Genomic DNA, 71436 nt, shown 5'->3' with positions numbered 1-71436 from the left:
TCCGGTATAATTAATTATAATAAAATAGCTATACGGCAGTTATAAGTGAAATATTATTTTTGGCTTGTTTTGAAAAAAAATATAGTCCTTTTTATTTGATTAATTAAACATGAATTCGGAAGACTACGTTGGCTTTATATTCGTTAGTTTTTCTTTTTGGGGGCTACCCGCGGCTTTGCACCAAAAAAAATATTTGTTTTTATAAAGCAAATAAGTTTTTTTAATATTTAAGAGTCATAATAAAAAACAAAAAGATCAAATAGATTGACCTAACTTAATTTTATGAAAATATCAAAAACGTTTTCTGCTGTAATAATTAATAATTTCATTTATAACGAAATATGATGATGATAACAATTAACATGTGTTCTCTCAAAAACAATGATTTAGATACACTGCCATGATACCATCACATCATACATTAGATGCATGGCTTTCATTAAAATACACTTTAATTATTAATGTTTACATATATAGAATCCAATGTAGCCACTCCCTATCAAATGCAGTGAAAAGAGACTACCATTTTATTAAACGAAAACAACAAAATATTACCTTGTCTTATTGCACCGTCATGCCCTACACATTAATCATTCCAGCTTGAACATGGGTTTTCAGTATTATTTTAAAATTCTATAATAACATTAAAGAGAAAATGAAGGGACTTGTATAATAGTAGTATTTAGTAATTAATTAAAAAAGTAAGAAGAAAATGGTCAACATAGAAAACAATTTAATTAAAATGCGCAAATTGAACTAAACATAAATTAAATAAACTGGAAATTGCCTCATCGTTTCCACTATTTTTTATTAGAAATTAATTATTCTCCCTATCTTTTGTCATTTTTCATTATTTAATAAAAGAAGAAAGAAATGGGAGAACTAAGACTACATGTTAAAATTTGAGTTTCGTGGAAATGAAAAGTGGAACCAAAATAAAGTAGGCATTGCTCCATGATCACTTTTTTCAGATCTCACTGAAATTTCATTTACAAGTATAACTGAGAACTTTTGAAAACCCTTATTTTACTCAAAAAAATATTGAAACTTTTTTATTTAATTATCGTTTATATCAATGGAGTCACGATTGGTATACTTGAGGTTATGCATACATAAATTATTTTCTTTCATTCATGAATTGTAAGGAGCAATGCAATCTTCCATCGTGTCTGTCCAATTTTTATTTCAAATTTTATTTTCGTAGTGCTTTGATTTAGTACTTAGAAAATCATTTCTAGTTCAAAAATCTTTATTAAGTTTTTATATGAACGTTCTCTCCTTGTGGATCGATACAATGCTATACTCAATCCGTTGTATTTTTACAGTAATATTATAATATGTGACTGATGATTCCGCGAATTTTTGATGATGATAAATGCTCGTAAAAATAAATTACGACACAGAGAATTTTACGTGGTTCGATTTACTGAGGTAAATCTACGTCCACGGGGAGAAATGGGGGCAGGTTTGTATTGCTTGATCTGCGAATTACAGCTTACAACACAGACTTGCTATATGATTATTTCTCTAGAGAGATTCTAACCCTTTTCTACCAGATCTAAGTTCTATTTATACATTGAACTCAGATCAGGGCTTGCATCACCACCCCAAGTCGTGGATGTCGTGTAGGTCATGGCCTAAGATCGTGGCCTGAGTTGACGCCACGTGGTAGTGGGTGTGTTGGAAGTTGTGGAAATCCTGCATGGGTCCACTAACTCCTTGTTCGGTCGAATACTGAGACCGAACTGCTTTGGTTGCCGATCTGAGAGTAGAGCTTGATGCCGACCTGAGAGCAGAGCTTGATTGGTTGGCTTTTACCGAGCTGTAGGCTGAGGCCGAACTCTTTGGTAATGCCGAACTCCTCCGAACTCTTTGGTAATGCCGAACTCATACTCTTCCTTGGGCTTTGGGCTGATGGGCCGTCACTGCTGTTGGGCTTGTTTAGTTCGTACCCCATCAGTGACATTGCATATTGATTTGCAATCTCTAAGATAACACATAGTTGCAAACATTGACTTATATTCCGACAACATAATTGAGGTTAATCAACAATTCATTTTCTATGGCTAAACTTGATCATTGTAATATTTTGTCACCAGACGACAGATTATACAAGAAAATTACACCTAAACCACAATTTATCTTGTTCCCTCCCTTGCCCCAAAAAGTGGCATCATAAAATTTCAATAAAATTTCAATGAAATCTCGTTGAAGAGTGAAGCCACATTTTCTATTTTTTCAAATTCTCATCCTTGTCATTATTGATGGAGTCTATCAATCGTAATGAAAATTCAAAATTGGGAAAATTTCATTCCTTTTTTATAGCAATGGAAGTGGGAACTTAACTTCTACAACATAAATCAAAATGCTAAGTTGACTTGGTTGAAGTTTATAATCTGGTGCCAATGCTAAGTTGACTTGGTTGAAGTTTATAACTTGGTGCCAATGCTAAGTTGACTTGGTTAAACTAAAAACAAAACGAAATTAGAACATAGAATAATACCCCTCTAGTTCACATTAACTGTCTCATTTTGTCATTGTAGTCCGATTTCTAAATTGTCTTATTTCACTTTTACTACCTTTAATAAGTGGACGTCATATTTTACTAACTCATTATTGTCACAATTATTATAAACGTAGGACTCGATATAAAAGTAGGACTGATATTTTACTGACTTTTCTATCCCATTTTTCTTAGGGATACTAGCCTCTAATCATGGAACTTTTAAAAAGCTAGTTTTTTCCCACGAACTTTAAAATTGACAAATAATATCACGAACTTTACCCAAGTTTGTTATTTGAAAAAATTCCGGCTATATTAATGGAATGAAGAGCAATTTTGGAAGGTGTACTTCAAGAAAAACTATCCTCAAAGATTGAAGAACTTGAAGTTCTTGAAGTTGTTGCCGAGAAATTAGGAAAAAAAATTCCGTATCACGATATTATTTTCCATAATTTTTTCGCCGGTGGAAAATAATAAACTCGGATAAAGTTCGTGATATTATTTGTCAATTTTAAAGTTCATGGAAAAAATCCAATTTTCAAAACTCGTAACCACACTATGAGGCAATTAATGGGACCGAGCACAACATATTTTGTACGGTCGGAAGCAAATTACTATGCAATGCCTTTCAAGCTTGAAACTTGAAATTATATTTAGGGTTTAATTAATTCTTACTACTTAACGAAATTGATTAATATCATGTCTTGATAAGTTCCAGTCTACAAGTACTGATCGATTATTTCCTTTTGGCTAATTAATCCTAGGAAATAGTTATTCAAAATTAAAATGTTTACACGTGAGATGAAACTATTGAATTTTCATGACCGGTATCATAGTGGAAGAAGTTGGTCTCTTAATATAGGCATGAACCTCTGCCATAACTTCAAGTATAAATAAGTGAAGAAATGAATTAAATCATGTGGTGGGAAATTGAAAAGACAAATAAGTAGAATTAGAGAAAATGACTAATTGGATAAATCACAAGTGTCGTATTGAAAGTAACATGAGTTGTTCCTTGTTCGTACGACATCGACGCTATTGTATACACATGCTCTATGCTGAATTCGATGCTTGAAAAAGTATACACATGTGCATGATTGAGCAGAACTCTTCTTAAACTGTAGTAGTCCCTTTCTTTTTAGTTTATTCAATTAAAGATAGTCGCATTTTCTTATATCTCTTCGAGAAGAGTAGAAAATAAAGATTAGAATCGCAAAAGTTAGAGAAAAAACTTTTCTTATATCTCTTTCTCGTATGGATACATGATTGCATTAATTCAAAGTATACTCTTGGTTAATGATAAAAATAGATCATTTCAAAAAAATCGATTAGACTATATTAGGGAAATTTTGAGGCACACTTAGTTTTTGTGTAAATAAATTATATAATGATGATGAAATATATGAGTCCGTTCGGTACACGGAATTGGAATTGGACTTGAATAGAATTGAAATTAGAATTTTACGAAATTGAATTATAATTCAATTTCAAATCCTTTGTTAGTTAAATAAAGGAATTGAATTATATTTAAAGTGTGCGTTCATGCACACGATGACACGAGTTCATTTTGTGTGTACTGTATATGTGTATTTGTGTGTGTCTAGTTTGTGCGTGCGCGTGCAGTGTGTGTGTGTGAAGGTGCAATGTGTATTTGTGCGTAGTGTGTGTTTGTGTGTAATATGTGAAGATGCCCAATACTATAACTATTTGAAATTTCAATTATCTACGATTTGGAATTCAAATTGTGGAATTATGAGGAATTGTAATTCAATTCCAAATCCAACACTTTTGTGATACTGAACATTGGATTTGGAATTAAAGGCCCTAATTCCAATTTCATAGGCTTAACTCCATGATACGAGTCTAACTGGTTTCTTGTGTTAGAGCATTAGCAATGGGGCGCCCGCGCCCTATGCACCGCCACATCATCGTTTTATCCTTCCACCATTCCACCTGCAGTGGGGCGCCCTATAGGCCGCCCTACGCATTTTCTTTATTTGAATTAGTAAAACACTACAAAAATTAGAAAAAAAATTTCATTTCAATCACACAACATAATCATCTTAATAACTCAAAGAAGCAAATTCTCGTTTCACCGAATTCTACTTTTTAATCATAAATTATCACACCATATTCAATCATAAATGATGTGAATTTTTATTTTTGTCATATCATTCTCATACGAATAAAACAACTTAGTTTTCAAGACATCTCAACTAGCGTTTGTAGTCCAACGGTTGGATAATTGTCTTCTAAGCAATAGACCCTGAGTTCGACTCCTAGCAAATGTATTTTTAATTTAATTATGATAAAAAACGCGTTGCATCGTCCGCATACCCACAGTGGCGGACGATGGGGCGCCTGAGGCATCGGGCGGCCTATCGTTCGCCCCATTGCGGATGCCCTTATAGTTTCTAGAAAATCAAAATTCACATTATTTAGAACGGGCTAATATGATAAAGTAAGCGTAAACATTAGTATTTAGTAGTACTATTTTTCTTTCATGACAAAGTTGGACCTTGTATCTAGCTGAACCCAATTTTCCTAAAAAAATCTTATTCACACAAACACATTAGCTAAATCAAAATTGAACAAGAATTTGGACATTGGTTACTCGAGAAAAAGAATTTGTAAATTGGAATAGGTCAACTGCAAATTTTATCTTGAAACATTTATTTTTGTTAGCTGGTATCACTTAATCCTATAATTTGGAGCTGTTAATTACTTTCCTTTATATTCGTATTTTAATTTTATTTCTCTTAATCTATTTATTTTATCGTGACAAAACTAGACCCTCTTTTATTTTCTTCGACATTGGACCTCAAAAGGTATGCTAATTATTTTTTGGCTTTTTAAAACTAGCATCCATGATACTTCCATTTCATTTTAATTATTCTCTTATAACAAAAAATTGTGGCCATGTATAATCATCAAATAAAAGTTATATAAAAATATTAACTACCTAATCTATAAATTTTATATTCTATTTGAAGTTAAGATAACATACCAAATGCCATCTTTACGTAACATATAAATTTCATGATCCCTATTAAAATCTATATAAATGTATAAAACAAAATTATGTTCTTGTAGCCTAAACGGCAACAGCGCATATAAAGATGGGCAAAGGCATCATATCACTTTGCTCTTTGTGTAATTAGGGTTTTAGATTTTAGGAACAACTTTTAAAAACCATACCCTTTTCCGAATGATATAAAATTAATTAATTTTAAGCGTCTTTGAAGGATTTAAAAGTAGGAATTAACACACTCTTATAGATTCAATTCATTCAACCCTTTTATACTTTTTTTCCTCCACTACATATTTTTCAAACACTCCAATTTTTCCCACATTCAAAAAATCAAATTCCAGTACAATTCAATATTGTCACCCCCTATATATAAATAAGACCCCACATTAATTAATTCCAACATAATCTATACTACTACAAATTAAACATACAAAACCCCAATTCAAATTTGTCTCATTTCCACCATGCAACGCCCATCCTCCGCCGCCGCCGCGCTCCTCCGGCGGGCGGCCCCGCCGTGCGACGTGTTCATCAACCACCGCAGGGCGGACACGAAGAGGCACGTGGCGGGGCTGCTTCACCACCGCCTCCGCGGCCTGGGGCTCCGGCCGTTCCTTGACTGCCGGAACCTGAAGGCCGGGGACCGGCTTTTCGACAAGATCGACGTGGCGATCAGGGAATGCAGGGTCGGAATCGCGGTCTTCTCCCCGATGTACTGCGACTCATACTTCTGCCTCCACGAGCTCAGCCTCATGGCCGAGCTCGGGAAGAGGGTCATCCCCGTGTTCTGCGACGTCAAGCCGTCGGAGCTAAGGGTGAGGGACGACGGGTCCCGCCCGCCCGAGGATATCGTCAGGTTCCGCGCCGCCCTCGAGGAGGCTAAGTACACCGTGGGATTGACGTTCGACACCTTAAGAGGGTAAGTGCATTGTTCGGATGGATGCAAGAAAAAAATATCGATCGATTTGTGCATGAATGAGATAGTTGAGAAAAAATGAAACATAATTCGTGATTTAATATTCAAATTTTAAAGTTGATGGGATAGACCAGAATTTTTACCAAACTTCGTAATATAAATGCCTATTTGTGTTACCAATTAATGCATCACTCACGATTTCCAAAAACGTCATTGTTAAGACAAAAATGAGGGATGCAAATGGAAGCGTTCCAAAAATATAATACTACTAAGAACGTTTTTCTTTGTAACCTTAAAAAATTTTAACATATTTTTCATAAAAAGTTCAATGCAAATAATTGCTTCTCCAATTTTGAGTTATTACAAAAGTTACGTTTTAACATTTTCCTCTTCTCTCAACCTAGCTTTTGCAACCTTTGGAAAAAAAAACAAAAAAACAAAACAAAAAAACAAAACAAAACAAGCTTTTGCAGCCACGTTCTTGATTTCTTTGTACAATTTCTGCCCCTCTGTAATCTCCTATCATCTCTACCAATTTGGTGTTACAGTCGCGTCAATTTAGTTAGGGTTTGGAAACGAACAAATTCGAATTGATGAATTGTAAGTGAATTTAGTTAATTGACATATTTTTTCTTATATTTGTTACATATAAATATAGTAGTAGTTTTGAGTAATTAATATTGTTGTTGTGTTTGTGCATGCAGGGACTGGCCGGAATTTCTTGCTAATGCTACAGATGTTGTAATCAAGAACTTGATCGAAGTGGACAAATAAATAGATTAAATTAATTAATCTTACACATTTTGAAAATAAGATTAATGCTGCTGCTAAATTAATAACTTGTACTCATATTCTCTAATTTAATTCCTTGCCCGGAGCAAGTAATCCTTCTATTCATTTTTAATGAGTTTGATTCGGATAAGTGATGCAACCTGCATTCAATGGTTGCACCTTCAAGCTTCAATTGATGTACATCTATATAATTCTCCATAGTTGCAGATGAAAATGATATTTCATCCGGTCGCCATTAAATGTCTCATTTTCTCCTTTTTGTCCGTTTGCTATTAATTGTCACATTTCATTTTTACTATTTTTGGTACATCGACTCCACATTCGACATACTAACTCATTCCACTAATCACAAAACCAATATATAAAAGAATGACTCATATTTCACTAACTTTTTCCATACATTTTCTTTCACAAATTAAATTTCGAGCCGATCAAATATGTGATATTTAGTGGTGTGTGCATATGAAAGTACACTCATAATAAATTAATATACACAATATACATATCAAACCAGATGCAACTGAATAAGTCGTTTATTTATAGCCCATTTGTGTCGGGCCGTGGCCCATGATTAAAATTCAAATTCGACTAATATAATAAAGAGTGAACTACATAAAATTTCCCTGACGTTTCCATTTGTTACACTGCAGACCCCTGACAAAAAAAAATATCGCCACAAGACTCTGGCCTTTGGGATAATCACATATCATGTTTTTGTAGTAATTTTTCGGACGAAAAAACCCTTATGCCTTGCAGGGCATTTCAGTCATATTACCCTGCCTACTCTGCACACGGCTGCACTTTTGCAGACATTAGCTCTGCACTTTTGTCAACTCAAAGTTGATGTTTCCCAAGGCTGTGTACTGTCCATCTATATTTTAAGTGTGTGAAATTACTTTCTCTTCTTCCTGCTCTTACTGTAATTTAACCGTCCATTGTATTTCGTCGTTTGATCTCTACCGTCGTATACACTGTTGTCAGATCGCAATTTAGGTAATTTCTCTTCTCGCACTGTAATTCATCCTTCCATTGTCTGTCGTCGTGTGATCCCTACCGATTTGGGCTGATTTTTTGGGTGGAATTTGTAGCTGAATTTGGTTGTATTCAATGTAGGGTTTATGTGTGTTAGGCTGGGTCGTGCTATTTTTTTGGGATTTCATTTCAAATCAAAGTTGATCTTCGAATTAATCTATGTACTTCCCTCTACATTTGAAGGGTATGAAATTAATTTCTCTTCTCTCACTTCAATTCATCCTCCCATTTTCAATTCGTGTGATCCCTGCCGTCGTATACTCATTTTTCAATTCTTTCGCTATAGCTGAGCTTGATTGAGAGAACAATTTAGGTAACTTGCAATCTGACCGATTTGGGTCGATTTTGTAGCTGAATTTGGGTGGATTTTGTAGCCGAATCTGGTTGTATTCAATTTTGGGTTTATGCATGTTAGGTTTTGTAGTGCAATTTTTTGGGGATTTTATTTCATAAATAATGACGTATAAGTTTTTAATATATTTTGGGTTTTAATTTCCAATTCAGGTCGTCCTTGCAATGTCTTCTTCAAGTTCTCAATCGTCCGGGTCAAGTTTCAATTGGGATTGGCCTCGTCCACAGATTGTGAACTGTAATCACGATCTTGAGGCTGAGCTCGTGACATCTAGGACGGCTGCTAATCCTGGTCGACGTTACTATCGTTGTCCAATATGGAAGGAAGATGATTGCAGATTCTTCCGTTGGTTTGATGTGGGTCTATCGCCAAGCCAATACACTTACTTTAAAAGAATCAAGCTCGAACGAGACAGGTCTGAAGAACAACTTCGATGTAAGAATATTGTGGAAGGTCTTCTTGAAGATAAATTGCACATGAAAAGTGACGAATGTGAAGATCTGAAGTTAAAATTGAGCATGAAGACTGAGGAGTGTGGATAGCTGAGTTTAGAAATTGTTAAAACCAAAAAAATGACCCGAAATATGAAGATTGTAATATTGTTGTTATGCGTTGTAATTATTTTCCTAATGTAATGGTAAAAGTTTCTTCTTCAATCAGTAAGAGGGGATTTGTTGGTACTAAACCTTTGAAGTTCCACTGTAAGTATAAGGGGTAAATAAGTGACACTGTAATTATTGTACACGAATGAAGTCTTTCAATGACGAATGAAGTTCCCGAATAGGTACATTAAACTAACACTTTGAAGTTTTATAATCACGAATGAAGTACGCATCTTCTGGTGAAATACCACCCTACGTACAAATCTTTTTGTTGAATAACACCCGACGTACAAAACTTTTTGTGAAATAACACTCCAACATATCCTCCTCCAACTTCTGCTATAGATTCAACGTCTGGTGCTGCTACTGGTACTTCTTCAACCTCAGAGACCAAGGCTTCGGATGGTACTGATTTGGATGATACTGCTTCAAATGCATTCGCCAAATTTTGACTAGCTACCTCCACGTCCATCTTCCTCTGAGCACGATCATCTTCTAAACTCTTCGTAAGATATTCCTCGAACTCAACATCCCTATCATACCAGCCAATCATCAGAGGCTTACTCTGGTGCCCTTGAAACTGACCCCCCTGCCTCCTCTTCGTTCTGGTTTTTTGCTTTGGCACATCTGGCTCGGTTTCTTTAATCTCTTCAATAATGACTTTTAGGGGTTTCGACGCCCTGAATCTGAGAAGCTCTTGCGCTTAATCCTGCATTTTTTTCAATATAGCGTCAGCCCGGGTTATCTCCACAACGTAGATGTGAACTAACTTTGTCGTAGTAGCCGCCACTTTGAGGAAATAAGTCAGATGTGTATCCTCAACAATGGGCAACAAAGGGCCGCCGATAAAAACCCCCCCACAGGCATGACTATACTTTAGATCACAATAATAGAACTCAAATTTCATCTTCCTATCATACTTCAACTTTAACACCATACTCGAGAGGTCTATGGAGGGCGAAACGGTTTATGTTACAAAAATCGAAGTATGTCAAATACCCACCAACATACTTTTTCTCATCTTTAGTAGAGAAGAATGAACCTCCATGATGGAAAGCAACTGAAAACTTTCCAGGTTCTTCCCCTGTTAAGGAAAACAATAATCGGATAATCAAAAATCAAACCAAAACATCCAAAAAAAATTCACAAAACATTCAATTTTAGGAGCCCTAAATCACAAATTGAGGATTAAAAATCAATTTCCGGCGGACCAAAAAATATTCACAAAAAATCAATTTCCTATAAACCCTAAATCACAAACTGAGGATTAAAAACATAACTTACTATATTCATCTTCTGGGATAAAAAAATCCAGCTGAGGATCTCGGATATCCCAGGTTTCTTCTTCCACATCTATGACCACCGGTGTATGTCTCGGTGGTGGTCGCCAGTGTGGTGGCGATGGCGGGGGTGTGGGTTCCTTTTTACGGCGAGATGAATTACGTGACGACGATGCGCCTGAGGATCCAACGCGCTTGCGTTTAGGCGCCATTCATGCAAGATAGATTTTTACAGCGGGGAGCAGAGAGAATGAAGAATGAAATCAATGTTTGTGAAATTTTTAGGCGGGTGGGAGAGTGAAGACCGAAAATAAGGGTTGTGAAATTTTTGAAATTTATTTGATAAATCACGAATGGAGTATTGTATACGTGGCGTGTATAATTTAAAGTGACTGCATACAAACAGCCGCTGGCGCACAGACATCACCCCTGACCGCTGACGCACAGACGTCAAATCGCGACAGGTTGCAGGCCGCCACTGCAGCATGCAGGCCGCCACTGCATAACTCCATGTGATATGACCATAATGCCCTTTTAGGGCTGAAGGGTCTTTTAGTCTGAAAAAACATGATATGTGATTATCCCAAAGGCCAGAGTCTTGTGGCGATATTTTTTTTGTCAGGGGTTGCAGTGTAACAAATGAAAACGTTAGGGACATTTTATGTAGTTCACTCTATAATAAAAATCGGCCTAAAATACATAGTATTATGTAAATTTCTACTTGGTTATAAATTTACCATGAACAAGCAAGGTAACAAATTTCTCCATCTTTGAATTCCTCTTTTGTTTTTCCTCATTTAAAAAAAAATTAATTCATTTTGTGAATGGCAAATAACAAAATTTCAAAATTTCTCAATTATTTCATTTGACCAAATACTTTTTTTTTATATTTTTAGTTTCTAAAGCTCAAAATGACGTCGTTTAATTGTCTATGTTGCCACACTGATCCATCTTTACGTCACAATTCATCGATGTCACCAAAAATTTACATGGTGAGACAATTGAGTCTATTCAAGTCTTGAAAGATGCTGAACAAACCAGAATTTGACCAAACTTTGTAAATATCCATATTCATGAGATATATTATTATTTTTATATAAAATTAAATTTCGATTTGTTTCTGCACTCTCCTTACTCCTAATCAAAACTGGTGATTATTTTGACAGCATTCATGGATTTCTGTTGTGTTTGCCACCAATTTCCTTCTAATAATAACATGTAGTGCTATATCTGTAACTAGATGATAAACTGAAAAGTTTGTGTGATCTGGCAATTGAAAAACTTAGAATTTAATTGTGAATTAGAAGGCCAATGGCAGATGTAGTTTTGACTTAAAAAGAGCGATTTGTTAGAGCCAAAAATTAGGAAAATGTTGGAATATATCATTTTTAGGGCATAGATTCCTTCACCACAATTCTAAATCAGGACAAACAATCCCATATGCGAAAGCTACATAGCGTCAATTTGTTTGGCTAATGCCACCACTATTTATCTCTCCACAAATAAATATATTTCATTGATATAAACTATTTTAAAAGCTAACCAAATATGTTAATTTGCAACTATATATATACAATGGGCTATTCAGGTGGGGTCGTGAGGAGTCAGCATGTCCCATTTGCCGACTATAAACTCCGGAAAACTACATTAAATTCGATTTTTGGACTTATCGTTGACGCCACTGTATAACAACTTTACCTCAACTTTATTCCTCGGGTACCAATTTGCCATCAATTGGCATCAATGAACATTGCACCTCGCATATGCATCCCACAATGACGACTTTCTTCACTATATCTAACTCTACAAATTCTATTTTTTTAATCAGTCATCACATACAAAACATGATTTTATTATTGTTGAACAATAGTGCCCCTTTTTTTTCTTCTTAATTATCATTCAATTTCTTTATAGATTACCACACCATGGTATTACAACTTTCTTAGAAAACGATCTTAATATTATAAGGTATTTTATTGGGTAGTACCTCTTTTTTTAATGGGTAAATATCATTGGCTATATATCATTGATATCGGATGTTGATGGCTTCGCTTATACTATGATTATTAAAATACATTACACACTTCACGGGAGCATTATTATAGTCCCAACTCTCATTTACTCTAATTAGTAGTAGTAGTACCTTTTATCTATATTTTTAGTTTAATTTTAATAATTTAATCTTTTCCATTAATGTCATTAATTTTTTATATTACTACTACATAAGTATCGAAATTCGATTACTATCTTTTATTCATTTCCTTGAAGTTATAAAAAACAGAATTATATTATTTTTATAACGAATAACGTAAACATTAATTTTTTGGTATTAGCTTGACATGACCTTTCAAGTTCCCATAAATTAATTTTCAAGTTTCATTAATTTTCAAAGATGATAGGAGTGTATAATCTATTCTTCTTGTATAGTGAATGATAATCTAGTGTGCTTGTTCTACATTTATCGATTATCAAGACTCTTTACAATAAGTGATAAAGATTTTCATATAAAATTGATAAAAATATAAAATAATTAATTTTATTGACATCCAAAAGTAGAACAACGTAATTAAAAGTAGTGACATAATTAAAAGCAATCTTTCTTTATCCGTATTATTTGTTACAAATTCCATTAAAAGCTATAATATTAGTAAGAGCATCCACCACGGCGGCCGTCCCGACGGACATCAGACCGGCGTGCCGGACGTCCGCCATTAGGCGCGGGAGGAATGGATGCGGACGTCCGCTGCGGACACCGCAGATCCGCGGCTTTCCGACGACGTCCGTCGGGACGTCTGTCGTGACGTCCGCCATTGCGGGTTCCCGACGGACATCCCGATTTTTCATTTTTTTATTTTAAAAACTCTATATATACGGCTCGTTGAACTTCATTTCATTCGCACTACTTGTTTTAACGAGTTTCTCTCTCTCTCTCTACGTTTCTTTTATATATCAAGAATGGCTAGTGGTAGTGGTAGTGGTGCGGGTGGTAGTGGTGGAATTTCTGATGACGTACGTCAGTGAATTAGAGAACAGTTGCGGGCCGTTACGTCCCGGGAGATAAATCGCGCGATACAAGCGACATTGCAGCAACAGCAGCCAACGGTACCTCGACCCATCCATTGTCGAACTATAGTACCCCAGAACCACATCACTGCACACCGTCGGTTGTATGAGGACTACTTCGCTCCGGAGCCGATGTTTGGGGAAAACATGTTCCGACGACGTTTTAGGATGCATCGTCCGCTATTTATGCATATCGAGTCGATACGAGTATTTCAGGATGAGGGAGGATGCGGTTGGTAAACCCGGCCACACGCCCATACGGAAGTGCATTGCCGCAATCAGGCAACTGGCATACAAAGGTACGACCGACATGTTTGATGAGTACCTCCACATCGGCGAGACAACTGCCCGCGATTGTCTGAAGTATTTTTGTGAGGGCGTTAGGGAGATATTCGGGGATAGGTATCTTCGGAAGCCTACCCCCGAAGATTGCCAGGCTCTGATGGATATGCACGGGAGTCAGCACGGGTTTCCGGAAATGTTGGGCAGCATAGATTGTATGCATTGGGAGTGGAAGAACTGCCCCGCCGCCTGGAAAGGGGTGTACACTACCGGTTTCAAGGGCAAGAATCCCACGATGATCATTGAAGCAGTAGCTGACTACCGGCTGTGGATTTGACATGCGTATTTTGGAGTAGCCGGGTCGAACAACGGCATCAATGTCCTCCAGTCATCGCCCATTTTCAACGACCAGTGCATGGGTGTTGGTCCGGCCGTCAGTTTCGTCGCCAACGGCAACCAACACAATATGAGCTATTATTTGGCGGATGTGATATACCCTATGTGGCCCGTCTTTGTGAAAACGATCAGATGCCCAACAGAAGAAAAAATGATCTATTTTGCGGGTCGTCAGGAGGCAGCGCGCAAGGATTTGGAGCGGGGCATTTGGTGTGCTACAGGCTCGATGGACGGCAGTAAAGGGTCCATCACGACTGTGGTATATTGACAGCATCGCTGATATAATGTACGCATGTATTATCATGCACAACATGATTATCGAAGATGAAGGTCCAACACTGACTGATTGGCCAATGATGATGTTGATGCTGCCGGTCCAAGCCACGGCGTGACCACCGCCAATGTATGTATGGGGATACCCCATGAAGAGGCTGATCGAGTCCGTGCATTTGCCGACATGCGCCAACGACAAGCCCATATTCGACTCCAGAACGATATAATTGAAGAGCTATGGACACGGAGGGATCGTCGTTGATATTTAGAATGTAATCTGTTGACTTTTTTTTGTTGAAATGTATTTTTTATTTTTTTTATTTAATGAAATTATCATTGCACTTTCTCTGTCCGTATTCATGTCGAAATTTTAATTCCGTAAATTGTTTAATTTGGTGAATTTGTGAATTTTTATTATTGTGGATGTCCGTCGTGATGTCCTTGGGGATGTCCGCCATTGTGCAGTGGGATGTCCTTATGACGTGGCAGTGCAGTGGGATGTCCTTATGACGTGGCAGGGGGTGTTTTTGAGAAGTTCGTCGGGATGTCCGCCGGGACATCCGTCCCACTGTGGATGCTCTAATAGAGTCTACATTTAGTGACAGTTAACAATGGATGGAGAAATAATTATTAACTTAATAATTTTTTTTTAATATTCTTATATATTTAGGGCATCCGCATTGGTGCGGATGTCCCGACGGACATCCCTGCGGACATCTCAAAAACACCTCCTGCCACGTCATACGGACATCCCACTGCACAGTGGCGGACATCCCGACGGACTTCCCATATTAAAAAAATTCACAAATTCACCAATTTAACAATTTACGGAATTAAACAATTTACGGAAGTAATATTTCGACACAAATATGGAGAAAATGAGAACACTTTATTTTAAAAAAATATACATAATTAAAAAATACATAAAAAATTACATAAATATAAAAAAAACCGCCTTCTCACTCCTCGGATTCCCCGCCACCGGTTCCCTCATCATCACCGCCGCCGCCGCCGCCCCCTCGCCGTTGGTATCCGACATCTCGTCGAACCTCAAATCGCGCCGCATACTGTTGAGGAGGGGTTTAAGCTTCCGCTTGTAATGGGGGTCGGTCGCTTGGCGCCATTCAACCATCGCACATAACAAGGTTTCATGTGCCGCGATGCGGGCGAATGAGGGGTTCTCGGGATCGTTTTGGGTGGGTGGTGCCGATTGGGCCTCGGCGGATCCGCTGCCACTTCCTCCCGGAGTCCCCGCCGCGGCCTTTTGCCCAACCGAGCGACGACGGCGGTTCGATGTGGGTGTGGGGAACTCTGCCTCGGCGGGGGGAGCTCGTAGGAACCAGCACTGTTACTATACTCCCCGGAGGCGCTGATCCTCGTTCGCTTCGGCCAGCCAGATTCAACGCCCGCAGTGAACTTGGCCGAATCCTGCACCACGAGATAGACATCCCAATACTTGAATTCCCCGAACCCCTTTGAAGGATCGATGTACTGCTGGTGGGCAGCAAGCTTCACGTCCTCGGTGGACATGCCGCTGGACGCCATGCGGAGACAGTTCGTGTAAAGGCCGGCAAAGGGGCTGGGCTGCCTCCTCAGCCGCTCCCACTGTTTCCGACATTGTTCGCCGTTGTGAGGCTCCCCCCCTGCCGGTTTGAATTGGAGGTAGCTTTGGCTAATGCGCCACCACATCCTGTCGATGTGTTGGTTCGCCCCGACGTATGGATCCTCCACTACACTGATCCACGCCTTCGCCAGCGCAATGCACTCCTCCATGCTCCAGATGGTCCTCTTGTTCCCGCTGGACCCCTCCCCCATCTTAGCGGCCCCCGACCCACCATCGTACACCGCCGCAGACGATGTAGTGTCCCGCCCCTTCCCGTCCCCTTCCCCCTTCTCCCCGTGGGCATCGACGAGTCGGTGGGAAAATCCCGGATCGGAGACAGCCCCAACTCCTCCAGCGAGAACGTGTTGAGGCCAGTGAACTTGGTCTCGACAGGAGTACTCCCCGGGTTGTCTGGCGACAGTAAATCCATGTAGGGCCGGTAGAGGTTGTCCACCGGTGATTGAGGGACCCCCTGCCTACCCTACCCCCTCGCACCCGCCGGCGACCCCTGCATCATCCTCGACATCATCATACCGGGTATCTGGGGCATCATCCCCGGCATTCCAGGCATCATACCCGGCATTCCGGGTGTCATACCCGGCATTTGGGGCATTCTGGAACTCCCCCCGGGCATCTGGGACATTTGGCTCATCATCCTATACCACTGCGGGTACATGTTGTAGTACCCAGGCATCATTCCCGCCGGCATTTGAGGTTGGGGCATCATCCCCGGCAGTTGGGGCATCGCGGCAGACATCGGTGCCGTTCTGCAGACGAGAAAAAAAGGCGACAGTGAGTCGCTCGAAGCGGGGGAATCGCTATCGTGGTGCTCCATTGTTCTTCGAAATAAAAGTGTGTTAGAGAGAGAGAAACTTGTTAAAACAAGTGGTGCAATTGAAATGAAGTGCAACAAGACGTATTTATAGAATTTAAAAAAAATTAAATGTAAAAATCAGGAATTCCGCGCCGACGTCCGTGGGAGTCAACGCAATGGCGGACGTCGCGACGGACGTCAGCAAAAAACGTGGACATGCGGTGTCCGTATCGGACGACCGTATCCGTTGAACAGTTGCACAATGGCGGACGTCGCGCACGCCAGTCTGACATCCGCGCGGAAGTCCGCCATTTCGGATGATCTTATATGCTCAATAATATTGAGGATTTGAGAGCATCCGCAGCGGTGGCGAAAGTCGCCACCGCCGCTGCAGCCGCGCCGCTGGCACGGCGCTGCTCGATGTATCGAGCACGTCCGTGCCAGCGGACGCACACGTGTCGCCCTCCCATTCGTCAACGGCATAGCCGTTGAGTTTAAAAATTTTTTATTATTTTTTTAAAAATCAGTTTTTTAATTAAAAAACCGATAAAAAATAAAAAAAAATTTCACTTCCCCAAAAAAATATATCCGTTTATAACCGTTTTTTAGACCTTTTTAATTTTTTTTTCATTTTTTTTACCCCAAAAATACACACTTTCATCTATAAATATCCCCAATTTCACTCCCAAAAATTCACACTTTCACTACACAATTCTCATCATCATTCTCTCATCTCCATTCTCATCTTCAATCTCCCATATCCATTTTCATCTTCCTCTCACGGTCGGCATCCCTATCCGACGCCGGCGAAGAAGTGGCTAGCCAACTCGCCGAAGCTAACTTGGGTAGCCCCGACGCCGGACCAAGCGGTTCCCGACGCCGACCGCAAGGAAGGAAGAAGGCGGCGGCCGAACGCCGTCGCGCCGCGACTCCATCTGCCCCCGCTCCCGAACCCGCACCCTATGTTCCACCTCCACCCCCGAACAACTCGTTGTGGACCCTTTTGGCCCAACTCAATATGGCCGATAGGTCAACTATGACCCCCACGCAACTTCAAACGCACGAGTCCATGATATTGGGTCTCCAAAAACAATTGGGGTTGGTGCCGCCGGATGCGTAGTCTTCCTCTGGTAATATTAGCCAATAATTATGTAATTTTTAATTTTTAGGAGTTTAATTATGTAATTTTTAATTTTTAGTATTTTAATATGTAATTTTTAATTTTTAGGATTTTAATTATGTCTTTTTATTTTATTTGTAATTTGTGATTTTTATTGTGGTTTTTTTAATGAATTTTAGTATTATGAAAATGTTTTTGTGTAATTGAATTTTATATTAATTGTGCTCGTCCTTGCGGAAGAGCACAGTTGTGGGTGTTGTGCTCTTGCCAGAGAGCATGCATGAATAGTACCGCCCGGGCCCACAACCGTGCTACTGGCAAGAGCACGGTTGTGGGTGCTCTGAGGAAGTGCCAGTAGCACGGTTGTGGGTGCTCTGAGGAATAATTAGTGGAGACAGCAATTTAATTAATGCTCAATCACATTATCGTCATTGACGTTGACATGAAACTGCCACAACTTTCCCACCGCCGCAGTATTGCGGCGCTGCCAATACCTCCGCCACCGCACCTCTCTATGTAACAAACAAAATAAAAAAAAATTAGAAATATTGTCCACAGAATTTTCCTCTTAAGAATTTAACGGGCCCCACACCGCCAATCGCCGAACTAAAGAAGATATTGTGAGGGCTGTAAACGCGTTTATCGTGGTCCCGCGAAAAATCTCCCCACGTGTCGCTACTTCAGTGGCGCAACTTCACTAATTACATGCACCTGAGCTCCACCCGATCCCGCTGCCAGATTCCCTCCGGCTTAAATAAATACCCGAAACCATTTTTCTATTTAAAATTTATTTCATTTTTCTCCCTTAAAATCCGATCGATGGAGAGCGCCACCACTTTCAGCGGCGGCGGCGGTGGTGGTCACCAGCTGCAGCTTCCGCCTGGTTTCCGATTCCACCCTACCGACGAGGAGCTCCTGGTTCACTATCTCAAGAAGAAGTCCGCCGCCGCCCCTCTCCCGGTGCCGATCATCGCTGAAGTCGATCTCTACAAATTCGATCCATGGGAGCTTCCAAGTAATTTCAATTCCGTTCATTCATCACCGATTTCAAATCCAATTTTAATCTATGCGAATTCGAATTTGAATTCGAATTCAAATTCAAATTAAAATACTCCTGAATTTGATGATGTTTTAGGTAAGGCGAGCTTCGGCGATCAGGAATGGTACTTCTTCAGCCCTAGAGAGAGAAAGTACCCCAACGGCGAGCGGCCGAATCGCGCGGCGACGTCGGGATACTGGAAAGCCACCGGCACTGACAAGCCGATCCTCACGAATAACGGAACGCAGAAGATCGGAGTGAAGAAAGGCCTCGTTTTCTACGGCGGAAAGCCGCCGAAAGGCGTGAAAACGAATTGGATCATGCATGAATACCGCCTCGTCGGCGATCATTCCTCCGCCAGCAAACCCACCGGAATCAATCTCCCCAAAAAATCATCCTCACGAGTACGTTTAATCCTTAATTACTCATTCAATTCACATATAATTGAAATCACTGATCATATCAATTCATTTAAATTTTAACATGTAGCTCGACGATTGGGTTTTATGCCGGATTTTTAAGAAAAACAGCCCGGCTTCTGCAGCGGAGGAGGGGCTGCTGCATCCGTCGATTCAAGTGGCGGAGAAGCCCCCTGATTACTCCAATTTCTTCCATGGAAATCCGATGATGTTTCCGGCGAAGGAGTGGCACGACGGCATGAACCCTAGCAGCAGCTCAAATGATCATGGAAATGCTTCTTACATCTCGATGCTTAATCAGCAATACCCCCAAACAATATTCCACCACAATTCCCTTGTTAATTCAGCAGGTGTTGATGATGATGAAGATGGCGGCGCCGCCGCATTGCAGCAATCATTCCAATCGCGGTTTCAGTAAACTGAATTCACAATGTGTTTATTTCCGGTAACGTTAGTGCATTTATGTATATGAGCATTTTTGGGGCATGTAAAATATTTGATACTCTATTAATTATTTTATTGTGGGTGTATTGGTTAATTTATCTTTAGTTAATTTACAAACATTGAATATCTACTATGATAGAAATTTATATATATGGGGTTATTTAGTAATATCTACAATCGCTAACCGGAATTGATATTATGAAATAAGTCCAATTTAAAAGTAATTGGTGATAAGTGTAATAACTCAGGCAAGACTTTATGAGATATTTATTAATATTATTTTATTTTGAGTCTCATTTGCTTCCAAGGTCCAATGTTCAATTCTTTCTTTTAAGTTTTGTGAGATTTCTTTTATTACCCATCACTCGTGTATCTTCTGTTGCTAATGTCGCATCAGATTTCAACGATGTTGGCACTGAAATATAGCCCATAGAAATCTTTGTTTTGGCACTAAACACCAATCCCTTTAAACACATTTTTCACATGCATGTTAAATTACATGTGATGGAACATTGAGTCAGGGCGAAGCCGGGAATTGATAATTGATGTGAGAAGGGGTAAAAATATATTATCAACAAATTTTGAAATATTGAGAATGGGCATTTAAGAGAAAATCATAAGTAAATTGATAAATTTAAAAAAATTAGCATCGATGTATATTTTTTGAGGATGGGAAATTGCCCCAGTAATACACTACATAGATCCGCCCATGCGTTGAGTGGAAGTCTTATTTGTGAATTCGTGCGTGATGAAATTGTTTTCTTATGAAAAGATCCGTGAGATTTAGTGTTGTCACTTGTCACTTTAATTGCAAATTGAAGGCATCAAATTTGAGTGATATTTGTCAATGTCACTAATAAACCATCAAGAGTGACAATCAATCAAATGTGTCGAATCCATCCAAATAGTTTTTTGTATTCATCGCAAGTGTGTGTGTGTATTTTGGGTTACAACGACTTATACATATACCCACACGTGTGAAAAAAAGAAAAAAAGAAACGTGAGTTAATTGGATTAGTGTCATTACTCTAGACTTAAATAGAAAAGTTAATTAAATATTGTCATAATTAGTCAAAAATTATTCTAATTGAACTACATTTTAGCCCAATTGTGTGGCGTTTGTGGGTAAAGAGTGACGTTGCCCATTCCTTTAGTAAACTATTTGATGCGTATACGTAAATCGAAATGGTGCTAGAGTTAACCCAATTTAAATGGGCTGAATTTAATACTAGTTTGAATACAATTGTTTGCTTTTATTTAAAAAATCTTACAAAATAATCATATTAGATTCGAAACATAATACTGCAATACATATCACCACTTGATTCGTAGAACACGGTTTGATGTGTATCATTATTAGTACTTTATTTGCTTAGATATAATAATGGAGTATAATTCATTTTGAGGGGGGATATAAATCACATGTATTTTAATTCTAGTTTGATTTGAACCCTTTGTTTATCAAAAGTTTTGATTTGTGAACAAGATATGATATTAATATATCGTAATATCCACATTTTATTACGCTTAGTAAACGGGTTTTAATAATACTATAGATAAAACATTGTCTAGATAGAATGTTCATGGTGTGTTTTTCTATTTTCCAAATTTAAGTTATAGTATGATAGATTATAATATTATACTTATATTTTTATTATTAGTACTATACGATATTTTAAAAAATATTATTTTTCCTGATTTTTAATTCGGCAGGTTACAACTTACAATGTTTTAGATAATTATGGGCCTTATCATTGTGCTCGGCCCAATAAAAGAGATGGCCTTATGCGTTGCTATGAAGAATATAGTACTCCATGAGTTTGTAATAAGTGTACCAAAAATAATCAAATTTCATCTAGTTAATCCCTCATTTTTAACAAAATGATCAATTATATTCATTTAGTCCTATATAAATAAAGAATTTTTTATTTTGGAATGTCCCATAAAAATAATTAACTTCTATTTTTGATAACTTATTTCTCCATAATAAAACGAGCCCCAGTTGCTATCAACATATTACAATAATTTTTTTTCTATCACTCTTGTACCTAACCAATTGTAATTTATATTAAAATTCATGCTCTCAAATATCTTTATTTTTATGGGATGGAAGGAATATGAAATTTGGTATATTTCGCAATTATCAATAATCTCTGATTTTGGGAAATTATATATCACGTGGTAGATAAAAAAAATACTATGTAACAAATTTCTTATGCCATTTAATACATTGATTAAATAAGTTTTAAATTTTAACAATTGTATACATCAAGTCAATAAATTCAGATACATAGTTTTACATGGGAGTTTTATTATCTCTCCTCTACCGAGTCAGGCCCGGAAGACCTCGGGCACACTTGCATGTCAGTGGTCGATTAAGGGATGTTGTGATTCCGTTTGTGGTGATTCGGGTTGGAGTGAGGACAAGAGGATCAAGATTTATGAGGGGATGATGCATTCTCTGGTTTTTTGGCTGTTCGTGCTGATATTTTGAGCTTGTTGGAGGAGATATGTGATTGAATTGTATGATATTTTCTACTTACTAGATATGGTTATCATTGGAAAGAGTTGTAATGTTTTCCATTTTCAAACAATCTTGATTTTACTTGGATTCGTTCATTCGTTGTGTAGGTGTTTTGTGTAAAAACAAAATGGCATGTAAGAAGAAAATCTCAAAATTAAAATGAAAATATAAAAAGGTCCCACCGAGACTTGAACTCGGGTTACTGGATTCAGAGTCCAATGTCCTAACCACTAGACCATGGGACCTTGTTGTTTTACAATGCATAACGTTAATTAAAATATATACACACAACATAATAAAATCACCCATAAAAATATACTACTCCCTCCTCTCATTCTACTCGCACCTTTTCTTTTTTAGGTCGTAAACTAAGTATTGAATAATTAGTGCAATTAAATCAGTATTTTAAGTGTAACAAGGGAATATTTTAATAAATGAATACTTAATTCACTCTAATATCTTAATTAAATATTCTAATATATACTCAAAATAGAAATACCACAAGTAGTTTGGGACGTACCGAAACAGAAAAATACGAGTAACACGAGACAAAGGGCCTATTACTTTTGTCATTGTTGTTTAAACCATAACATTTCTATTTTGGATAATTTTCTCTCTCTAATGAAGTGGACCCTAATTTCTACTAACAATATTTTTGAACTTTTTTTTCTATTTTACTAGTTGTGCATTAAAACCCGTGTAATCATAAGATGTGCTAGTTTTATGACGAAAAGAGTATTATACATGACATACCTATCGACTAATAACAAATGCGTTGTGGCGAACGTAATTTTTTCCTTTCAATTGCCTTTTTTTTTGTGGAACAATTTACTCTACATTGAACTTGTTAGAAAAACAAGTCATTCATAAATTACAAGCTGTTTCCGCATAAATGCCAACTGTGTGAGTGAGTGAGTGTGTGTGCGTGTGTGAGAGAGAGAGAGAGAGAGAGAGATTTGTAATGGCACTAAGCTTTACAAAAATGCTGTAAAATGCTAGCATGTGAAAGAATATTCAGTCAGAAAAAGTCTCAATCAACCCTGAATAGGTACTCCAAATCTTCCACAGTGAGCCGAGTCTGTCGACTGCCCGTCTCGTCCTCGCCGAAGGCAGATGCAACCATCGCTCTCTTCCTTTCCTGAATAACAGCGGAGATCACAGAATCACAACCTAACCCAAGAATGCAGAAGTGGAAATAAATGGAGATTACCTGCAAGGCCAAAATGCGATCTTCTACTGTATCCTTCACAGTCAGCCGATAAACTGAGACAGGGCGTGTCTGTCCAATACGATGTGCTCTATCTATAGCTTGATCTTCAGTCGTCGGGTTCCACCAGAGGTCTAGGAGGATGACGTGGCAAGCAGCCACCATGTTCAGTCCCAGGCTAGCGGCTTTCAGAGACATGATCATGACAGTGACCTAGCACGAAGTTTGAGTATACGTCACTTGAAACTTGCAAAAGACTAAATTAATTGACAGCATGCCAAAAGAGTGACAAACCTGGGGAAGGCTTTTGAAATCTCTCACTGCATTGTCTCTGGCAGAAATAGGCATTGTTCCGTCAAGTCTGCGGTATTGGATGGACGAACTTTTCAAATAATCTTCAAGCAAATCCAACATCCGTGTCCACTGGGAGAACACAATTGCCTTTTCTCCCACAGCTTTTATGTCTGGAGTTCGATTCTTTCCCACTGAATTGTAACCATGCAACAAATCTGAATATCCTTCTGTAGGTTTCAAGGCAGGATCGTGTGGCTTAGACAAAGATGTCAAGAGCTCCAGAGCAGCTTTGATTTTGGATGAACCTTCTGGATAGCTTGAAGAACAAGATTCCGAAACTTTTGCAAGCTTGGAATCAGAGCAGTTCAAGGTGTGATTATTTTCTGGATTTGGGTTATTCGATATAGCACCCCTTAGTGTGGTGATAGAAAATATGTGTGAAGAAGTAAGGCGAGTTTTGCAATTCTTTTTGGGACATTGGGTGTCATCACCAATCATATGCTCACAAATGCACTGGTTACAAAAGACATGCCCGCAGGCAGTTACTACAGCATCTTCAGGTGGATCCTGCAACATATTTGCAGTATAAGATTCATACGAAACATGGGTCCTCTACATTACAACTCAACATTTAACGCAAAAGAGCTGGTGGCAGTGGAAGAAATAATTTTATGTACTTACACTGCATATCCCGCAAATTGCTAAAGAGCCTTCCAAACAATTCAGCAGGAAGATGCTTTTCTCCCGGGGAAAATTCTTAGCCATCTCCACGGAGGAACTCCTTTGTGAAGTAGAACCAAACCCCCTAACAAGAAGAGGGTGGTCACAAGCCTGTCGAAGCCGCAGAAGCATTAATAATATGTTCACATAGTTCTGTTTGACTGTCCCTGCTTTTGCATATTCCTGCCAATACAGTAACAGAGGTCAAGGAGTTACAAAGTTACCAAAGATGCACGCATGAAATATTGCATTTAATAGTGTTGTTAACGCACTGCAAATTGCGCCTGTGAATCAGCCTCAAGTCTGCAATAGAAATCGCGCTCCTCCATGGAGAAATCAACCCTTTTCAATTCTATAGTTTTCGGTGGAAGATCAATAATTGGTTCTCCATCAATATAAGTACCTGGATCAAAGTTACCACTAAAATAGTATTAAGTTCCAAAGAGATGCTTCTTCATTTATGTGAAATATCCAAATTTTAGTAGAAGCCAGAAAACCCGAGCCACTGCATTTCTGATCCTTTCTTTTAGAGTTCAACTTACTGCAGAATGAAGTGGGAAACAGAGTATTCTTCCAATTTAACCTTAAAATATAAACTCACACATGCTAAGCTTGTTTATCATATAACAGTAGGTGGTCTTATAGATTACCGAACACACAAGAAAACTAAGTGAAATAAAATTTGCAAGTTTAGAGCACACTTGACTTGTGACAGTCCAGAAATAAGCAATTCCACTATCATGCTCACAAAAAAAAGAAAAAATAAACTCTAGAAATGTCATAAGAATTAAAGTGAATAAAACACCATCTCCGAGAAGGGTCCATATCTCCAAAGGAAATTTTAGCCTCTGGATAACTTGTTCGATACACAAAGCAGTTAGAAGTGTAGGAACAGAAGTGGAAGAAATTGAAAGGAAACTAAACTGGTCATATTAGACTAGAAGCTAGAAGCAAGAGTAGTTACAGGACAGTGATTTTCTTACCTTTCGTTCGACGCAACATGATAGTCTTCAGCACTGCTTGCAGTTTTTTGTACCCAACCTTCGGATTCCTATTGATTGGTGACTTAAGATGTTCGCGGAAAGTTGTAAAAGTAGCATAAGGTTCGTGCCTGAGAAATCTAAAGTAGCTATATAGATCATCTATCGCATTCTGAATTGGTGTCCCAGATAAGCACCACCTACGCTTAGCACGAAGTCCCCAGCAAGCCCTAGCTACTTGAGTCCTGTGGTTTTTAATGGTTTGAGCCTCATCCAATACAACCCTATACCATCCAACCTTGGCAAGAGGGCCAGATAGAGTTTCAAATAATTCGTTGTCAATTTGTTTCGTACTCTTCTTACTCCTAGCTGACTTCTTAGAAGACGCAGTTTCAAGTGCCTTCCTCTTTTTACTAGATGAGCATCCTTGAAAGGGGGTACCAAATTGATCATCATTCTCATCAACAGCAGGCTGCTTTGGCACCTCCATGCTAACAATAGCATATGTTGTAATCACCACATCATACTTAGCAAGCTCAATAGGATCCTTTATACGGTTGCCTCCATGGTAGATTAGAACAGAAAGATCGGCTTCTCTAGTTACTTTGTTGAACAACTCTTCAGACCACTGCCGGAGAACACTTGTAGGACATACAATAAGGGTGCCAGCAGGTGGTCTACCCTTTGCTTGTATGTTAGTCTTGTAACCATTAACCTCACAAGTATCCTCCACATGGTAAGTATCAGAAGTTCCATTGTCCTCGTCCAGATCACACATCTCCATTTGACATTGTTTCATATTAGCTGTCGGTGCTTTGGAAGAAGGTGACCTCTCTTTTAGTATCAATGCAATAGTTGACACTGTCTTCCCAAGTCCCTACCATAATGCAAATAGTAAGACATAAATGGCTATGGTTGATTACATACCCTCTAGAGAGAAAAGACCATAAAGGCAACCTGATCATCCGCAAGAATCCCACCAGAACAACATGTACCTTCCGTCTCTTTGTTAACCATCCAGGATAAAGCAATTCGCTGGCCATAAACTCAACTAGAGTCAGTAGGGATTCAGAAAACCATATAAGAATACACATTCGGACAATAAAACATTCAAGAATAACATTAAGTGAATCATAGAGCATAATACACATTTGGACAGTCTCCATTGAAGCTAAATTTCACCATTGTTAAAAAAGATGAATAAACCAAAAACCATTATATAAAACACCAATAAGCACAAATTTCATCTGGGTAAAGCAGTGGATGATAGCAACGGGCATCCATGGATGAAGAAAACTCAATATATACTAGTAAAGAATATCAACAAATAACAAGAATTCGATTGCAAGAAGGATGACACAAAGTGAAAACAGAGTCTTAAAAGTTCTAGGGCTAGGTAACATCATCTCTCACAAGTCCACACCCCACTCTTCAACAAAGCCACTACGTCTCATGGTCTACACTAGTCAGATGTGTCTCTATATCGAACAGCCAAAAACCAAGTACAGAACTTCAAACCTGGTGTTTCAGCAGAGTCACAGCCAAACCATCAGGTGGAAGAGCTTCTGATGTTGGCTGAGAGAGATCCTGCAACATGTGCAAAATTTCTCCATGGTCAATTATCCAAAAAAAGTTAGAAGCTATGATCTTTCATAGGAAAGGCGAGCAGAACAATTTATCATGGCTGCAGAAAAGCCAAATATGATACCATGAAAGTCTACAACCTGCAACCAGCATATAAGGTCAGTATTATAGAATCACCTGCATGGCAACTTGAAAAATAACCCGTTCATCATTTGGTCTAAGCCTTGAATGCCCCATTGTCATCTGGTCAACATGCTCTATAGATGTTGAATATTGTGAAGCAGCAAATGACTTTCCATTCAATGTAACAGGCATTGAGGCTACTGCTGGTGTACTCATATCCTCAAGAATACAAAGATCGGAGTCATCATCGAGATTAATAGGCTCTATCGTGTTACTTTGAACCCTTTGGTAATTGGTGTTAGGAAGATAAAAATTGTTGAACTCTGGGGCCTTATTTTCCGTTTTTTGAAAATTCATTTCTGCCTTGACTGAAGCTAATGGCCATATGCCAGTTTGACATGACACCAGAAGAGCAGAGTTACCATCCTGAGCACCAATAGCTAATTTTTGGGTGTTAGTCTGATCAACCATACCCCGATGAAGGAAATCACTATTCAAAAGTATGTCCTCATTTTCTTCCTTTTTGCAGGAAACATAGTTCTCACATGGAGTCGAAGAGAAGGAACCAGATGAAGACCATTGTATGTTTTTTACAGAGGGCTGCTTACTTGCATCCCCATGATATTTCCTGCGGGCTATGTCAACTAATTTAGATGCCCTAGAAATGAAATCATTAGATGTAAATGATTCCACATTTTTCCTGATCTTGGTATCACCCCAGGATTTGCTGAAAATGCATGACAAAGAAGCAGGAGAAATATTTTTTGACTCATCCTGCAATGTACTCATGTCACTAGAATAGTTGAATCCAACTTGGGAAGCAGCCACATCCACATAAGGCATTCCATGAATGAAACCGTCACTAAAATTTTCTCCTTCAACCACAATATTATCCGTCCTACCTCCATCACAATCCAAGGATTGAAAGCCAGAGCGAAGAGAAACATAGGATAGACCATCTGAGCCAAAAAGGTGCATGCCACCATTTTCGGGAGTAAAATATGGAATGTCGGCCGCATTAATTTCACAAGAACCAGACTCAGTATGGGAGACGTCCAGAGAAATCCCATCTCGATCAGTAACTGAGACATCCTCCTTGTCTGCAGCAAGAATTCCATGGTAAGTTTTTCGTAGGTTTCTGGTGATATATTAAACCAAATAAAAACCTAGTACCTTTTTTCTGAAAAATATTTGAAAATAAAATACCCCTTAATGCATGAAATTAATAATTTCTGAACTAACATGACAAAAACAAGAGAATGAAGCATTAAACCAAGACTTACAATCTAAGTGAAAATCTAGCATAGAGAATCCAATCAGATCCTTATCATGATTCATGAGAATATCAGCAGAAGACTCTCCATCATTAGTAACATGACCCATACTATAAGAACACAATGGGTCACTTTGGTTGGTCATCCCAGATGGAGCTCTGCCTCCATCATTTTGGCTGTATGATGATGGAGTTTGGGGGCGACCAACCACACAACTATAAGAAATGCCATTTTCTTGGAAAGGTATATCGTCAGTGACAGTTCTGGAGGAGTTGTGATCAACAATACCAAACTGAGAAGAAGGTTCTCGCATTCCAGCACCCAAAATTGCAGAAGAAGTCCCTGCGGATTCTGAGATTCCATCTGAACTTCCAGTCCTAGAATCTGAGACTTCAGAGTTGTGTTAGGGTGACAATACACCAGATCCTGGCATCTCAGCTTTTGACAAGAATATATCATTTGAATTCTGAACTCCTATCACAAAATAAAATTGTACTTGGAAAATGAGGCATTTATAGCAAGATGCATAAAATCACCAAATGTTTGATCTCACCAAAACAATACGTCCATTTTCCAAAAATATACCCAGAAAAACGATGAGTCTAACCGTCAGTGGATAGCAAACAGATTTCACAGAAAAAAAAGAACAGTGTTATAAGGCTGCTTACCGACCTTGTTGAACATCAATAGAAGATAGATCTTCCACTATATTACCCTGCAAATTAACAACAACAAAAATCAGAACTCACATACTCACCTAAAAGGCTGTAAGCCATTCTCCAACAGAGAATTGAAATTATAATTTAATCCAGATTGATGAAACACACAAGCACTCTAACAGAGAGCATCGAGAAGATTAAAGAGAGTGACCATAGATGGAACATGGAAGGAATTAATGTAAAACAATGTCACAGACCACTTCATAATCCGTTTACAAGATCGAGACTTGATAACGATTACAATGCAAGCACTTAATCAACAAAAGAACCGATGCTTTCATCTTTTTTTATGATTTCTCATTTCAATATCCATTCATAAGCCATAGTCTGCACATAGTGAAAGACCAAGCCAAGTAATCCCATATCTCAAAAAATTGATACATTTCCCCCACTTCTACAAACTATTAAGGAGAATTGCTGATTGTTTGAAGATGACAGAACTCAAACTGATGGAAATAGCTCCAAATAGCAAGTGTTTAGAAGCATTAATAGTTCAAAAAAGGAAAACATCATGTGATCACCAAATTATATTTCGAATCCACTGAATAAATACACTTCAAAGCTAGCAATTCCAAATATTCAAGTAGAAACTGACCAATGAACCATAAAAATCATGAAAGAACCTGCGAAGGCGAATCCGGAGCTCCCATAACTTCCCAGAAATGATCGAGGTCGATGTAAACGTCGTCGCATTCATCCTCCGCGCCAAACATCTCATCCACAATCCCCGACGATCTCTCCTCTGCATCAGCAGTCAACATCTCAACTTCCGCCCTTATCGATCAACACAGCCAAACCCTAAATTTCCCACCAAAATGAACTCAATTCCAGCTCCTATTATAGCGTGCACGGGCATGCACCAGCGTCAACGTATTTACACGGCGGGGATCAATACAAGATGTGAATCGATTGCCAGCCAGCAAATTCAGCGAAATTACTGCGAAGATTTAAGCAGAATTATCAGATTTTTGAATTGACTTTAACGATGAAGAAGAATTCAATTTCTGATGCGCACTGTGGTGACAGGGGGCGCAGGTTAAGGATTTTGAATTTGCTTATTTGAGTACACTTCTGACTAATCTGGCTATTTTTCTTATTAATTTACTTTTATATTGCTTTTAACGTGCGCCGTTTTGTCTTTTTCTCCCATTTGGACTGGGAAAGTCACCTTCTCTATTGCTTGTTGTAGAAGAAAACTTCATTTATTACTCATTATTTATAATATAATTAATGAATAATGATTTTTTAAAGTTCAATAATGAACTAATTAAGAGGTTAATCAAGATAGTGGTCAGTTAAGAGGTTAATCAAGATTCAAGATAGTAGTCAGTGAGGGGGTTTATTGGGATTTATTAAAATTCAATTTATTGGTCCATATTAAATTCGAATTATAAAATTGGTAAAAGTTTCCTTAATTTATCGTAATTTATTGAATACTAACATAGCTGAGAATATAGTTTTCGATATGCAATGGCATTAGCAAGCCAAGCCCAAGTGAATGAAAGCATTTTGGGTACAACTTTCTCAAATTAAATAGGTGGATGAAAGCCCAAAGTTAAAAGATTACTTAGTACTTAGTAAAAAAAAAACTGTGGGTTATGAACTAATTTCCCATCTGTAGTCTATAATTTCTTTTACTTTTTTACTCCACAATTTTATTTAACTATTGAAGTTTATCAATTTTATCCCAAACTATTACTAGCTATATATATTCCTCATTTCGTTGTTTTGTGTGCGCCAAGGCTTTTGATGATTAGGCTAAGTTTGAGGTTGCATTCATCATATTAAATGGTACTAGCTCATTGGATCAAAGTCCTGACTCACATAAATCTTTAATATTGTGTGACAGTGTGTAATTTGATGTGAAATTTAGAAAATGTGATAAAATAATATGATTTGTGTGTCTACGATTGAGGTGAAAATGAAATAGAATAAAATCAATTACAAATAAATATTGAAAAATAAAATAAAATAAAATAAAAATATGAGCGAGAAACAACCCGCCCAGCCAACGGTTCGCATCCGAACCCGTCTCACAGTAAAGCCCCGTCACATCCCATATTCGGATCATCCATCCGGGGCTATATTGTGAATGACCCGAGTAATAAAATTATGAAACCGATTAGAAATAAAAACTAATTTACAAAATGATCTTCATTTTTCAGAAAAAAAAAATACAGCCATTTTAGAGAGCAAAATCACAGAAGAAGTTGCGAGTCTTGGCAATAATTTACACGTTGATTCGGAAATTGATGCAATAGTTCTGTCATTTCATCTCTAGCAATGGTAAATTCACCGCCCAATTTCCCCCTCGTTGCGCCAATTCCAAATTTCTACTTGTTAAATACAGTCGAACTTTTTCCCTAGTTGTTGAAATCACAGTTTATTTTCTTTAATTCACGGGTTCATTGTTGTTACTGGCGATTTTGGATATGTTTTTAGTTGATTCCGAATAGAATATCTCCCGATTTGAATATGTACCCAAATTATTGGTCTGCTGTTTTCACTTTTTAGTTTCCTGTCGGTTCTTGTTGAATATGTTTACGCGTTTAATTTCCTTTTTCATTTCTTTCTTACTGAGTTATAATGGATGTTTCATTTTGGTGGCAATTGGTCTACATTGGAATGATTCTTGACAATGATGATGAGATCACTCTTTAATTGGGCTGATTGAGTTGTTTTTTACTGTAGCATTGGAATTATTATCTATTTATGTGAATTTTTTGGTGGCAATGCTGAGTTTTGTGAACATTGGATTGCTCTTGCAGGCCTCGTCGAAAAAGGTTATAACTAGGGAAGAATGGGAAAAGATGCTCTGTAGCGTTAAGATGAGGAAAGAGGATATGAATAAATTGGTGATGAATTTTCTGGTTACCGAGGGTTTTGTTGAGGTTGCAGAAAAATTCCAGCTAGAGACCGGGACAGAACGTATCCATATGATTATTTATGAATTAACCTTTTTGTTAGATTGTTTAGATGATGTCTACTTTTGTACTACGTCCTATCCTCTTGTCGAGAATGTTGTGGCGATAGCTCGTTAACTATACGGATACTACTTTGAATTCCTTATTGCATAACAGCAGATATAGATCTTGCTACTATCACTGATCGTATGGCAGTAAAGAGGGCGGTACAGAGTGGTAATGTGGAGGACGCGATTGAGAAAGTTAATGATTTGAACCCTGAGGTGAGATGATTTTTCCTTGTTGCTTAGTTGTTCACAAAAGGAAACATTGTGATATTCAATGATAATTTGGATTCTTGACTTCTTTTGCTAGTTGGTAACTGATGTCAATATGAAGTAGTAATATCATTTCTCTGCTGCGAGAGACTGTTTGAAAGCTCTCATAGTACTACCACAGTTATGCAATCAACTATGATGCACTTCATTAGGCTTCTTAAGAATCTTCATTTTAGTTTTTATTTTGCTTTCTTATCTTCCTTAATTTTGCTTGAATTGTAGATTTGTCCTGATTAAATAAAATGGCTTGCCTCAAAATGTTAGAATGAGATAGTGAGCAAGATGCATAGGATAAATCTCATGAAATCAAACACCTATACAATTATAATTGGCGCACGAGACTATGATAAGATGATAGCTTTTGACCAGCTTATATATAACTTTATTGTTGCCTTCATTATTCACACAAAATGATACTCCCTTTCAACTTAATGCTAACTTTTAACTTTTTTGAATATTTGGATCAAAGGATACTCCCCTTTTCTTGTTCTAGATGCTCATGAATGTGGTAACTTGCTCACCAATTAGAAAAAGCTAGATTGTAATAACTTTTAGTTGTAGTATAGTAAAATATTCAGTACTACAGATTGTGTTTTACTTTTTAACCCATTTCAACCCTCTGTTGGGTTATTTTGAGCTGTTGATGATGACACCAACACCGCCTATTTTTCAATTGTATGACAACTATGAGGACTATTTTCTTGATATTTTTATATTAATGGCCAATGTTCTTTGCCGAGAGCACATTGTGGGCACTTCCCTTTTAGCTGAATGTTAACATTAACTGGGTGGATAATCTGTTTTACATATATTATCAATCCATTGTGCGTGACTATACAATCAGCTTGCTAGATTCAGAGCAGCATGAAATTTCTTATTGAGATATGCTGCAGAATTTTCATTACTTGCAGCTCCGATAAATGCATCTTTATATGCAATAACTAAATATATACTGCCATGGTTTTCTAGGCTTCGTATCAAAGCCGTACAATCTGATTTTCTTGAGCTTTCATTGCAGATATTGGACACAAACCCCCTACTCTTTTTCCATCTCCAACAGCAAAGGTTGATAGAACTGATCCGCAACGGTAAGATTAAAGAGGCTTTGGAGTTTGCTCAGGAAGAACTAGCTCCAAGAGGGGAAGAAAATGTAATATTCAGACTATTTTTCTGTTAATCTTTCTTCATTCATAGAGGAATATTGTCGGCGCATCTGTTTCATGATACTAATCTTCCTTCCTCAAGCTCGCTATCTTTGTCATTAGGAGTTTTGATTTGATAAAAATCTTTGATTTCAGCATTGCTTTTTAGAAGAGTTGGAGAGGACTGTTGCACTGTTCGCATTTGAAGATGTCAGCAACTGCCCCGTCAGTGATTTGCTAGATATATCACAGCGCCTCAAGACTGCTAGTGAGGTTAATGCAGCCATCCTCACTAGCCAAAGCCATGAAAAAGGTTAGTACCCTTGACAAATGAGAGAATACCTCGATTAAGTAGTACATCTAAACATCTCTAGCTGTTAATCAACATAAGATATGAACCCTTTCTTGTTGCTTTAAATTAAAACTAGCCAAAAACAAGAACTTGGGCAAATTTTGGATGGAAACCTACTTACTCTTTCTCCCAAAACACCCACCACTCCAACAATATGGCTTAGTTGGGATGCTCTGTTTTTCCACAATAAATATATGGTGCTACTAGTATTTATTTTACTTAATATTTGGTTATATTGTGTGACAGATCCAAAGCTTCCTCACTTGATGAAAATTCTAATATGGGCTCAAAACCATCTGGATGAAATGGCTTCTTATCCTCGAATTACGGATTGGTCTACTACAACACTTGAGGATCCTTCTCTTTAACACCATTGCAAGATTACTTGTGATTCTGCTAGAATTAGTAATGCTCATGTTTCTACTTGTGTACTACACTATTGGTCTCTCAAACTAGCTAGTTGTATCTGTCAAATCAAATATTGTTTACTTTGTTCTGAAAAATTTTAAAAATTAAAAAATAATCTGTTGCCTCTCTCCCTTTTATCCCCTTCTATTTGTAGTCAATTTAATTTTATCTTGAGGGTGTGTTTGATTTGCCTTTCTAGTCGATTTCTGGTTGGTTGTCGCCATGAATTTGGTGCAGAATTTGAATCGAACTGTGGCACGGTGAAATGAACAAAGTTAATTAAGAGACTATGTTCAAGTATGTTTATGATAGACCTATTATCCAGTTAATCAGTTAGAATTGAACATTGTTAATTAAGAGAATGTTAATTTATCAAATTTATTAATTAATAGTTAACATATCTAAGAGTCCTACAAAAAAATAAGTACATATTGAGACTTAACCTGAGAGAATAGAAGTAATTGAAATATAGTTTGGCTAAACTTTTTGATGCATAAAATATGGATCAGATACTACTAGTTATATAGAAATACAAATTTCAACATTATGTTACCTTATTGAAGGTGTTGAACTCACACCACCCACACAACAACATAAATCAAAACTCTAATTTCTGGGAATTTTTCAAGTGGGAAATCTCTATCTTCTCTAAAGATTTCTTGGTGACTTCCATCATCAAAGTTGAGGGCATAGCTATGAGGATCATACTGAAATCTCAACTGCTGTCTTCTCCCTTTCCTCATCACCTTCTTCATTGCTGCTTTCATCCTCCACACTAAACTTCTGCACTCCTTCCATCCAATTCTCCCCATCAACCCAAAAAAGATTCAATTTTGATGAAATGGGAAACTCCAGAAAGTCCCAAAGTTGAAGAAAATGGAGGTCAAGAAATGAGAGAAAAGAACAAGAATGATACTACTTCCTTTTGGTCTTTTGAAGAAGATATGAATGCTACCCTTTTTGTTGCCTTGGGGCACTCAAATTCTATTTCACACACACAGACACACGCTCAGTGTGTGTCTTTTTAGAGAGAGGGCAGTGGGAAAAGAGCCAAGATATGGTCTAATCACTGTCTAATTTGTTATGGGGCTACCAAGATTCAAAGATTCAATCTTTGGTAGTAAATGTGAGCAATCCCAAGGCTACATTGTCCCCCACATCATCAAACCCCACACCCCTCTCTCTTTTTTCTTTGTATTTATGAGATTTTGCATTCATATAATTTAATGTTGTTTCATAGATTTGTGTTCAATGGTTGCATGCGCTATATGTACTTGGAGCATGAATAGAGTGCTAGTTTTCATCTATAAAGTTTGCTAAATTCATGTAGTCTCGACTCTATTTTCATAGAGTTTGGGTCTAATAATGTGTTCTCCACTCATTCAAGATTCAAAAAATAATTTCATTTTTGTCACGAAATTTTAAAAATTGGTGCTTACAGTGAGCTAACGGGTAAGATAATAAAGTAGATTAATGAAGAAAGAATAAACTCATAAAATAAGAGAGATTAAGAGATTGTTTTTTGTCAATAAAAGAAATAACTCATTTAGCTTGGGACGTCTAGAAAAAGAATTAGACTCAATTAAATTGGACGAAAGGGAATGTTAATTTTATGTAAAAATGACTGATCCAAAAACTGAAAATTACATGGCATTCCATATTAAAAATGGAAATGAAATATTTCATCAATACTATTGGGGTAAAAGTAAAAACAAGTTGAAGAATTGAGAGAGCATATTTATGTCCCATGGGCCATCATTGTATACACTAGTTTAATTTTTTCACACATATTGCATACATTAATTTACTCACATATAAAATTAAATTTTCTGTCTGATACATCAAATCAATACACCCTTTATTCATGAGCAGCAAAAGGTGATGTCCAGAGATATAAATATTAAAAATTGATTTTGAGCATTTGTCACATTGTGCAACACCATTAATATTTATTATTCTCATTGAAGTTTTGGTTTCTCCCTCGTGTTTGTCTTCTGCAGGGCATTCATGCTCAATAAATCCCAACCTTTTTTTTCTTTTTTTCACATTTTATTTTTTAACTTTCCGTGGTTTAAATTCAGTGGACCACATGAAATTCTCTCCTTTTATTGAAATGAACCAACAAACAAGTCTCTATTTTTCAAAGTTTGGTCTTTCTCTCTATTGATTAAATTTTAATGGACTACATAAAATATTTCATTTTTTTAAGAGATGATTGAACATTATTATATTCAAAACTAGGATTTCTCCAATCCTCTCACCTTTTGGGTATGAATTGATCAATTATAGAATTACTATCAAATTGTCTTGGAGTGTAATCAAATTCTAATCCATCAATAAATAATGAATTAGTTTATATTATTACTCCACCTTTTCTGAGTTAATGTAGTTGTATTCATTTTTGGATGTCTCATATTAAATGAATCTTTTTCTTTCGGCAAAACTCAACCCTTTTAATCTTTTTCTACTTTATCATATTTTCAGTTATTTATTTTCTTCATTCAATTAACTCAAAACATCATTTTCTTAAAGTCATTAATTTTTTAGGTTTTAAAATCAAAATAAATATATAAAACAAAACAAATAGTGCTACCATTGATTGAAGAGAAAGAAATTCATCATGTCATCAATAATATTATAACTTCACATTTCACAATCACATTTCTTAAATGTGTCAAAAATATTTCAGTGAAAAAAGAGAAAAAAATACCATCAACACCACCAAAAAGGCTGTAGATGAGACTGAAATCAGTATTTGAGCTCCATCCAAATGTCAAGAAATCTAAATTGCAAGAAAATAAAACACTCCCTATATCTAATCGAATCGTGTCCTATATCTTTTCGATCAGCACAGGCGAAAAAATTGACAGATGCACAACATAATTAGGTTTATACAAATGTTTACTTGCTAAAAAATATGCTTCTCTTCTTCCTCTTCTTCTCACCAGCCTGCACCATTATTTGTTGGAATAGTCATAAAGAGCTCTACCATAACAAAATTACATACGTTCTCAAGTTAAGCAGCCATGTGCACTAGAAAACTTATAAAAATTTCGCATGATTTTGCATCGAAACCCCATGATTTTTCGTATACCAAGTTTTGATAAAACCATTTGGTTGCAGGAGAGTTACAACAACCATTACATCTACCTTACACATAAGCTATTCTATCTTTTGGTAGTCAAACCAAACAGGGCTACACGAAGTCGAACAAACCTTAGCTTACATAAAATAACAGAACAAAATCAGTTCATAGCTGAAGAGTTGATACTGACAACTATTGTGCAGATATTAGACACTACGAAATAATTAATTATTATTGTTCATGTGAGCACACAATATGGTGGTTGGAATTCAAAGGGATTGGTGGTTATCACACAGACCGTGCAGTGAGAATTGATTACGTAAACTAAAGTTTTTCAAGTTGAATTATCCACCACTAGCAAGACGGGCCATAAAATCACAGAACTTGATTAATTCAAACGCTTTCTGGAAAGAAGAGCGATGATCAAATTTTGCTTACAAGCAGGACATGTACAAAATCTGAATACTCTCATATGGTTTATGGCAGAATTCAAAGGAAAAGGAAATGTACCTTTAAGATGAACAACCGGATGGTGAGAACAATCGTGTCTCTTGAACTGAAAATGAAAAGAAAAAAGGTCAGTCGATGAATTGGAAGAACATCCACTGTTAAAAAACTTGCTCTCTGTATTACTACAAACGTAGAAAATTAACTTTAACACATCTCAACAACTAGAGCTGTCAAAAGCTACATTTGATAAGATGTTGCTCACACGAAAAGATAAAAGAAAATCATTGTGCCTTCCAAATCAAGGGGATATCCTCATACCTTATCAATGTAAAGAACAAAAAGAAGAAGATGCCCTACTAAAAAAATGTTGATACATTATCCAAATGCAATTGTTTGAGCTGTATTGGGCAAAATATTTTTCCGTGTATAATAAAAGTACAAATGATTCCCTATACATAGAGGGTGCATAAACTAGGTTACAAATTACAATCAAATCCTAAAATAAAAGAAAGAAACTCAAATATCTAAACTTTCCAACAAATTACAAAAAGTTTAACAAGCAAACAACAGCACTTGTTATGTTGCATATGCACAAAATATGTCAAAGAAAAGGAACTTACTCTAAACTACAGCTATAACAATACAAATATGAAGGAGAACATTGACACCTAACCAATAAATGAGCATGATCTGATAAAATTCGTGGTGAGTGACTCTTGTGACAGCGAACACTGTAGTCTAGAACTCGCCCAACTGCACACGATCGAAGCGCTCTAAAAGACCTACGCGAGCCCACAGGAGACTGACCCATGAAAACTCGGATCAACAAGCTGACAGTCGACAAAATTCAACATCTCACGACGCCTATCAACAGTGCTGTCCCGCCACTCATCTTCCATCAGAATAGCAATAAAATCACCCCTGCGAGCCAAGGATGGCGATCTTCTGGGTCTCTCTTTGGGGATGGAATGTCATCCTTGGCTCATTAGAGCGCCTCGACCGTGTGCTGTTTGTCGAGTCATAGACGTCGGTGTTCGCTGTCAAGAGGATCACTCACATACCTTGATTTCGTCAGATCATGCTCCTTTGGGCTACGGCTAGTAACGGAAGTTCCACCGAGTTCCGTATCTCTCCAAAAAACGAGGATTTTCGTTTTGATGCACGATTTCAGGTTGAAATAGCTTAATGCTTTAACGGATTTGCATAAAACATTTCACTAATGCAAGCCCACATAAGTTGGGAAGAATATACAAACTGCTGTGATCATGGCAACATTGAACATTCATAATGCTAACTATAGCGGCACTGTTATTTGTTCTTTTTCTAACGTTAAGCATGTTTTATATCCCCAACTTTTAGCATTTTTCATAAAATAACCTCAACTTACATTTCTATTAAAACCCCCAACTTTATGAAAAGTGTCATCTTTGTCTTGTTTGACATAATCCGGTGATGAAAAAATGAGTCAGATTCTGCGTGAATTATAATTTAACTGAGGCGAAGCTTTTTCTACAGGCGGCTAATTATGTGGCCACCAGTTTTCAGGGTTCTCTAGACAATGTCCCCATACAAACAGGTCATAAACCAAACTTTTCCAAAAATGGAGGGTTATTGAAGAAACACGTTAAAGTTGGGATCACGGAACATGTCCTAAAACAAAAAATCCATCTAATCAAACAATTACAACCAAGAATCCGGTAAATAGACCCATTCTTCGGCTGTGTAAATCAAATGCTTCACAAGGTTGGGGTAATCAGACCATCACTTACAGTGTGTAGCAAATTCTTACCCACCGTTTGAATATGTGGCAATTGGGACCACTCTCAGAATATCCAAGCGCCGAAGATCAACCATGTTAATTTTTTAATCCATGTATGGTGTAAATTGTGACTTGTGAGGCATTGAGCACCGGAATTGTCTCCTCAAGTCGGATTTTGGGTGGCCGGATGTATTTCAAGGTGGTCCCGATTACAAAACATTGAAAGGTCGGGTACAAATTTGCTACACTTGAAAGTAATCTTGTAAACCAAAGTTAAGGTGGTGATTAAATATGACAACCTTTTTCTTTTAAAACTTCTTAATCCAATTTTGTTATCTTCTTTTTTCCAACCACATAGCAGCAAATTTGTTTTCTTATGAGTATAGCAAGATTATAACATCAATCATAATTTCAGCCTGCCAAGCATTTCTGCATGGTACGAAATAACCATCCACCGAAACTTACCCACTTATATCTTCCAAGCTACTGTCAACTCGCAACATACGTTCAGTACCCTGAGAATCACCTATAGAGAACTCTGTTGGACTTCCATATGGAATAGAGACCTAAATATAGTACATAATAAGAAGAAAATTCAGGATACATGTTCATAATAAGGAAGCAATATCAAACACACTGATCATTAGAGACTGGAAAAGTAAAGCAAAGGAGATAGAAGATACATACAATTGTAGATGATGAAAACTTCTCGGTGACTACAGTCCCATTAGGACCGCTACCTTTTATGCTGTAACCATCCCTTTTAATCGTCAATGTAGCTGGCTCCCATATATCAAGATATCCACTCTTCACAATCGAAGGATAAAGAAAACAGAAAAGAGATGAATTAGGGCCCTTCAAGATAGAGGTCTACTAGCAGTGACATGACATCAACAAGGTTTAGATAGTGTTAATTTTTTGCAGCACCCCTCAAAGGATTAGCCTCATTAAAGATGCAACTCCAAATTTTGATACTCTTTTATTGACCTTGTGCTCTATTTAATACTCCCTCCGTCCCATTAAAATATGGGCGGATGAGATGGCACGGGAATTAAGACAAAATTGGTAAAGTAAGAGAGAGGAGGAGAATGGTTTGGTAAAGTAAGAGAGAGTAGGAGAATGGTAGTTCAAGTAGAGTTAGTGGATAGTGGGACCTACATTATTAAATTGATATTTACTTTCCAAAAATGGAATGCACATATTTTTGTGGGACGGACAAAAATGGTAAGTGCACATATTTTTATGGGACGGAGGCAGTAATAAAAAACTACCACAAATTGCTCTCACACAAGATGCTTCTGAAGATATAATAATAAACCACGATAATGAAATTTGTTAATGGGGCCAAACCTAATTAAATTTTTATCAACACGAGAAGATAAAAATTGACATTGTGATTCATAAATCATACCGACATCGATATCTTGTAAGAAGCTTGAGCAGCATAAAGGTTCCTCTCTAAGCACCTTTGCATTTCAGGATCTGCAGAAGAGAGAACTTAAATTACTAAATAGAGCAAAATAAACACGTTAAGAGTTCACAGCAGTAAATCTTTACCAACTAATCAGAAAGAATAAAATCACTCGTAACTGATTAACTAAGTACTGAAAATGTGTACTAAAAACAGGGTCTGGCCTATATTAAACACCATTTTAATTTTTTTAGTAACATTTACAGAACTGTGCACCTAAATATATGTATAACAGGGAAACAAAGAACAGAAAAAGCTTTGGAAAATTTCTCGACAACATATGCATAATGCTCAAAGCAGACATATTCAATCACCATGAAACAGAGCACAGCATTAAGAAATACTAGTAAAGAAAAATAACTCCTTTCAGCATGCTCACATATTTAAATAAGATTGTAGAGGTCAGGCAACAATTTGTAAGGGAAACTGCTGTATTTTCAGTTTAAAACCTTGGGAAAATGTCTAAAGTGGATGCAACAAGTAGAAGCTTTTCCAATTAATTTCTTGCCAAGCTGGCTCAATGTAAAGTTTAAGAAATGCCAATTGTCTATACTCTATAACGTTAAGCAAGTCAGATATCCTGAACCTTTGGCATAAAGGCCGAACTAAGGTTATGAATTTATCAGTATTTCATTACCACAGGTAATTTTCCTGTGCTCGTTGGCAAAGACCTTCACAAGTTCACCCTGAAATGCCCAAAAAAAGGAAAGGGACGTCAGATATGAGCAAGTAAACCCATCAATATTTGAGGTCAAGCACACTGATAAGTGACATAGAATTAATATTTATTTGCCAGCTACTAGTTAGTTTTTCAGTATTTCCAGCTACTAGCTAGTTTTCCCTATCTAAAACAAAATAAAGGACTATAATACCTTCCGTTTTCTATCATCTAATGGCTGTACTTCAATGGCCAGACGAGTATCAACGTCATCTGCAGTAATAAGATAATTCGGTTGTTTTGCTCCTGTCAAGGATAACACATAATTAGACGATAGGGATTATCTTAGAGAAAGAACTAAATTGAACTAAAACCTGGATTACGCTAAAATGAGTACCATCAACATAACGAAAAGATCCATCTTCCATATGCCGCACCCACTGTAAATTCAAGGGAAACTTGCGTGATTATGACAGAACAGGCATAACCTACTGCAATTCAAGAAATGGTATGCTACTACTGCCAAAAAAGACAAAAGTTTTCTACAGAATGAAAGTAGAAGCACCTCAAAATTGCAACTGGTTGTTCCATTAATGGAGTATCCGCATGCTTGTAGTTGCTGACCGGGAAAAGCTTCACCTGAAATCTGGAGGTCATCTATTGCTGGAAGAGGATCATCATCAGCAGCTGACCAACATTTTCAATTTTTAGTTCAGTGACAACTATACCATAATCAAAGCAGTAAGGAAACTGAAATCAAACAAGTGCAGACCCTCAGAGAATGAAGATGAGGGTTCCTCCAGAACAGGGGGTAGAAAAGGAGAGAAAGATGAGTTGGGATCATCCATAGAAGTCGTAGATGCAGTGTTGGAATTCCAATTAGAAGATGGCTCTCTATCACTCAGAAGTCCTCTGTTTTCAGCTTCGCCCAACTCACTACTTCTAACAAGGTCACCAAATGTAACTTTTTTACTAACTGTAGCTTCACTATTACGAACATGTTGCGAATCCACCTGGTTGTATGCAAGTTGTTGAGCTATTTCAGGGAATGCTGCATTCCTAAAAGAACACAAATGCACTTTTTAAAACTCAACAAAAGTATCATGAGAATACTATCGCAAACTTACAAAGGTCACCAGGCAATAAAGATAACTCTCATCTTACTTTATTTGCAATAAAATAAGACCACATTTCAGTTCTTCATTTTTACATAATTTACGGAGAATTGCTTACATTGATGGTGTGGAGATGTTAGGAGTAAAGGCTACCCACACAGAATTAGCACGAGGTGTGCTAAATCAAACAGTGAATTAGAGAGAAAGGAACTGGGACTTTTATTGCTGGAAATAAATGGAAGGAAAACAATCCTCACAAGGAGGCCCTACGACGGAGTCGTCCTAAATACGATCCCTTTCAGAGATGATTTCTCTCCTTCGGTTCTCTCTATTTATAGACTACTATATCAGCTGCTTGAAATTCAAATTACATGAAATTAGGAAATTGACTAACAACCTAACAACCTGAACAACTAGAGATATTCTTGCTAACAAACTAATTCGAAATTCCCTCTACTGCTGTTGTTTGTTGCTCGGCCAGACCACACCTCTCTCTCCCCTCTTGTAAATCTTCCACTACTTAACTGTATCAACTACCCCATCCGTCAAAACAGCCTTGTCCTCAAGGCTGAAAAAAGGAAACTGCCCACAAACATCAGCCTCATCCATCCAAGTTGCCTCTTCAATGTCTAGCCCATCCCATTTTAGCAGGACCTGCTTGACCTGCTGCCCCTCCTGGTCAACCACTCGTCTGTCCAGTACCCGTTCCGGTAAGAATGGGGGCTCGTAATCGGTCAGTCCCTCCGGCAAAGTTGGTTCAGCCCTCTCATCCCCAATGGCTCGTTTCAACAAGGAGACATGGAAAACCGGGTGAACTCGAGCTGAGGCGGGAAGCTCCAAGCGATACGCAGAGCCGCCAATGAGCGCGTTGACCCGAAATGGGCCGAAGTAGCGAGGGGCAAGCTTCCTATTTCGCACCGTAAAGAGCGTGGACTGACGGTGCGGGCGAAACCCCAAATAGACCATGTCGCCGACGTTGAAGTGGATATCGCGACGTCGCTTGTTAGCGGCGACCGTCATCCGATTTTGAGCGCGTTGAAGGTGGTGGCGCAGAAGCACCAGGGTGTCGTTGCGAGACAGGAGCGTGTCAACAACTGCCTGGGCTTTGATCTCACTTGGTAGGAAATCATGGATGGTCGGGGGCGGTCGGCCGTAAACTACCTCGAATGGCGTCGTCCCAGCAGATGAATGGGCACTCGTGTTATAGCAGTACTCAGCCCAAGACAACCACTTGTGCCACTGCTTCGGTCTGTCGGACGAAAAACAGCGGAGGTAAATCTGTAGGCACCGGTTTAGTACCTCTGTTTGGCCATCTGTTTCGGGGTGGTACGCCGAGCTCATTTTCAGCTTAGTTCCCATAGCGCGGAAGAGCTCTCTCCAGAAAGAGCTTAAGAATAGCGGGTCTCGATCCGACACGATGGAACAAGGGATGCCATGGAGGCGTATAATCTCACTTGTGAACGTATCGGCCACTTGTCGAGCCGAAAATGGGTGCCTCAAGCCCATGAAGTGTGCATATTTGGATAAGGGATTGACGACGACGAAGATGCAGTCGAACCCCCCCGCCTTAGGTAACCCGGAGACGAAATCCATGCTGACATCCTCCCAAACTCGTTCCGGTATTGGCGAGGGTTGCAAGAGACCTGCCGGAGCCTTGGTATCGGACTTGTGTCGCTGGCAGATTGCGCAAGTCGCGACAAAGGCAGTGACCTGCCGCATCATTCCAGGCCAATACACGTTCGAGGCGAGTCGGCGGTAAGTGCGATAGGCCCCGGAGTGGCCCCCGGTTGGCGTGATGTGAAACTCGGCAATCAATTTCTGAATCCACGGTGATTGTGGAGGCACCACGATTCGACCCTTGTAGAAAAGAGTCCCATGAATCAGCTCATAGTGGAGAGATAAAGGACCTGCCTCCAAGTCAGTTTTGATTTTAGCCAGAGCTGGGTCGGTGGAAATGGTGGACTGGACGGTGGACCATTCCGGCCAGGTTGGTCGTGACACAGCCGAGAGCTCCAGTGTTGTTTCATTTATTGAGGCGACCTTCCTTGTAAACGATCGTAAAATCGTAGCCTAAAAGTTTCCAGGGATGGGCCAAAAGTTGACGCAGGCTCCGTTGATCCATGTGGACCACAAAGCGGCGGCCGAGTAAGTAAGGGCGCCAATGATGGATTGATAAAACTAAAGCCATCAACTCTTTCTCGTAGGCTGACTTAGCGAGCCATCGGGAAGACAGTGTTTTGCTGAAGTAGGCAACTGGTTGGCGCTCCTGCATTAGAACGGCGCCCAGCCCCCGACCCGAGGCATCACATTCAATGACGAATTCTTTGGTAAAATCTGGCGTTCGGAGAAGAGGTGCCGACGTCAGTGCCTCCTTAAAGGCTTCGAACACGGCTGCTGCGTCGGTTGGCCATGCCCATGCTCGTTTGGCGGATGGAGCTAGAAGCTTTTTTAGAAGGGCGGTGAGGAGGGCTGCGATCTTGCCATAATTACGAATGAATCGTCGGTAGTATCCGGTTAAACCAAGGAAACCTCTGACACTCTTCAAGTTCGAGGGAGTCGGCCACCGTAACACGGCCGAGATCTTCGCTGGGTCCATCTTCACCCCCTCGTAGGACACGATATGACCAAGATACTCCACGCTATGGTGTCCCAGCAAACATTTCGGGGAGTGGGCGTGGAGGGTCTGAAAAACGTGTTGTAGATGCTGCAGATGTGCCTCCCATGAGGTGCTATAAATGAGGATGTCGTCAAAGAAAACCAGGACGAACTTTCGCAAGGCTGGCCGGAAGATGTCATTCATCAAACCTTGAAACGTGGCCGGGGCGTTGGTGAGGCGGAACGGCATTACCAAAAACTCATAATGACCGGAGTGCGTGCGAAATGCGGTCTTGTGAACGTCCCTGGCAGCCACCCGAATTTGGTGGTATCCTGCCTTCAAATCAATCTTGCTTGACCATCTAGCGCCATGTAATTCGTCGAGAAGCTCCTGAATGACCGGAATGAGGTATTTATCAGGGACCGTCCGCTTGTTCAATTCTCTGTAATCGACTCGGAAACGCCACGAGCCGTCTTTCTTCCGGACGAGTAGGACCGGGCTGGAGTAAGGGCTGGTACTAGGCTGAATCACCCCGGAAGCCAGCATTTCTGCTACTAACTTCTCCATCTCATTCTTCTGCAAGTGGTTATAGCGGAAAGGGCGAACCGAGACGGGTTCTGTACCTGGCAGGATCGGAATTTGATGGTGAACACTGTGACTCAGAGGAAGACCCCCGGCTGATTCTGTAACAGATGGGAAAGCGGTCAAAAGTTGCAGCAGCTGGGACCGTGCTGCCTGCGACAGGACCGTGCCGATGCCAAAAGAAACCGGAGCTGACTCCTTTTCCACTGATCGAAGGAACCAGCAGCAGTCCCCTTCTTCCAGGAAAACGCAGGTCTTGCGTTGAGCACGCACGCCACATAACGGTCGGGTCGCCTTTGATTGACACAGGCCGACCATTGACCGAGAAATCCATCGAGGAATGCTGCCAATTGGCCAAGACATACCCCGAGGTCTCGAGCCATGATACCCCCATACCCCCAGTATGGCGTCAATGTTGCGGAGAGGAAATACATAGCATGACACCGCAAAGCTCTCCTTCTCCAAAACCAAAGGCACCTTCTGGCAGAGCCCCGCTGCCCGACGTGACGTTCCATCGCCCAATATTACAGAATAGGGCTTAGTGGGCGTGATCGGTAACTGGAGTTGTTGTGCCAATTTCTCCTCGTAAGTAGTGATCTTTGCTGCTCTCATCAGGAGGCGTACCTCAGGGCGAAGGGCCGCCATAAAGAAACCCAGATACTGATGGCAAGCGATATCCGGAACCTGTGCGAGGCGTGCCTCGAACGCCGCGACATAGTCAGCGAGAGAGCCGGCGGCAAACGCTTCATATTCATCCAACGCCCCGTTTCCGCCAAATCGTTTCATCAACTCCCGCGCGAACCAAGTCCAAGAGAGGTTTGGGACTCGTTGACGCAATAACTGGTACCACGGCAGGGCCGGGCCTGCCAAAGCTACCATTGCGACGCCCACTCGGTTCTCGGTTGGGGTCTCCGAGATTAAAAAGTACTGCTCTGCCCTGGCCAGCCACGCGAGGGCATCTGTCCCGTCGAAGGTCGGCATGGGTGACTGTGATTTGCACCCCACAACCACTGAATTGGATTCCCGATTCTCAGAAGATCCGGCGTCCTCAGGCCCTGCTTGGGACTTGCGTTGGAGGGCCGCAAAACTCGCACGCATCTCCGTAACCATGGCGTCGAGTTTGGACCCTAAAACCGTCACCTGCTCGTCAGTCTGCCGGAATTGGGCATTGAGTTACTTGCGTTGGAGGGCCGCAAAACTCGCACGCATCTCCGTAACCATGGCGTCGAGTTTGAACCCTAAAACCGTCACCTGCTCGTCAGTCTGCCGGAATTGGGCATTGAGTTCCTCGACTGCTGCTGATAATTTGACCATGCTATGCTGAAGGTCCTCGGTAGTATTCTCCAAACCGTCCAGGCGCGAATCCGCCCGCGAGTTAACCATCGTTCACCGCACCAATTGTTAGGGGACAGAATTAGCACGAGGTGTGCTAAATCAAACACAGAATTAGAGAGAAAGGAACTGGGACTTTTATTGCTGGAAATAAATGGAAGGAAAACAATCCTCACAAGGAGGCCCTACGACGGAGTCGTCCTAAATATGATCATTTTCAGAGAGGATTTCTCTCCTTCGGTTCTCTCTATTTATAGACTACTATATCAGCTGCTTGAAATTCAAATTACATGAAATTAGGAAATTGACTAACAACCTAACAACCTGAACAACCAGAGATATTCTTGCTAACAAACTAATTCGAAATTCCCTCTACTGTTGTTGCTTGTTGCTCGGCCAGACCACCCCTCTCTCTCCCCTCTTGTAAATCTTCCACTCCTTAACTGTATCAGGAGAGCACAACTATATGCAGATAAAAAAAAATTAAACTGCTTATGGAACCACATAACAATCGAGTAAATTATTTCTAATATAAGATAAATGTCTTTCTAAAGAGAGGTTGTAACTTGTAAGAGATTAAGAGTGATCCTTAAATACACAAGAAGTTGCAGATTTTTTTTTGATAATCTCCCAGTGGTCCCCCCAAACAGAATTTAAAAGGGTTGTAGCTACTATTTCTGAAGTGTGAACTTTGTGACAGAGGCAAGATATGCATAAGAAATCATAATTAAGATATATCAGCTATTATTAGTAAAGCCAATTCAGTCAGAAGTTGACAAATTCTCCTTATTACTAAATCCAATTCAGTCAGAAGTAGACAAATTGTCCTTATTACTATATCCAATTCAGTCAGAAGTTGACAGATTGTCGGTAATAAATCAATTTATCCAGTGGTTATACTTCATCCAGTATTGCCCCATTAATATACTATTCTTATTCGTATATCCTTATAACTACTTAATCCACACTTTAAGAGTGAAATATGACCATGCATTCCAACTATAAGAGACAGCAATCAATGTTTCCCATTGAAGTTCTGGTGCCGAACCTAGGCATTAAAACTTTATAAACCACATCACCAGTACAGAGGACTGACATTGCTCAAGCATTCCAAGTTGCAGTAGTTTCTGAGTTATAACTAGAGAGAGCGAGAGGAGTGAATTATAATCAGTGTTCCCACTCCAAATGACAAAAATTGACAAGAGTACATTTATGCAACTAGACATATCAAAGGCAGATGATTGAGATAGCATATATACTTTTATAGTTAGAATCTATTTCAGCCAAACCTGCTTCCAAGAGGTGGATGCCTCCCCAACTCGTGCTCTGGGTTCTTCAAGTTCTCCAGCCCACTTTGAGCAAGACCTAAAATATCCATTGTAGTCTGAGAATCTGAAGATGGCATCTTTCCATCAGAATATGTTTGTTGAGGAACCAATTCCAACCCCTTCTTTATCTGGCAGGGCATTCAAGATATGAGATAACATTCAGTCTAGACTACCATTCATGAAGTGTATGCTTCTTAATGCCTGAATTGATTCACAATTATATCAATTATTATCATTTAGGTACAAAAATAAGGATCTCGATCCAGGAGACTACCTTTCTGTTGAGACAATTGAACACTGAACACAATTATAACAAGAATATGGGAAATTGAAACCCAGTTGTCAGAATGTTTTTCACTAATCTCGTTCTGAGTACAGACAATTAATAGTCTTTACAAACTACATAAAGTATACTTATGTCCATACATGGGAGAATCAATAGCTAGAGAATATAAAAAAATGTGATGACTAATAATTATTGTACATGCATCTCTCTACCACTTCTTATCTCAAACCAGTTTTCTTGTGTCCTGCCACTTCAACCTGACTAAGGATATTATATACTGCACCGGTCCTACCATTTAATCTCTCTCATATCCTGCCATTAAAAACTCAAGCACCAACTCAATCATTGCAGAAGCTCTTCAATCCAGTTGTCACTAATCTAAAAGGGTGCAATGTGCATCAAGCAGGTTTTAGTCATTAAGTAAGCATACTAATGTGAACTATACCTCGTGAGAATAAACAGGTGACTGAGTGACAGTAGATGAATTTATATCTGAACGCCAAGGTGCAAGCTGATACTCCGACTCTTTCACTTTCCCCTACATATGAATTTACCAAAAAAATGACCAAGAGAAAGAAGTTGAAGAATGCAAATTCAATCATTGGCATCTCCATGTACGTCCCCTTCAAACTAATCATTCCGAGCCTCAAAAACATACCTCAGTCACAAGAAGCTGTTCTTGTAAATGTCTAAACAAAACCTGCAAACACAAGATTTAATATAAGTCAATGGGAGAGAGTGCTCTAATTTAATATTCCACCAAATCATTACCAATTTATAAACATCTAGAATATAAGTATAACAGGTCCAATAAAAGAATATGAAGTACCAACTTAGAAACATCTAGAATATTCTCCACTTTCCTTATAACCAAAAACAAGAGTACAACCACTCCCGACACCAGTCACACCACTTGACTTTTAATTATGATCCCAACAAAGTAGGACGACAATATCCTAGCAGATAGTGTCATAACCCTGTAAGACCTTGCTTATCATTCACTTTTTTGCAGATGACAACATGACCTTATAAATTGCACTAAATGAGAGCTCATCTGAAGTACAGACAAAATTCTCCGCAGGCAATGTCATCAAGACAAATACAAGAATAACCTGAAGAGAATACCTTGACATTACTGACAATGGATTGCGCATCGGCAACAGGTGGTTGAAGAGAATAATCCGCAAGAAGAGGCATCAATGAAGTCACAAATGTTGACCTTTCTTGTTGTGTGGCCTGAAAGAAAAACTTGAGCCTGAATACATGTTTAGCTAACATTTGCAGAGAGGGAAGAGCACAGTGGAACTTTTATTTGAACTTAAATTATGCAGTTAATATAACAGATACAGTTGGTACAGGTAGAAGTAAGTTTTCATAGAGGTTTAAGTAAATAACTGAAGTTGCATTCTCAACCAAGACTGATAATAAGCCAAAAGTAACAAAATCTGTACACAACATGCATGAGCGTTAAAACAATAGTATTTAAATGATACATATACCTGTAAAGCATATGTAAGACGAACATTCTCCTCCATTATGTCTTGTCTGTAGGAAATTGCTTTAGAGGCAGCAAGAATGAGATCCTGCTGTTGCTGATCAAAGGCCTATGGAAAAGAAAATATAAAGATTACATAAATAAAGATTTTGAGAAGGTATATTAAACAAAAGCAAAAAAGATTGGTTACCAGACGCATATAAGATATACGCTTATCTAGGGCATATTTCTCGTTGCGAATTTGAGATTCCTAGTAAGAAAATTAGATAAATGAATCAAATATATGCAAGGATACAGCCAAGGTTCAATCTAAACAATACATAGAGGACTGAGAACGATCTCTTTCCTACCTTCATTGAAAATTCTGTGAGATGTTTCCTTAATTGTGCAATCTCCTCTTCATGTTCCCGAATCTGTACTACTATATCCTACAAACAAAATGATACAGGAGAAATAAATATCAATATATATATATATATGAACAGTTTCTTATATAGCATTTCTCTTTTCTTAATTCTTACAGATATATAGATGTGACCTCAATCTCATTGTCAACATTTTGGAATGGCATTAGCCAGGGGCAATCTGAAATCATAAATTATTTAAGTCAAAAGATACCTGCTTTGAAGAACCATTATTGTTAACATCAGCCACAGAAACCAAATCCCTTCCTGAATATCTTAACTCTGCATCCAGATTGCCTTCCAGCTGGTTCCTACAAAAGAAAAAATACAAATTACAACCAACGACATGCATACACACCACACATGCGTCTGAAATACCTGCTAGGGGTAGATGTCATGGATGGTGATATAATCTGAGCGACACCAGAATTATCTGATGATGCATGATCACCATGTATCATGTTCAATGATCCATTAATGTTGTTATCAAATTGGTGCTCAACATGCATTTGCATCACGTGATCCCTATTACTTCTGCTAACATCTGTTTGAAGAACGGAATCTGGCATGCCATGTCCAGAATTGATGGCCACATTTCGTCCTGCTAGTTGATTTTCTAATTGTAGAACTAGTTGATCAGCTCTACTTGGTGAATTAAAATGTTCAGCCCATCCACCTGACTGATAATTTTGATATTTTCCATAACCCGGTTTCTACAGTCAAAATAAATCAAATAAAGATAGTTAAATATTGACAGCCTAAACAAAATGTGCATCATGAACTTAATCTAGACCCACATAGTGAAAAAAACTCCATACATAATGGAGAAGGTTTGGGGCTCTGAATTTGATAAAATTTCTTAGAAAAATGTTTAAAAGCCTTCTGTTTCAGTAACATGCATCCTCCATGAACCCTTGGGTTATTCAGAACTTCTTTATGTTCACTTTCTACCCAAAGACTTCTAAGGAAATAAATAATTTCAATACCACGAGGGAAAATATCCGAAATATTACTAGATTTTACATAAATAAAACCAGGGGAAAATGCTGACAGAGAGTTGGAACTACCTTATTAGATAGAGAAAATGAGGAGAAAATGCCTCCGTAACGTTAACTCAGCAATACAGGTACATGAGCCATAATGTGTAATTGTGTGTGCAACATACATTAACTGTATTTGTTCATTCCAAAGCACATTCATGAAATGGCAAATAATTGCAAATGACACATGTATTGTACAACTCTTATTTAGTTTTCTTCCATAAAGCATCTACAATTCTACATGTAATCTTCAAATTCTTCGAGAAAGTCAAAACATCATACAGTATGGTGATACATTGCTGCCTCTAACCCATTAATGTGTCTCTATTTTTGGCAAGCAAGTTAACTAATTATTCTTCGATGCTTGGGGTCTAAATCTTTGTTAAGTCGTTTACGCAATCCAAAAGTGAATTCTTTGACATGTGCCATAATTCTGAGGTAACCATAAACCCACATGGCTAATGGTACAAATAGAATGACAAAAAGGTAAAACCTAATCAAACAATACTTTTAGACCTAAAACGATTCATCACACATTCTTGAAAGAACTCTTACATAGTTTTCAAGTTCCTCATTTTTTTTCTGAAGCTCAGATCTCAGACGATTATTCTCTTCCACCTGTGAATATGAAAACAAAACAGGATAGCTTTCTTGATACTGCCAAGATTAACAAGCTTATAAAAGACATATAGCAAGTTCATAACTTAGAATAGAGAGGTGTTGGAGGAACCCTAATGAAACCATTCCCTCTAAGTAAAGCATAGATATTGGAAGTTAACTAAAGGGATGATACTGAACAATTGTAGTAGTGAAAACTTGTGGGTTCCAAGCGTCATCTAGGCAAGAAGGATGAAAGTATTTATGATAAGAGAGTACTATCTAGTATCATCTTTGTAAGAATTCAAAATTACTTAATCAAATTTTCAGAAATTGAAGTGCTCCAAAATCCAAATCAAAGTTCACTTTGCTTTTCCTTGATTTCCACATAAGAAACTTGTCCCAACTGTGTTTGAAGTATTTTGTCTACCCAATATTTTCATCTCTATTACCCTTAGTGTGCATCAAGTAGTATCAGACCCAATTAGTCTTGTGAAGTAAACCAATACTGTCCTCTTGGTGAAGGCAAAGACCGGAGCATGTACAAAATCCTCAACTGGAAACTGTGAGAATCAATGCTCCCAATGAGAATATTCAGCAACGTGCAGATCAGATGAATTTTGTGATGATGAAAAACGGGGTGTGACCATTACACCCAAGCCAGGTCTAATCGCACATGTGATCAAGAATTGTGCATCAACGTAGAATTTTCTGAGCTTAATGGTGTGGAACAACTACAATATGTTTTAACCGGTTAAATGAAGTAGACTGTATTTTCGCTAGAGCGCTATTAACTGCATACATACCCCACCAAAATTCAATTTTGAAGCTATTACTCCTTCCGTCCACAAAATTAGTCTTTGGGTTGTCTACAAAAAGTAGTCCCGAAGATCATTAAAAAACCCGTACCAGAAGCTCCTCGGACATTTTTTAAGTGACATAGAGAGTACTTGTTAATTTTAAAAGGCAAATATAACTGTGTTTATATTGCAAATGTATTTAGTTTATCCTTGCCATATTTACCAAACTTTGTAAAATGTAGTAATATGTAATCGACAGGCTAATAACATTTTACACAAAAGGAATCATGAGTTATCCCAACTGTGCTTTTTAAATTATTATAATTATAATTATAATATTACACCTATCATCGGCAAATCTATCTGCCGTACTATGCTTTAAGAAAAAGGTCATTCATTGGATTCAGTTGAGCTATAAGGCAGCAAATATAGTGACACTTCAAGATAAAGCAGAATCTCTTTTGGATTACTGTATTCCTATTTTCATACTGAGTTCAAAACTTAAGCGAGTGGTAGCTACTTCACGAACCAAACCTGAATCTACATACTTGAACAATATATTTATCAAAGTAATAAACTGTTATCAACTCTGTTAGCGTGTAATGAAGTGAAGTGATCAATGCAGCAAAAAATGGTTCTATTTTGACTTTTGGAGATCGAAGTGAAATTCGACAGAAGCATGTGAGCTCATAAGAGGGGTATTATAAGCACAAGATCAAGTAGGCAACGATAAATTGAATTGGTGGGTGATATTACACAATTTTCACTTGCATCAGAACAGATGGCCACGTATGCTAGATTAACTGAAATAAATAGAAATACCTGCTGCTTAATTGTGGCTTCCGCAGCTTCAACTGCTTTCATAACCTGAAATAACCCATCATTGCCGTTGATACTGTAGGGATCATTCACCATCAACCCTGCAAATCTACTTTCCAAATTGCCTTCCTCATTCTCCATGTCTCCTTGTCCTTCAAATTGTGCAGTCTGCATCAGTAAAGGGAAAATGAAAATGAAAAGCAATTTCACTACATATATAAAACCTGAATAGTTGGAAGAAATTGCAATTTTGCCACTCTCCAGCCGCGAACAATCCAATCACATTTTTCCACCCAAAACTTTTGCAGCTGTGCGCCAACCCTTCTCAATAGCTGCTGACAAATTTGTACTCTTTTTTACTTCATACCGCCGAATTCCACCGAATTGATAGCAGAAATTCGAGGTATTTGCAGCTCCGCGATCAATTTGGGATTAAAACTACCTCAAGGAGGAGGATTCCGAAGGAATTGGGAAGAAGAATTTGAAGTAATACGGAAACGGAAGAAGAAATCGAAGAGGGATGATTTTGGTTGCACTGCAAGAGAGAGAGATGAGATCATGAGAAACAGAGAGAGAAAAAGAAGAGATATTGGGCCTTGCTTAATGCAGAAGGTTGGGCCCCTCATTAATTAAATAAAAATAATTGGGCCTCTAATAAATACACTGAGTTGTGTATAAATTTATAATTACTCATCGACACAATTCAAATCATCAGGTTTCTGATTATTTAAAAATAAAAAATATTAATAAATCCAGTATTTTATTTTAAGAGAAATTATGAAAAGCTTATAATCCTTTTAGAAAACTTGTATTTTTATAAATGAAAAATGCTTAAAGTGAGTTGGTGAAGAGATTCAACCCGAGCGATTACAATGGAAATATATAGTTGTAAAACTATAATTATATGCTACTTCGAAACAAAATAGTAAAACTAACATAGCCGCAAATCCAACGTAGCCAATGTCTTTTACCGAACAATCGCAAGTGATAACAAGGAGAGACACAAGTCTTCGTCGTGAACCACCCAAACCCTAACCAGTGACCAAACCATCAGAGTAAGCTCACACACACAAAGCTCCGACCTAAAGAACACGAAGTTTAATAACCGAAAAAAAACTCAATATTTCACTAAACACTCTCGTTCACCGAATCACATGGCACAATTATGAGTCTCACACCATGAGAGGGCGGTGAAGCGTCGCGGGTCAAGACGTGGACCTTGGCCAGATCATAGGGCGGTGTTGACCCATAGGCAGTTTGGGTTTGAGAATTGGGCTTTGAAGATTTGGGCCAAATCAAATATTGGGCCGAATAGTCTAACAACTTCTTCAAATGTTTTTTTTTTTTTTTGCATGCTTTAGGCTTTGAAAACGAACTAGAACTTTGTATATTACTGCTATCAAGCTTGAGTTTGCCAATGCCAAGATATGGAATTATACATTTTCTATGTTCAATAATTTTTTCAGGTCTTATAAAAGTAAGATCTATATATATCATGTCTTGTGTATTTCTCTCTCATCTAATTATTGCACATATATAAACCAGCTTTGTGCTAATAATACAAACCTAGAAATATATGTATGAACACTCTCTCTCACTGTTACACAAAGAGCACACATTCCGACATACACCCATAACGTTACGAGTTTTAGAAAGACCAACAAAATGGCAAGTGTGACCCACATAAGAAAGTATTGAATATAACAGATATACTCCATAAATATCATCACAACTTAGAAGAATTTAACATAAAATATCACTATTATCTTATATTTGATGTCTTGCGTTATCTTTCTAAACAAAATGGCAAGTGCGACCCACATAAAAAAGTATTGAATATAACAGATATACTCCATAAATATCATCACAACTTAGAAGAATTTAACATAAAATATCACTATTATCTTATATTTGATGTCTTGCGTTATCTTTCTAAACAAAATGGCAAGTGCGACCCACATAAAAAAGTATTGAATATAACAGATATACTCCATAAATATCATCACAACTTAGAAGAATTTAACATAAAATATCACCATTATCTCATATTTGATGTCTTGCGTTATCCGGACAAGGAATCCGTAACAATCAACTCCCCTAATAGGTCTATCTGTTATCATATTTACTTGTGATTAAATGACATGCTTAATATTATCTCTGGCTCAGTTGTTTTTTTCTCTCAAATGTTCAGTCTATAACAATGTATCTTCGATCGTTTTCATCAGTATTACATTGTATCAAATGTTCAGTCTATAACAATGTATCTTCGGTCGTTTTCATCAGTATTACATTGTATCTTATGAGTATCCATATTACTCTCACCGTACCCATGGGATTAATTTAATCATATGCAAACCTCATTTTAAGAGTTTTATCCTATATTAGTATCTCACTATTATCTTGTAGCGAACCAAACGTCGCCTAAAGGGCTAACATTTTTATTGATCATGACTTGCTCCTTCCTCATACCATGACTTCGAGTTGGTTCTCAAACGTCCTCATTAGCCATGACCGGCTCATACCAACAATTTGTGGGTCACTCATCCCACCACTTCAAATTGGCTTCCAAACGTCTTCTTTAGTCATGGTTGACTCTACCATGTGGGTGGCTACTTCGAGTCGTCATTTTGTCAATGAAAACACGAACGTTACATACCAAGTATGAATAATTCATATAAAAAACTAGTGTATGAGAAAATAAAGTCCATTTAATTTATAAAATTTATATCGGTTGTCTCACATAATCGACATGCGACAAGTTCTCTCTTGCACTAAGTTACCCGACACATACATATTAAACTACAGAAAATTACATACTATAAACTATTATTTATTTCATCGTACTACAAATTTTCATTTCTAAGATTTCTCGCTCTAAAAATATAAACATCACTTTGCATACTTTATTCACTATCTTACTCCATCCATCCCACCATAAGGCAGTCATTTTTCTTTTTGGGATATTCCACCATAAGTGAGTTATTTTCCTTTTAAGTAAAAAACCTCTATCTTATTTTATTTTCACACCTTCATTATTCTTTTCACTTCTCTACTGTTCTCTCTCCAATTTATATTCCTTAAATCCCGTGTTGAAAAGAAGCGGTTTGCTTATAGCGTATCGGATATAGTCCTTTATTCTTCCTTCACGTGACTCTATGAACAATAGGAGTAAATAAATAAATACTTTTGCGTTGAATCGAAGATTCATTGGGGCTATTATGTCACAGACTGGCAAGATTCCACAGTGCTCAAATTTCAGCCATCACACTGATTTGAAAATTGAAACTATGGTATTCGATTCTTGTGAAGGAAGGGGGAAGCCGACAAAGGATAATATCATAATTTGCACGCCAATACTCACACTAGAGTACAGGCAGGAAATTTTGAAAAGGAGATTTGTCGGCAGAATTTACGTTATTGGAAGGTCCGGGGTGGGGCCCGCGCGAAACGATCAACGGTTAAGTGGGCCCAGGTTAAAAAGCCGAAGCACGTGTCCCTTACGTGGCCAACTGCCATTAACGGACAACCACTCCTCGTCTCCGCACATGTGTCTGTTGTCCTAGCAATACCCCTCGTGGCACCACCCCATTGGAAAACACTTTCAAATATGACCCATTATCGCAAATTCGGTTATATCCTTTATGTTTCATTTCCACTTTTTTAATAAATGTTAGTAGCAGCAACATAAGCACCTACCATCACAGATTTTATAGTATTATCTGTTTGGATGAAGATGACCTAGCTATTTCTTTTAGACTATCACATGATTTTAATGGAGAGAGAAAATACTATTGGATAATTTAATGAAAAGATAAAATGTCTAGTTTCTCTTATTTTTTTAAAATATGGGTTATTTTTGTCGAGACAGGTAAAAAAAGTGAGTCGTTTTCGTTATGAATGAGGCTATGAGAGAGTAATTAGTCTCTAGTTTCATATAGTATTTACTTTTATTGGAATATTTCAAAAACTTACTAAGTATGTAATTTTGAAATATACAAGATTAAAATTTAAAAAAATTACAGATCACATTAGACATAATTTGCGTCCAAGTTGATCAGCAAAGTTTTTGGGTTTTTGCATTGGGAGTCGGTCGACTTCGATGGGTCTTCTTGTTGTATGCAACGGCAACGTTCTTCTTCAACAAACTATGATCGTTTTGCTAGTTGTAGATAAGAGGATGTTTGGCCATATCAAGAAAAGGATGTGTCGCTATCTTCCTTTCCCCACGTTATTTTTGTCATCGGTGTGGATCTCTAAGACACTAGGTAAACTGAAAATTTTGGGGTCTTTGTAGCATGAAAAGATGGAGACTTTTCAAAATTGAAAGAGTTGGGATTCCACAAATTTTCTTGCAAAGAGTGAATGGGTAGAATTGTGCGATTGAGACTTGGTGCACATTAGCATTTGATTTTTTACATGTGAAGAATTTCAAAATAAATTGAAGAATATGAAGAAAATAACTTAAATAAGTGAATTGATGTTTGATACGCTATGAGAAATTAGAGAGAAAACGAATTTGTAGAAAAGGGAATAAAAAATAATGGTAAAAATGAAACAAAAACACCGAATAATCAGTCATACTCCCTCCGTCCCACGATAATAGTCACTCTAGTTGTGGGCTCAAGTTTTAAGAAAAATAAAGAATAGTGGGTTGAAAAAGTTAGTGAAAATATGAGACTCGTTTTTTATATTGATTTTTATAATAAAATGTGAGTGAAGTGAATTGGTGGAATGTGAGACCTATTAATTATTTATAGTAAAAAATGAAATATGACTCTTATTGTGGGACGGACTGAAAAGAAAAAATGTGACTCTTATTACATGAGTGGTTTTGACCGCAACTCTTATCTGAAATTACGGCTTATGTTGGAATACCGTTCTCATTGAATTTCTTCAACTTATTCAAGTAAGTCATTTTGGATTTTTTACAAGTTCTAAGTGCATTATACACTAAATATACTATATGATCTATCGATAGAAGAAAAGTTGTATTATCAACTAATACTGATCATTCCGTTTGAGTTTTTAATGGTTCTAAGTTCTAACCATAGACTCTTATAAACAACATTTAATTTGCTCAATTTTAGTCAAAAGCACAAAAGTGGTGGACTAGTGGGGTGCATGTGTGCCTTTAGCTGCTAATTATATTAATGCAATCTCTAAACAATATTATATAAAGTAGTTAGGATTAAATAGATACTGTTCAAGCATTAATAGTAATAGCTAATATCTGTTGGGACATATATAGAGTAATAGAGATTAAAGGTCGCCCCACCTATATCTTCAAAAGGTTAAGATATCAATTAAATTTTTGATAAAAAAATCAACTCTTTATTCCAAAAGAACTATACAATTTATATTACTCCATATGCAAAAGTCGTGAGATGCGGTCATGTGAAAATGAAAAGTCAAATTTTGGGATTTATAAAAGAACAAAGACCAGACTATATACTATAGTGGATAATCATGTGACTCATTGCCACATCTGCCTAGGACGAATTAAATTGAGATATTTGGATTCGTGACATAATTCAAAGGATTCATTACTCCCCCACGTGGTGCGTGTGAATGACCAAGCCAAACAAGGTTCTTGAATTCATGAGATTTAATGCCTAAATTGTGTGTCACATGTATGCATTGGTTCAATATACAATGTATTAATTGCCTTAAAGTGATCACTATTTATTGATAATAATGGAAAAAGATGACGAAATAGAACCTTGATGTGGATTCGAGTCATATAATATGTGGATTCGAGTCATATGTTGTGCAAATATGAGGTCATGTGATGTAATTAATTTGAAAAAAAAAGTAACTAAAAAAAAGATAATTGACATTTTAATCTCATATTTTCTTTATATTGTTATAGATTAGAGGTAATTTGTAGCAACAAAGTTATCTTTTAAATATTTACACATAAATATCTTTATGATGTTAAAATTCAATATTGATTGATGACTTTTGAATAACATCGATATGTTAAATTTTCTTAGATTAAGGCGTGCCAGAATATAAAAGAATAATATTATATAAACGGTATAACACACCGTTGTAGTTACGTATGAATGTTTCTTAAATTTCAATATATATTAGCACAAGCAGCGATATATCCCAAATTTCAAAAAATGTCTAATAATCAATCGCGTATAATCTATGCTCTCAAGTGCTGAACATACTTCGATTCACGTGATATATAAATTCTACATTTTTAAATTATCAACAAAATAAACTATATCAATCACGTTAAACACAAAAAATTTCTGAACACGCCAGTTACCATGACTATGACTGTGTAGATCTTGACTTCCTATATTGATTAGTGAAATCCAAATATCATGAATGAATGAAATTATCCCATAATTGAAAGTAAGGTGAAAAGAAAGATTTGGAGGGGAATGAAAGTTGGCAAAGGGCAAGTGGGGTTTGGTGGGTGAAAAAAGAGAGCATGTCTCATTTTCAAGGGATTCACAATTAGGTAAAGGCGTGGGGCCTAGAGAGAGAATGAGAATTGATTATAAGAGAGCCGGCAGTAGTAGGATAGGAGTAATGTTTAAGTAGATAATGTAGATTAATGTTTGTAATAAGGAAATTTGTGATTTGGATAGATAACAGAAGATAATGCTGTGTGTGGGGCCCGCAACAAGGCGAGGGAGAGACCACCCTCGAATGATTCAACCAACCAACAACCGTAAAAACACACACACACACATCCTCTTCCTCTCTTGTTTGTGTGTAACGTCAGATCTGATGTGGATACCACGTATAACTGACGTGTGTCGCTCCTTGGTGGGCCCCCCCGGGAGTTAGTTGCCCATTGACATCGACGATGACGGTTGCACCGAAGCGGCGCGCCAGCGGCAGGCGTGTGTGGATGGATAAGCGCCACGTCTTCCACTCCTCTCTCTCTCACACACACACACACACACACGCGCACCTAATTGATGTTTGTTGATTCGTCAATGCCTAGGGAATTGAGTAGCGCGATTGGAGGTTTGGTTTACATTGGGAGAGAGTTAATTTCATTAGGATCAATGCTAATCTCATGGCTTGATTTATTACTATTAATTATTTATAGAATGTAGATAAATATATATAGAGCTGAACTATATAATAATTACTTCCTTCGTTTCTTAAATTTTATCATACTTTGACGGGTATTTTAAAAAATGTAATGGAAAAGTGAGTTGAAATATTAGTGGAGAGTGAGTCATATTTTTGAATACTCACTCCGTCCCCAAAGAGTATGCACTTTGGGTTCGGCACGGATTTTAGTACATTATTGGTAAAATAAGAGAGAGATAGATGGAGAAAGTTTTTTTAGTATTGTTAGTGGAGAATGAGTCCCACCTCATTAGAGAGAAAATAGTTTCCAAAATTGAAAGTGCATACTCTTTGGGGACGGATGACAAAAGAAATAGTGCATACTCTTTGGGGACGAAGGGAATATTAGTTTTATAATAAAATATGAGTGGGAATGAGTTAGTAAAATACTGGGTCCATTATCAAAAATGGTAAAAAGTGAAATGTGACAAATTTTGTGGGACGGACGGAAATGAAAAAAAATGTGACAAAATTTAAGGGATGGATGGAGTAGTGTTTATAAGGTAAAGATGAATATACTTAATTTGTTTAAACATAAACTCCGTTAGGATCAGTGCTAATGACTTGTCATATAGCTAAATATAGATAAATGGTGTGTGTTTATTTTCGTTAACTGTATATAACTCTTTCTAGGTTAAAGATGATAATACTTAAATTGTATAAACATAATCTCCATTAGGAAGCTTGATTTATTACTATTTTTCAGGATATCGCTAAATATACATAGATGGTGTGTTCATTTTTTAATTGTATATGATTATTTCTAGGTTAAAGATAAATATACTTAAATTATACAAACATGATGTCTCAAAAATTTCAGTCAAATTTCAATATAGTATTAATTATACTATTATTTATCTACTTTAGTTAAATACTTCTACTATTTTTTGTCTTTTATATTTCTCATGTTTTTATCAATTATAGTACATTAAAACTATATTGACGATTAATAGTGGATGAAGTGAGCACATTTTTCTTGTTCTCCCTGTACCTTCCAAATTTTAGGGAAATTGAAGTTGAATAGGCATATCAAGAAGGTCTATATGAAGACAGTGGTCAGACAACAATATGGCCATGACGATGTAAGTTAAAGAGAGAAATGAATGAGTAGAGATACTGTGGATAGACGAATTAATTTTATTTTTTCTCTTAAACTCAAAACAACATCGTGTAGTTGTTCACACCATCACATTAATACACGTCACGCCATCATCATTATACATTTACCAAATTTTACGCCGAGTGTAGTACCACCTCAACATTAAAAAAGAAATCCCCATATGACGAACACAAAATTTCAAGACTTCATCATTTGCCAACCTTTAAAAAGTGCATAACAAACCACAATTTTACGAAACTTGGTGATTTTAAAGAATAACAAGCTTATCTTCAACCAAATGAGTAGTTTTAGAAGGTAGGGGCATCGATTCGGGTCGAGCCCGAGTCGCATTGCCAGAAGTGGCCCGGCCAAGGCAGGTGCAAAGTGACAGAGGATTAGGGGGTGGGTGGGGCCTACCATCAACCGTTGGTATAAACCAAAAACGAGAAACAACCAACCGCTAGTTTCGAACATGAGAAATTAATAAAAGATTACGTGAATTAAGTAAGCAATGGGCCACGTATGAATTCGTGTTTGGTGGCTTTTTCTACTAATGTATGGATCTAGTCACTTTATATCTTCTCCAACTTTGACCAAATCTCTCTATCTCTCTCCTTTTCTTTTCTATGCTATCCACAACCTAATCTATTTGGGAATATCATTTCTCTTCAAACACCTCACATTCACACTTCATATTTGTATTAGCACATTGGTTTATCCCAACCAAATTCCAACTATATACATCTACATTGACACCTCCAAGGTGTTTCCAAAAACATAGGATTTTTCTTTCATGGCTGTCAATCCAACTTGCCCCCTTACGATATCTTTGCCGCCCGATTCCTCATACTGAAACATAGGATTTTAGTTATTTCATTTTTCACAACTGTTAAAATTAAAAAAAAAAAGAAAGAATGGTGAATGACATTTTTAATGCAATTAAGGATGCTAATTTATATTTCTAATATACTATTAATGCGTGTCATCAGTTTAGGTGTCCCACTTAAAATTATGAGATGCAAATGGAAGCGTCCTACAAAAATAAAAGATTAAGATAATTTATCCTAAAATTTGATATTTTCTTTCAAATTTCCCAATGCAAGTAATTGTGTCTGTATTTTTATGTCCTTAAAACCTTGATAGAAGTTCATAATGATATTAATTGGTGATAGATAAAGTAGTCCGTGTCTTTTTTTTTTACAAAAACGCCCTTTGTGGGCGGGGGGTTTAGGCAGACCCTCAACCCGCAAATAAGATCAAAATGTAATGTTCCAACAATATGATCTTAGCCCAAAAATGACTAAGATCCAAACAAGAACATGAAGGTGCAAAGTAGAGGTCCCACAAGTCGGGATCCTTCATTATATTAAGTGGAAAAAAGATGACTAAATATACTAAAGGGAGAAACGAAAAAAGCCCAAAACTAACCACCAGAAGAGCTAGATCAACCCACATCTCTACGTCTGAAACGGAAGTTAGGATATCCCAGCTGGTCCATCCTAACTAGCTCCTTCAGATACCGTGGCGCAGAGATTGGATCAAAATATGTATGGGCTGGGATTTGGACACCCCTACCTGCCAGAAAATCAGTAGCCCTGTTTCCTTCTCTGTAGATGTGTGAGAATCGAACATGCCGCTGAGCTGTCATGCTCTGGATCAAAGCCATATGGTGTCTAAAATCCGCAGAGCCAAAGTGTCTAGATGACAACAAACTAACCAAAGCCGCTGAGTCTAGCTCTATCCAAATGTGAGTAGAAAGCTCCATAGCCATCTCCAAACCCTGAATCAGAGCCAAAAGCTCCGCTTCAAAGCTCGATGATGCAGCTATCGGAGCACAAAAAGCCCACAGAAGGCCTCCATCAGAACCACGAACCAATCCTCCCTCACCCGCCGCTAGTGTCGATGTAGAGAAGGCACCGTTTGTATTCAGCTTCACCCAAGGTGCATCAGGGGGATGCCATAGGACCATGAGCGACCGCAGAACACGCTGTCTGGGAGAGAAAGGCATGAAATCAACCGACGGCGAGCATCCCCTCCAATGAGTCGAGGTGATCTTGCCGGCCAGAACTAGCACATGCAGATGGTGAGTGACCTGCCAAATAACATGTGAATGACGAAAAGGTCGACCACCATGCTTGCAGTCGTTCCTCTCCGTCCAAAGAAACCAAGCAATCAAATAAGGAACAAGAAAGCTAATATGCATGGCAGGAGCCCTCTGGAAAGAAGACCTCCGCCAGTGACCTAGTCTAAGTGCAATATCGGTGCTCGTGTGAATTGTTGTGTGTGAGGAAGGAAACCAGGCATCAAAATACTCACACGCAGAAACCGCCGATTGACTCGAAAAAAAGACATGGCTGAGAGACTCGACCGAAGGTGACCTACAACACTGACACCTAGACGCTAACTCAATTCCCCTCCTCTGCAACTTCTCATCCATCGGCAGCCTACCAAACATTAACCTCCAAATGAACACCGACATGGTAGGAGTTAACCCCTGTGTTCAGCTTCACCCAAGGTGCATCAGGGGGATGCCATAGGACCATGAGCGACCGCAGAACACGCTGCCTGGGGGAGAAAGGCATGAAATCAATCGACGGCGAGCATCCCTTCCAATAAGTCGAGGTGATCTTGCCGGCCAGAACTAGCACATGCAGATGGTGAGTGACCTGCCAAATAACATGTGAATGATGAAAAGGAAAGTAGTCCGTGAAACATGTCTAATTGTTATTTGTTTTTTTTTTGTCAACAAATTTGTCTTTTTTTCATTGAACGTTGAAACTAAATATACGAATGTTAAATTACTCCAATTTGTCATTTATCTAATGGTAAAATAGAGACCAGGCTCTTGGTACTAGGTTGGACTATTGGTCAAGTTGTAGTCCACGTCAGTGGTAACTACAAATTACAATTGAGGGTTATGGGTACTTTTAACAATATTATCCTGCCGATTTGTTTTAAAGTATCCACATTCATGCTCTTTGGCAAGAGCACGGATGTGGGCCCGAACCCACTTTTATTACTCCTTATTCTTCCCTAAGAGCACAACACTCACATCCATGCTCTTCCGCAAGGACATGCTCAAGTGTCCCACCATTCTATTATTTAATTTAAATACTTCAATTACTAAAAATATATTAAAATATAAAAATTACATAATTAAATCCTAAAAAATAAAAATTACAAACTTAAAATCCTAAAAATTAAAAATTACATAATTAAAATCCTTAAAAATGAAAATACATAATTAAAATCCAAAAAAATATAAAATACATAATTAAAGGCTAAAAAATAACCCGTGGAAAACTAGTCCTCTGGCCCTATCCCCAATGTTTTTCGGAGACCTCGTATCATTGCCAAATATGAATCAAGTTGCTCGGGAGTTATATTTGACCTATCGGCCAAATTGAGTTGAGCCAAAAGGGTCCACAACAAGTTGGTGGGGGGTTAAGGTGGCACAAAGGTAGCGGGAGCGGGGTCGATGGAGTCGCGGCGCTACGGTGGTTGGCCGTCGCCTTCTTCCTTCCTTGCGGCAGGCGTTGGGAACTGCTCGGGCCGGCGTCGGGGCTACCCAAGTTAGCTCCGGCAAACAGGCTAGCCACCTCATCCTCGCGGCGTCGGATAGGAATATCGACCTCGACCGTTTGCTGGAGGAGCTGGAGGAGGATGATACGCCTCCCCTATACTTCGGATGCACACGCACCTCCTGCCAAGCGCTGAGGTACTTGAATGGTTTGTAATATTGGGATTGGTAGGTCGCCAAGGCGGCACTGATGATGTCAAACTTAGAAAACAATCGTATTTGTCTACAAAATCAATAATTTAAATTAGGAGTATTTAGAGCATCCACTATAGGCGGACGTTCCCAATAGCCCCGCCCCCTTTTTTGTCCACAGCCCCAATTTTTTTATCCACAACCCCAATTTTTTGTTTTCGCCATTATAGGCAGACACTTCCAATAGCCCCGAAATTTTATAACCAATTTGCATTTTAATTTTTTCTTTTAGTTTTAAAATCAGCTGAATTGAAATAATTATAAAATGAGGTAATTGGGACCGAATATTCGTTGTATTGGCAAAGGTAAAATTATACAACAAATATTTAAAACAAAATACAAATAAAAACGCCGCCACCGTCTAATCGGTGGCGGAGTTCAATTCTTCGTCGTCTTCTCCGTCTCCCTCGTTGCCGCCGGCCGCCGCTGCCCTAGGACCCTCATCAGCCAACCGTAGACGGCGCTGGAGTAAATATCCTTGATGAACGGGTCGGTTGCGGCCTCGTATTTGCTGCAAACTTCATGCATTTGTTGCATCAGCTGCACATATACGTTATCCCTCAAGACCTCGCTGGCAATAGGGACCCTTGGCGGCGGTATAGGCGCAGGCTGGGCGATCCAGACATGGTCGACGATCGGCGGGAGGAAATTCCGTCTTCTCTAGCGCGTCGGATAGAGGCATGTTGTCCCGGAGGGCGGGCGCGCCTAGAGTGTGTAGCGAATGGCTCTTCGGCTTGCTCGTCATTCAGGTCAAACGATTGCGAGTCGATGTCACTGCTGTAGTCCCCGACAATGTTGTGTCTTGTCCGCTTCGGCGCCGGAGTCTTCTCTTGCGAACAGATGGGCTTGAATTTCAGGCAGTCCTCGAGAACTAGATACTCCTCCCACATTGTGAACTTCGGTCAACCCTCCGTGTTGTATTGGCCCATCGGCAGTGCCTTCACGTCAGCTTCGCTTCGGCCACTCTCTGCATGGAGCAGGTTGTTCTGGTATATGCCCGCGAACCGCCTGGTGGCCGGCAGAATCCTAGACCATTTCTTGCGGAGCTGTTCCGCGTCAAGCGGTCTGGCGCCGCAAGGTTTGAAGTTGTTGTAGGCCAACAGGACGCGCTTCCAAAAGCTTACCTCGGTCTGATCGGTGCCCACTATGGGGTCGGATGTGGCGGCATCCCACGCCCTCGCCACAACAATGGACTCCGCTTTGGTGTAGTGGACATACCGTCTGTTTTCGGCTTCCACTGAGCCGCTGCCCGAACCGCCACCACCAGAGCCGACGCCGCTGCCCGATCCTCCGGCGCAGCTGACATTGCCCGAGCCGCCACCGCCACTGAGACGGCCGCCGCCATCGGACCCCCCGAGTCTCGTCGCATCGGCCGTATCCGGTACGCCCGAACTGAGTAGACCCATCATCGTCTCCAGTACGTCTTGATCTGCGTCATTGAAAGGAGAGCTGCTGGATTGGAAAGGGGTCTCCGGATGCGGATAGTTAAGAGCGTTGAGGTTGGGTCTGTAATCTCCAAATGCCGAGCGACTCAGATTCCTCGGCAAAGGTTGGGGCGTGAGAGAAGACCTCCATGGCTGAGATGGTGGAGGAGTTGGACTCGCTGCCCACGGCGGGGGAGATTGACTCCAACACCATGGCTGGGACGGAGAGCCGCCATATCCCGACGGCTGAGAAGGATAGCCGCCATATCCCGACGGCTGAAAAGAATAGCCGCCATATCCCGATTCGTGCGAGCCGAGTGATTCGTCGTCTCCACCATGCATTTTTAGAGAGTGAAAGTGTAGAGTGTGAATGAAGGGAGAGTGTGTGAAAATGATGTAAATGGATGGTGGAGAAGTGGTATTTATAGGGTTAATTTTCGAAAAATAATCGAACGGGGCTATAGGCGCGCCGACCGCCGCCCCACTATAGACCGCCACGCCTATAGGCGCGGCTATACGCGACCGCTGCGTCCTCGCCCTGAAAACGCCTGTAGTCCGTCCGCCCCACTTTATTTCGTCCGCCCCGGGGCGGACGTTCCTCCCACTATAAGGCGCCCCAACGTCGCCCCCTCCGGGGCTATAGGCGCGCCTATGCTACAGTGGATGCTATTAGTTACCATACCTGTGGGAATGACTACTAGTACAACGTGATGTAATTATTTTTGTTAAAAATGAGATGTAAAGAGATGTGATTTTGTTTCAAGCAATAATCTTGTGAAAAAATCAACCCAACTTAATAAAAATCAATTCTAAATTTATATACCGATACTAAAATTCATAACTCTAAATTCTAAATTTATATACCGATACTAAAATTCATAACTCTACTAAGTACTAACTCAATTGTGAACTCATACAATAACTTTAAATGCCGTCAACCACCCACAATGGCTCTACTTTAGAATAATATCAAAATTTAAAAATATATTACTATACTTTGAATTATGTAAATTAAATCAAAAATTTTAATAACTTATTTTAGATCAGACTTTATTGAATTGATTCGTTCTCTACTTTAGTATAATATCAAATTTTAAACATATATTACATAATTTTGAATTACGTAAATCAAATAAAAAAAAATCAATAACTTATTTTAGGTCAGACTTTATTCAATTGATTTGTTCTCTACTTTAGTATAATATCAAATTTTAAACATATATTACAAAATTTTGAATTATGTAAATCAAATCAAAATTTCTAATAAGTTAAATTAGATAGGACTTTATTGAATTGAGTCGATATCAGATTGACCTAATAACGTCTCTACTTTAGTAAAATATCAAAGTTTAATAGGTCAAACTTTATTCAATTGAGCCGTGATTAAATTAATCCGATAACGTTCTCGGTCACGCAATTTGCAATCCCTAGTATAAAGTGGAGTGAACCACTTTCCCCCCTTTTCAGGGCAACGAACTGAAATAACGAACAAAACTAGCAATAAACATTTCTACGTGAGGCGGTGAATTGATGAGTCAAAAATTGAATCTTTATTGGTGAAATCGATAGGCAGAGTGATGGATCCGCGAATTTCTGATGTTCGTAAATGCTGGTAGAGAATGAAAACTACGACACAAAGAATTTACGTGGTTCGATTTACTGAAGTAAATCTACGTCCACGGGAAGAAGGGAGGGCAAGATTGTATTGCTTGATCTGTTTTCTACAGCTTACAAATACAAACTTGCTATTTGCTATTTTATCTCTAGAGAGCTTAACCTTCTTCTATCTGATCTAAGTTCTATTTATATCTTGAACTAAGATCGTGGCTTGCATCACCACCCTAAGTCGTGGATGTCGTGTAGGTTATGGCCTAAGATCGTGGATGTAGCGTAGGTCATGGCCTACGATCGTGGCCTGAGTTGACACCACGTGGTAGTGGGTGTGTTGGACATCCTGTATGGGTCCACTAACTCCTTGTTCGGTCGAATACTGAGACCGAACTGCTTTGGTTGCCGATCTGAGGGTAGAGTTTGATGCCGACCTGAGAGCAGAGCTTGATTGGATGGCTTTTACCGAGCTGTAGGCTGAGGCCGAACTCTTTGGTAATGCCGAACTCATACTCCTGCTTGGGCTTTTGCTGTTGGGCTTGTTTAGTACGCACCCCATCACTACCCCCCCCGAAAAGCGAAGTGAATCACTTCGGCGAAGCGAGTCACTTCGGCATTCTGAAAAAGGGGACGGGGGAGGCTGAAGTCAGGGGACGTGCCCTGCGCGTGACTGCATTAAATGCGGCATTAAATGCGACAGTAAAATCCGGCCGTCGAATCCTGAAAAGGTGGGATATGAAACGGTGCGATGATTTGAAATCTTTTCCAAATCTGATAAATACCGCCTTTCTTCATCATTTGAACACCTTTGCTATTGGCTTCTTCTGCACTCTCTATCTTTTGCGTGAAAAATTTCCTTCCGCTTTCAAAAATTTCCTCAGGATTTCTTCAAACTTTCAAAGAGTAAGAACCATGTCTGCTTCTTCTTCGTCTGAGTCTGGTAGCGGTAGAAAAGGGGGTAAGGGGTCTTCTAGCCGGAAAGAATCCGGGGAGAAGACCGTAGAGTATTTTCACAGTATCTTGAGTAAGGATACTGTGATATCCCTTTACGAAAAATACTCTTTTCCTGATGGGAAGGCGGTGGTTCCCGACGATGATCATAGGGCTAACGACCCGCCGGAGGGTTATGCCACCGTTTACGAAGCCTGCTTAGAATGCGGGCTTCGTTTCCCTCTTCCCCCACCTTTTGTAGAGCTTCTTGATTTTTTTCAACTCCCTTTAGGTCAGGTGACTCCGAATTCTTGGAGGCACTTGTCGGCTTTTGCTGCCGAACTCCGTAGGTTAGATAAGGATCTGTCTCTGCGGGCAATCCTTAATTTTTTCCAATTTAAAAGGAAGGGATCTTGGTTTTACTTGATCCCCTTACAGCCTTTTAGGGCATTCTGCAAAACCAAGTGGCCGAAATGGCAAAACCGCTTCTTTTTTTATAATAGGACAGCGGCTCCGGGCTTCCCCTGGAGAGGGCCGAAGTCCGTGATTCCTCATCCTCGGTTAGAACCATTGGCCGAGCTCGATGACGAGCTCAACAAGATTCCCATAGTTAGGAAACAATACACGGAGTCTGAGCTCGTCAAGGGCGACGTCGTGTTCGACATCTCGTCTTCGGACGAAGAGGCCGAGGGTGAGGATTTCTCTTTACCTTTATGTTCTACTGCTTTAACGAAGAAAACTAACCTTGCTTTCTTGCTTTTTGGCAGTGTACATGCTGAACAAGGCTACCCGAAAATCTTCGGAGTCCAAGGAGCCGGAGAGGCCGAAAACCACCAGCTCGGCGTCTGATGCCGAGAGGACTCCGAAAAGGCAAAAAACCTCTTCGGATCCGAAGAAGCCGGAGTCAACTTCGGCAAAGGGGAGGGGGAAGGCCCAGAAGCCCCCGAGAGCGCCAGAGAAAGACGTGGTCTTGGCGCCTCCTTCGGAACATATCTGTGAGCCGTTTTTATGGCCCACGGACTTCGCCGAGGTGAATTCTCTTCTTGATTTTCTGGCCTTGCTTTTTTTTTTTTGTATTTTTTGTGGTCCCTTTGTTGACTTTTTTCTTTATTCATTTTCAGAGGAACGATATGCTCTCCAAGCTCGTCGCCGTCGA

The 71436-nt window shown here is 38.7% G+C and overlaps 6 protein-coding genes and 1 non-coding gene across 12 annotated transcripts; 4 read left to right on the top strand and 3 right to left on the bottom strand.

Annotated features, from left to right (window-relative positions):
* Nucleotides 1-5998: 5998 nt before the first annotated feature.
* On the top strand, nt 5999-7224 carry LOC121777874 (TIR-only protein-like). Its single transcript, XM_042175214.1, has 2 exons — nt 5999-6453; nt 7155-7224. Exons 1-2 carry the CDS (start codon nt 5999-6001, stop codon nt 7222-7224), a joined length of 525 nt encoding a protein of 174 aa, XP_042031148.1.
* Nucleotides 7225-8790: 1566 nt separating this feature from the next.
* On the top strand, nt 8791-9168 carry LOC121777873. Its single transcript, XM_042175213.1, has one exon. The coding sequence runs from the start codon at nt 8791-8793 to the stop codon at nt 9166-9168; it is 378 nt and encodes a 125-aa protein (XP_042031147.1).
* A 9596-nt stretch (nt 9169-18764) lies between these two features.
* Nucleotides 18765-20055, top strand: LOC121777872 (NAC transcription factor 25-like). The gene is made up of 3 exons (XM_042175212.1): nt 18765-19074; nt 19195-19502; nt 19588-20055. Exons 1-3 carry the CDS (start codon nt 18765-18767, stop codon nt 19933-19935), a joined length of 966 nt encoding a protein of 321 aa, XP_042031146.1. The 3' UTR covers nt 19936-20055.
* A 2603-nt stretch (nt 20056-22658) lies between these two features.
* On the bottom strand, nt 22659-22730 carry TRNAQ-CUG. The gene has a single exon. It is a non-coding gene; the product is annotated as a tRNA-Gln (tRNA).
* Nucleotides 22731-23294: 564 nt separating this feature from the next.
* Nucleotides 23295-30427, bottom strand: LOC121776567 (helicase-like transcription factor CHR28). 5 transcript variants are annotated; one of them, XM_042173756.1, is made up of 13 exons: nt 30402-30427; nt 30010-30323; nt 29340-29382; nt 28677-29051; nt 27448-28493; nt 27205-27273; nt 26644-26721; nt 25690-26563; nt 24979-25109; nt 24668-24889; nt 23987-24553; nt 23696-23905; nt 23295-23623 (listed from the first exon to the last, which is right to left on the bottom strand). In XM_042173756.1, the coding sequence occupies exons 2-13, from the start codon at nt 30145-30147 to the stop codon at nt 23516-23518; spliced, it is 3861 nt and encodes a 1286-aa protein (XP_042029690.1). In that variant the 5' UTR covers nt 30148-30323; nt 30402-30427; the 3' UTR covers nt 23295-23515. The 5 variants fall into 5 exon arrangements, with proteins under 5 accessions (XP_042029690.1, XP_042029691.1, XP_042029692.1 ...); XM_042173757.1 differs by lacking the exon at nt 30402-30427 and having other exon boundaries at nt 29336-29382; nt 30010-30147; XM_042173758.1 differs by lacking the exon at nt 30402-30427 and having other exon boundaries at nt 28677-29141; nt 30010-30107.
* Nucleotides 30428-31515: 1088 nt separating this feature from the next.
* Nucleotides 31516-34666, top strand: LOC121775935 (protein GID8 homolog). Its single transcript, XM_042173035.1, has 6 exons — nt 31516-31672; nt 32155-32314; nt 32467-32573; nt 33646-33777; nt 33926-34082; nt 34368-34666. Exons 1-6 carry the CDS (start codon nt 31670-31672, stop codon nt 34487-34489), a joined length of 681 nt encoding a protein of 226 aa, XP_042028969.1. The 5' UTR covers nt 31516-31669; the 3' UTR covers nt 34490-34666.
* A 2462-nt stretch (nt 34667-37128) lies between these two features.
* On the bottom strand, nt 37129-54901 carry LOC121776504. 2 transcript variants are annotated; one of them, XM_042173676.1, is made up of 22 exons: nt 54571-54901; nt 54350-54498; nt 52686-52748; nt 51469-51803; nt 51305-51401; nt 51037-51114; nt 50877-50936; nt 50691-50795; nt 50317-50427; nt 49850-49891; nt 49637-49729; nt 48867-49033; nt 42725-43011; nt 42518-42639; nt 42350-42392; nt 42167-42258; nt 41932-41980; nt 41235-41305; nt 40511-40630; nt 40289-40389; nt 38125-38170; nt 37129-37478 (listed from the first exon to the last, which is right to left on the bottom strand). In XM_042173676.1, exons 2-22 carry the CDS (start codon nt 54485-54487, stop codon nt 37431-37433), a joined length of 2268 nt encoding a protein of 755 aa, XP_042029610.1. In that variant the 5' UTR covers nt 54488-54498; nt 54571-54901; the 3' UTR covers nt 37129-37430. The 2 variants fall into 2 exon arrangements, 1 of the variants encoding a protein (XP_042029610.1); XR_006045308.1 differs by lacking the exons at nt 37129-37478; nt 38125-38170; nt 40289-40389; nt 40511-40630 and having other exon boundaries at nt 42327-42392.
* Nucleotides 54902-71436: the final 16535 nt, after the last annotated feature.

The sequence above is a fragment of the Salvia splendens genome, chromosome 18 (genome assembly GCF_004379255.2).
Source record: "Salvia splendens isolate huo1 chromosome 18, SspV2, whole genome shotgun sequence".
In the NCBI taxonomy this organism is placed as follows: Eukaryota; Viridiplantae; Streptophyta; class Magnoliopsida; order Lamiales; family Lamiaceae; genus Salvia; species Salvia splendens.
The sequence above is the reverse complement of the archived record's forward strand: the minus strand, read 5'-3'. Positions and strand labels throughout refer to the sequence as shown.

Bases quoted from the DNA above. Each gene is read 5' to 3' on its own strand.
- LOC121777874 (XM_042175214.1), top strand. From the start codon at position 5,999: ATGCAACGCCCATCCTCCGCCGCCGCCGCGCTCCTCCGGCGGGCGGCC. The intron at 6,454-7,154 runs GTAAGTGCATTG...TTGTGCATGCAG, and splicing joins ACGTTCGACACCTTAAGAGG to GGACTGGCCGGAATTTCTTG.
- LOC121777873 (XM_042175213.1), top strand. From the start codon at position 8,791: ATGTCTTCTTCAAGTTCTCAATCGTCCGGGTCAAGTTTCAATTGGGAT.
- LOC121777872 (XM_042175212.1), top strand. From the start codon at position 18,765: ATGCACCTGAGCTCCACCCGATCCCGCTGCCAGATTCCCTCCGGCTTA. The intron at 19,075-19,194 runs GTAATTTCAATT...ATGATGTTTTAG, and splicing joins CGATCCATGGGAGCTTCCAA to GTAAGGCGAGCTTCGGCGAT. The intron at 19,503-19,587 runs GTACGTTTAATC...TTTAACATGTAG, and splicing joins CCAAAAAATCATCCTCACGA to CTCGACGATTGGGTTTTATG.
- LOC121776567 (XM_042173756.1), bottom strand. From the start codon at position 30,147: ATGTTGACTGCTGATGCAGAGGAGAGATCGTCGGGGATTGTGGATGAG. The intron at 25,110-25,689 runs GTAAGAAAATCA...ACTTTGATCCAG, and splicing joins CATGTTGCGTCGAACGAAAG to GTACTTATATTGATGGAGAA. The intron at 23,624-23,695 runs GTAATCTCCATT...GCTGTTATTCAG, and splicing joins ATCGCATTTTGGCCTTGCAG to GAAAGGAAGAGAGCGATGGT.
- LOC121775935 (XM_042173035.1), top strand. The intron at 32,315-32,466 runs GTATCCATATGA...ATTGCATAACAG, and splicing joins GCTAGAGACCGGGACAGAAC to CAGATATAGATCTTGCTACT. The intron at 34,083-34,367 runs GTTAGTACCCTT...ATTGTGTGACAG, and splicing joins TAGCCAAAGCCATGAAAAAG to ATCCAAAGCTTCCTCACTTG.
- LOC121776504 (XM_042173676.1), bottom strand. From the start codon at position 54,487: ATGGAGAATGAGGAAGGCAATTTGGAAAGTAGATTTGCAGGGTTGATG. The intron at 41,981-42,166 runs GTATTATAGTCC...TGGGCATTTCAG, and splicing joins TAGATGATAGAAAACGGAAG to GGTGAACTTGTGAAGGTCTT. The intron at 38,171-40,288 runs GTAAGTTTCGGT...TTTCATTTTCAG, and splicing joins AGCTTGGAAGATATAAGTGG to TTCAAGAGACACGATTGTTC.